At 38.0% G+C, this 66,528-nt stretch overlaps 1 protein-coding gene across 2 annotated transcripts; it reads right to left on the bottom strand.

The window, feature by feature from the left end:
• Positions 1 to 13,363: 13,363 nt before the first annotated feature.
• LOC122067883 (mitochondrial import receptor subunit TOM40-1-like) lies at positions 13,364 to 53,438 on the bottom strand. Of its 2 annotated transcripts, XM_042631725.1 has the most exons (12): positions 53,328 to 53,437; positions 52,993 to 53,134; positions 49,703 to 49,784; positions 49,461 to 49,560; positions 49,230 to 49,325; positions 49,072 to 49,122; positions 38,304 to 38,369; positions 35,873 to 35,974; positions 25,495 to 25,563; positions 25,321 to 25,404; positions 14,227 to 14,322; positions 13,364 to 13,743 (listed from the first exon to the last, which is right to left on the bottom strand). In XM_042631725.1, the coding sequence occupies exons 2-12, from the start codon at positions 53,123 to 53,125 to the stop codon at positions 13,687 to 13,689; spliced, it is 936 nt and encodes a 311-aa protein (XP_042487659.1). In that variant the 5' UTR covers positions 53,126 to 53,134; positions 53,328 to 53,437; the 3' UTR covers positions 13,364 to 13,686. The 2 variants fall into 2 exon arrangements, with proteins under 2 accessions (XP_042487659.1, XP_042487658.1); XM_042631724.1 differs by having other exon boundaries at positions 52,993 to 53,438.
• Positions 53,439 to 66,528: the final 13,090 nt, after the last annotated feature.

Here is a 66,528-nt window from a genome sequence, read left to right as displayed (position 1 = left end):
GATCTAAGGTCTATCTTTGAAAATACCTTTGCACCTTGTAGTTGGTCAAACAAATCATCAATGCGTGGTAATGGATACCGGTTCTTAATGGTTAGCTTATTCAGTTCCCGGTAATCGATGCACATACGCAAGCTGCCATCCTTCTTCTTGACAAACAATACTGGGGCACCCCAAGGTGAAACACTTGGGCGAATAAACCCCTTCTCCAATAATTCTTGCAACTGCATCTGTAACTCCTTCAATTCGGCTGGTGCCATCCTATATGGAGCTTTAGACACTGGAGCTGCTCCAGGAATCAAGTCTATGGCAAATTCCAACTCTCTATCAGGCGGTAGATGCATCAGATCATTTGGAAAGACGTCGGGAAATTCTTTAACCACCTTTACCTCTTCTAGAGGTGTAACCTTTGCATCAACATCAAGTACCGATGCTAAGTAACCCTGACATCCACTTTCCAACAACTTTACCGCTTGAAGAGCGGAGACGAGGACCTTTCTAGCCCGTTTCATTTTATCTGCTTGGTATACCAATTCTTTCCCTACATCATCTGTCACCCTAATTAATTTTTTGGCACACATCAGATTAGCTCGATGGGCCGACAACCAATCCATGCCCAGTATAATGTCAAAATTTTGCATGTTGAATTTAATGAGTTGTGCATCCAATTTCTTCCCACTGATTTCCACTGGGCACGGCCCATACACCTCCTTCAACTGTGTAACTTTGCCGATAGGCATACTAACAATCATCTCATGATCTAGTGTCCTGGGTGACATACCAAGTTTCTCAGCAAATCTCATAGATATGAATGAATGTGTAGCTCCTGAATCAAACAAGACATAGGCCGATATATCCGATATAGGTAGAACACCTAGTGCAACAATGCATATAAGTATAGCAGGTCATCAACATTTAGCATAAGGAAAATATTAAATTAAAATGTACTCGCTACCACTTCGTGCTGGCCTCAGCTTCCTCAACTGATAAGTCATACATTCTTCCTTGCGGTTGATTCCCCCAAGTTAAGGGAGGTCTGTACGCAGAGGGCTGACTGGAGGGTAAGGCTGGTCTGACTCGACAGTCTTTAGCAAAATGCCCAAAATAGTGGCAATTGAAGCAATGGATCTGTGGAGCCGAAACTGGGGCAGGGCCCCTCTGTACTTGACCTGATGTGGATGGGGGACGAGGTGGCCTTGTGACTATAGGCACCATACTAGTGTTTGGGTGAAAATATGTAGAGCCCGGACCACCAGCTGGTCGAGGAAGGTAGCCAGATGGCCTATAGGGTTGTCTATATGTAGGCCTAGAACTATACGACCCACGGTATACCTTGGATGAGTTGCCCATATCCGGAAATTGATTAGTCCTCTTCCACAATCCAGGTGTGAGGGACTGTTCTCCCTTCTGCTTATCTTCCATGGTTTTAGCCTTTTGCACAATCTAGCCATAATCTGTCAAATCTAAGACCTCGAGCACTGACCCAATAGATGCCTTTAATCCCTTCAAAAATCTTGCAGCCTTTTCTTCAGCTGACCTCATATGCCTAAGGGCAAAATGGAACAAGCTTTCAAACTACTGCTGATACTCAAGGATAGTCTTATTCCCTTGAGTTAAGGCCATGAATTTCGTCTCTTTACGGTCTCTGAAGCTACGAGGGTAATGGTTGGCCAAAAATAACTCCTTAGACCGCTCCCATGTGGGTTCCGGATGTACGGCCAACAATATAGGCTTAGAGGCTTGCCACCAAGAGTTGGCTTTATTCTTGAGTTGCAACCCCACACAAATAAGCTTCTGTGCCTCAGTGCACTCAATTACCTCAAATATCTTTTCCAGCTCTTAGATCCACTGGTCCGGCTCTAGAGGATCACTCCCCACCTTAGAGAATACAGGTGGCAAGTTCCTCTTGAAAGATTCCACTACCCTTGTCGTATTATTCATCGACGGGTAATTGGGTGTATATGCCAGATAGTAAGGGTACGGAGGGGGCACCATATACGGAGGAGTGCTGAGTGGCTAAATTGGAGGTGTACCTCCAGCTTGTGGTCCCATACCAGACCCTACAGGTGGGTCTTATGGAGTAATTATCCGGGGATGTTGACCGGGTTGAGGAAGGTCTAACTATTGCTGTATAGCAGCCATAAATACCTGCTGTTGTTGGACCACGTGAGGTACCTCGTGCATTGCTACCGGATCTAGTACGTACCATCGTGTCCTTGCACCTGAAACATACCATTCACAAAACATTGGTTAAGTACCTTAGAATTTACATAGGCACATAATCATATGCCAACACACGGGGTATTGTAGTGTATGATGTCTTGCATCTAGCCACATCTTAGCCCCGAAAGTATTGTGCTAACGCTTCAACAAGTAGGACGATGGTCCCACTCGACTCCCCTTTTTTTTTTTGTAATATTAACATTATTATATATATATATATATATATATAATCTCTCCCCTTTTTTTTTTTCTTCTCCCAACCGACGGGCTACCACCGGCGGGCAGCTCGGGTCAGGCCTGCCGGTCCAACCTGAGGTGAAAAATGCAAAGGGGCTTTTAAGCCCCTTTTTCCTCCTCTTTCTCCCATTTCTCCTCTTGGCTCCACTCAGGGCAATTTTTGGAGGTTCTTGGCGCATCCACTCACGATTTCACTCAACGATTCCACAGATTTTGGAAGATCCAAGCTCCTTTCACTCTCAAGTAAGTCTTTTCTCTATTTCTCTTCTTGGAACATGTATTTTGGAGGTTGAATTCATTTATACTCCCCAAAACTTGATCCTTTTCATGTTTCTTTCCATAGAACAATCATTCCATGAGATTATGATGCTTCCTTTGTGACTCATTCATAGTTTTGGGCTTTACTACCCAATCTATGAGAGAAAATCCCAAACCATGCCCTAATTTCTCCAATTTGGGGTTTTCTTCTATCTCTACCCTTTTCTCCCCAACTAACAACTCAAATGAGTTTTCTTATCCTTGATTTGCACTTACAATGTTGGAGAGATCATGGAAACTTGTATATGCTTGCAATCCCATCTATTTCCCATGAAAATCCATCTCTTTTCCATTAAAATCCATCTCTTTTGTGTTGGGTTTCTTTAAAAAAATTTTGTTGGGGTTTCTATGATTCTCTTCACATCATTCCATACTTGTGAACAACTTTGAATCGCTTATCATTCCTTGCACCTCAATGTCATAATAAAAATTTCTTTGCATATTCTTGATTGTATAATGATAGGCATTACTATCATTAACATGTAAGCTTCAAGTTCTACATCATTATGGGATTTTCATTCTCTTAGATTGAACTTGCACATTAAAATTGGAGGCTTTCTACCCTTTGACATCAATTACCCCACTTGAGGAAATTCTTATGAGGCTTTCCATCATTTCTCACTTGCCATGCTTTATACTCCTTTGTTACTTTTCTATTTTGCAACATGCTAGTGGATGTCATGTTTTGGGGGTTTCCTCCCATTCATTTCTCCATGGTTTAACCACTCCACTTTTTATAATAATCCACATTATGTATTTAGGTGCATTTACATGTACTTGCTCACCCACCTATTTGCTTCCTTTGTTATGCAACATCCTTACTTATCATTATTTCTTCTCTTTTCTTACTAGGATGTCTTCTCGCAAGGACAAGGAACCCGCATCCTCTTCCAATCGACGTAGGGCCACAACTTCTAAACGAAAGGGTGTAGGGACTAGTTCCCCAGCCCTTCGCACAAGGCAACAAGGACATGCCCCCCATCGATCCTTTAGACTATGATGAGGGACTCTTTCGGAGTTTGAGGGCGAAAACTAATTGGCAGACTTTCTAAAGAGGTCTGTGATGATGGAGAAAACCGTGGTAACTCATGATTTCAACAAGATTCAACTTCAAGAGAGATTTACTGCACTGGGTTGGCAGTCCATCCTTAACATTGACTGCCCATGCTATGAACACATGGTTCAAAGATTCTACTGTAATTTGGAGGTCTCTTACCAGTATGGGGAGTACTCAATCACTAGCATAGTGAAGGGGGTGAACATTCGCTTGACTGTGGACACCCTTGCTAGTATTTTAGATATTTCATCAGTTGGGCATCAATTCTATAGTCCCCCAAGGAGTAAGCCCGTGTGTCCGGATTCCGAGACGATATTTCACCCGGAGGCTCGTGTATTTGCTCTCTTGGTTCAGTTCAATTTACTCCCTAGAGGAGGTCACCGGAACCAAGTAGGATTCATGGCGGCCTACATAGCCTTCTGCATCTACAAGGCCTTGGAGGGAGGTGCTGAGCACTTATGCTTGCCTTATGTTATGCTTAAGACTATGGAGCATCATGCCACACATCCTGAGGACGGAGGTTTCCCATATGGTAGGACCCTCACCAAGATCTTTGAGTTCTTTAGGGTGGATTTGAGTGGTGAGGAGGGAAAGACTCCCGCGGACAAATTTAACAGGGGAAACCTACGCAGGATGGGTCTCCGAGCTCTTATGGATGTACCTCAAAGAGCAGGGGCTCAAGGAGGCAGGAACGGGGAAATATCCACAGGGAGGATGTCCCCATGGAGGAGGAGAAAATTAGTGAAGAGGATGAGAATTATGTTCCTCAATTTGAGGAGGAGGACTTTTTGGACGAGGATATCCTCGAGGAGGAGCCTCTTGATTCGAGAGATGCTGATCCTAACTTTGCTAGAGCTGCATACCCACAGCATAGGGCCCCACCACCTGAGAGTGGTGCATTTGACTTTGAGAGTATGATGACTAGTATGAGGGCCTTGAAAGATGGGCAAGATCAGCTTCTGAGAAGACTAGATGAGAGTGCTACTAGAGAGGACAATATCTTAGAAAGGCAGACTACATTAGAGAATTCCTTCCTAAGATTGAGCGAGGATTTGGACACAACAGCCAACGCTATTTTAGCGGATTTTACCCGACTCCGAAGGGATGTATAACTAGTGAATTCAAGGTTTGATTACTACAACCGTCGGCTCATTGTTAGATCAAGGCCTAGGAGGGATGGAGTAGTAGAGCTAGACGATGACGAGGGTCTATGAGGACTTAGCTTGCCTATCGTAATCAGCTTTTTACTTGTCTCTATGTTGTTTGTGTGTTTATGGTGGACTATATTTTTTTTTTTTGTACTTTTCTCTATAATTGGACTTGCTAGTATGGTGTTATGATGTTGTTGGTGACTTGTGGTTAGTTTTGTCTGCTTGATAACTTACTGTAATTTGGTTGTAACAATGTTAATTAGCCTTTAGCGATTATGCTTATTTGTATATATATATATATATATATATATTGTTGTCTATCAGGTGCTTATGTTCGAAAATTTTAGAAAATCTTGTTTTAGCGTTGTTATGCTGTCGAAATTTCGTTAAATTGGTACTCGATGGGTTATGAAATCAAATAACTAATCTTTTATTTATTCCATGCAAGTTTTCTCTAATGCATGCCATGAAATGCAATAATTAAATGCAACCATCATTTTTTTTTCTTTGACTTTTAATTCCTTAAAGTTTTTATATTTACCCAACCCCATTTCCTATTATAGATTCTACGGGGTCTAAATGATATGCTGTGAGTGGATAGAGCATCACGAGCTCTGATACCACTGTTGTCACACCCCGTTCACACAGAACCGGATCGGTGACCGGGTTAACTCTGGTTAACCCAAACCTGCCAGGATCATCTGATATAGTGCCCAACCACAACATACACACAACTAAGATAAACGTTCAAAAGTTCAGCGGAAGACTTAATTTACCTGTAAATACCCCCAATATACTTGATACCCAAATTGTAGTATATAGATAAATACATGTGGGCCCACAGGCATAATATTTACAAAAAAAAATAACAATTCACATATCAAGTACACAAAAATGGTTCATCAAAAGAATTAAAAAGTAAAACCCTGTACGGCGCCATTACTGCTGTCCCGCAGCACAACCCTCGCACGTGCAATCCGTACCGTACTCATTCTCCTTAGGGACCCACTAATCCTCATCGAAAAACTCAACTGTGGGGCCCGACCCTTGATCGTCAGGCTAGTGACTTGCAAAATCATCTAAAAGAGGTGTGCACGTGGGATGAGCTCACTAGCTTAGTAAGTGAAAAGAAGGACCACACAACAATCCACACAACAATCACATCCATATGCACTATATGCTATGTAATTCATTTTAAATCTCATCCACCTAAACAACATTACTGAGTCTTTGGTTTTGTGCTACTACTACCACAGTGTACGTATGCCCCGGGTACGAGCCGCGAACTCCATCCTGCAATACGCCCATAGGGTTGTGGGAGAAGGCCCACCGTGAGTACTCGGAAAAGTAAAGCATGCCGACCACTGGCTCTCAGTATAAAAGTAAATGACAGAAAAGTAAAGGTGCTGACTTCAACAATTTAAAAGCGGTACGATTGGCCCTCTTGAATATACCACTGAGGTTGCCGACTGTCCTAATGACCAACCGGGCATATGTCTAACCGCCACAGTGACCCGATAATCGCAACCACTGCCTCTCCCCAAGTGATAACCCAACACCTTAACTCCTGTTGGGAAAGGTCGTAGCACGGGAAAATGATAATCCTAAACCGCATGCACCTATATGACATAGTACGATTACATAGTGCCGCCGCGTCCCATTCCACGGGCCACCAATGCACTCGTTTCCAAGCCGACTGTGACATCTAATCTAATAACGTATCATGCATAGTAATCCAACTATTCATCACATAAGCATATCAATCATTTTGCATTGGGAATGTAAAACACAACACACATATCATAATCATATGAGGATGACTAATCTACACATAATTTGCATGATAACATGGCTAGTCTAGATACAATTGAATGATGCCAAGCAAACCTTAAAATAAAGTCAAACGTCCTCTCCCCACTTACTTGTTGTGTACAAAGACTCACGCCCGGTACGGGTGAGATCCGGCGCGAGAAACGTAAATTTTAGTGAACCTATTATAAGTGAATGGGGTTAGCATTTCACCACCTTAGGGTCAAAACTAACAAGATTTGATGGTTATATCATGTTTAAAATCATAAAAGAAGGTTTCCTGTCCGTTTTGGGTCCATTCAGATACAAAAATCACGTTGGGGGCCTCACGGGTGGGTCGGACAGCCCACCTATCACGGCCCACATGTCTTCTCAGGTGGGTGGGCTGACCCACCAGTCTTCTCAGGCGGGCTGGTCGGCCCGCCGATCCTGGCCCACCGATGGAAACCGAGGGCCTGCCCTCTCAGGCGGGTGCCCTCAGGCGAGCTGTTCGGCCCACCGGTCCCAGCCCACCTGAGGGGGCGAAAAATTACCTTCTTCCTTGAAACTTTCCCTAACCTTTGGGAAACCAAATATGGCTTTTTCAATAACATTTTCCACACATCCAAGGTCTTATAAGATGATTCTAACCTTGATCTAAGTTAGATTTAAGGATTGAAAATCCATCTTACCTTCTTTGCTCAAGAACTCTTTCAAAACCCCAAAATCACTTCTTAGCTCAAGAAATCACCAATGCTTCTCAAATCTTGTAAACACTTCTTCAAATCCTTCAAAATCAACACATAGACCATCTATTAAACCTTAGATTCATCATCTCAAGTGGAATTTACAAGATCTCAAGGAACTCTACCCAAATCAAGGATTTTACTTGGGTTTGGTGAAAGTTTAAGAAGCATAGCCTTTGCTCACCTCCAATCGTAGATCTCGTGTTGGGGATCACTCTTCCGGCATCGTAATGGAAAGATCAAACCTTGGCATCGCTCAAAGTCATTCCTTCCTTCTCTTCCTTCCCCTTTCTTCTTCTTCGTTCTCTTTTCTTCCTTCTTTTCTCTCTCCTCTTTACTCTTCTCACCAACTCTTTAGTGTAATAATAAGAAAATGAAAAACACAATAAATGTTATTTATACTTTTTAAAATATCTAGTAACCACATGGGTGGGTCACTCAGGTGGGCAGATGCACCCGCCTGTGACCACCCACCTGAGGGCCGAAAATTAGCCAACAAGTGGGATTTTGATGGAATTCGACTCTCGGTATGTAACTCACTCTCGGCACAAGGTATATTATACGTATGCACTTTAGGATGTGGCTACATACCAGCATTACCCGTACATGGCCTTATGATACGTGCATGTGCAGGGCTTGGGTACATCCGTCTCTTCTGACACTGACTTGGACTTGTCTGGCCAACCTGTGTTCAAAGTCACCCTTGCCATCATGGTCCATAAGGAACCCGCCTTAACCCTCTCTGGTTCGGGTCCTGCATGGTTAAACTGGGTCAACCGTGTAATTAGACCAGGTTTAAAAAGTAGGGTATCACACTTATAGTCTTGGGACTTGAGACAATTCTCTCTTATTTCCGATGTGGGACTAAAAAACTAGAGAGAATTGTCCAAAAAGGCTTGCTTTTGGACAAAGGGGTTTGGGAGCCATGTGGCACTCCTTGGTTGCTCAGAATGGAATCTGATACCGAACTTTGGAGTCAACTTTCGAGGGTCATATCTTTCAAACCGTTAGCCAGAATTCGACGTGTAATATATCGTTAGAAAGTTCAGTCCAACCACTATCCAATGATGTGAGACACGATTGTGGTCTTGACCGAGGACCTTTACAAAAATATGCATAAAGTAGGGACCCGGATCACATAATGAAAGAGAGAATCGGGCGTCGATTTGCATAGTTCTCACTTCAAAGTGTAATGTCCCACTTGAGGGGACAAACAACAATAATCCACAACGTCAAATTCTAATTTTTGAAAACTTTTTTCTCTTAAAATTTTATAGGGGAAAGATGGTCATTTTCTACTTTAAGCTTGAAAATTCTCCAAGTCTAAAATGTTTAACATGTAATTCTTCATATTGTCATCATTGCCGGGGGGGTGACAAAATTCGGTGTCTACACACAACACATCGGTTTCGGTTTAGTTTAAGTTTGGTTTTTGATTTCCCTATTGGTGTGCTATTGCATTCGTTTCTGTTCACTTTCAATTTCTTGTTGAGGATCACTTGCATAAACCAGAGCCCAAAGTCTCAATTATGTGCACTTATGTTACTTATTCTCGTTATTAGAAACATAGGGAGTGACTACAGTGATGGAGGGATTCCTTATGTTGGAATGATGGAGATGAGTTGCATCTCCATGATTAACTTGTCATATAATTTTACTTTGGCATTCTTCAAGATTGGGGAAAGTATTAGAAACAGAGATGAAATGGGATGGAATTAGGGATTGGCATAAAGAAGTTGTTATAGTCAAGGATGGTATATAGATGTTATAACAGACCAAATCATTTTAAAATTTTAAATTTTAGAAGTCAAACGGGCAACTCCCTTGGAGAAACCTTATGTGTAGTTTAGAAACATAATGACTAAGTATAGTTTACCAATAGTTTTAAAACTTGGAGTTTGTTTTCAATGAAAAAAGAAATCTCAATTAAGAGTAGCATGAAGTTATTTAGATAGCATGATGTTGGTTTTATTCGGTCTGGTGTTGGGTTATTTTGATTTTTGGTTTGGTTCGATTTGATTTTGGGTCACACTATCCTAATCCAAAACATGATCCAATAGGCCATATCGGTTTTGGTTTGATTTCAGTTGGCCTAACCGGCTCGGTCCCAATTTCGACACCCCTACCACAAGGTCAGAAATCTTAGTCTAAACTCTATTTGGACACATGGTGGGTTCAATCCGTCAGGACCAAACTTATACCCCTACTTGGATCCCTTCATTGCCAAATTTTGTAATCCCTGATTCCGTGCCTAAATGGGACTCTCTCCTAAAGATTAAGTGATTTTTTTGTTGGTACTTCTTGAGTACTAATTTTATAGTTTCTTACCTCCCTCTGTCTCTCCACTTCTAGATGATCGTTTGCGGTGTACTATTTCAAAACAAGGCATCTTCACCATCTCGAGAAGATTTTTCTAGAAACTCAAACTCCAACTGTTTTCCTTTTTATTATTATTATTCTTTTTTTCTTGGAGGCTTCTACTGGATGGCCTTCCAGTTAAAGCCACTCCTGGAAAATAGATAAACATTGATGTCACTGTGGGTTTTGCAACACTCACAGGGAAACCACTTGGCATGATTTTTTTTTTTTTTTTCATTCGATTTCTAATAACTGTTATAGGCTATGAGACTATTGGTGTTAAAAACGGAATTCCCTACCAGTCACTCAATCTTGGATCTGATTGTGCTCTTTTTTCCTCTATGATTCTTGAATAGGATCATCTGTTCTTTAGCGTTTTAATGATTTCTTCATATTTTACATGGTCCATAGGATTTTTTATTTTTATTTTTGGGTTAGAATGATGGTTAATCTTCTTACAAAACCTAATTCCATCTATATTTGGTTTAATATTAACCGTTGGATTATTGATCTACAGTTATCTCCTCACTCCGATGAGTCTCTTAGCTCTAAGGGACATATTGAGCACACTTTTACACCCAGGAGCATGCCATCTTTGCAATTCCTATATTTTCCCATTTTATTATGAATTGAAGTTTCTGATTTTTCTAATAATATCTCAGGTCGAGCTTTGTTGCATTCTTTTCCATGATTGTTTTGTTTTAGTTTTTATAGATTTCATGATGATAGGAAAAAGCATTGACATGGAAACCCGACGTTTCCTCCACGGCCTCAAATTAACCAACCATAATGGTTGGATGATATAAAAAATCTAGAGGAACTCGAAGGGGATGCATAACATGGTGGTGGACTGTAGCACCTACTCGTGGCCCTTGAGCGCTATTACCTTTATTTTTTTACGCTTATAAATCTCTTCTTTTGACTACCTTTTGTTTCAAGCAATCTAACAACATCATGCTACTTGATCATATTGCTTACCTTGCTATGCAACAAAGATTAATCTTTTGAAAACTTATACTATAGTGGATGTAAAAAGCTTATTTAGTTAATGGAATTTTCTACCATTAATATATATATATATATATATACACACACACATATGATAGAAGTTTGTAAATATGGTATGCTCTGCAATGCCAGTAGGGGGAAACAAGAAATGTATATTGCATGCTCTGTAATGACGTTTTAATTGCTATATATGACATGATGTTGCTCCACTTTTGTTTGTCTGTTTTTTTTTTTGTAAAACTTTTGTTTGTCTATTTAATACTTAGATCTAATGATCTCCAGCCATGAAGGCAACACCACCCCCTTAATCTGGGATGCATGACCCTACATAACTAGTCCCTTTATCAGATGAGCGAACCTTAGGGGGACAACGAAAAGTTCAAAAGAGGTAATGAGATCTCTATAGAATTAACCAACCATATTACTCATAATCCACCAACCCATTTGTGGAAGCTCTAGTTGTTGGAACAACAACAAAATTTAAAACCTTATCCCAACTTTCTACCAAAAAAAAAAATTATCCCAACTTACTGGGGTCAACTACATAGAGATTCTAAACGACAATGAGTGCGAAAATCCATACAAAATATTGATGGATTATTACTAATTATAATAAGTGCCGACTACCAACTTGATGCACCACTACAAATTGACCATAAGCTTATAACGATAAACTATAATAAAATACCAACTATCTATACGTACTATATAGATCGATTAAGCCAAAACGTCCTATATACATTATGTCCACCACCAAGACAATCCATCACCTAACCTACTTTATTATTAGCAAATAAAGTAAGTGTATTGAAAGACTTCTACCTAAGACCACTTGTTTGAAAATCATCAACCATATCATAAGTCTGAACATGCAAGTTGTTTCATGTCAATAAAATAAGAACTCGTACATCATATATTTTCAGTTATATTTCTATTTTTTTCTAGTATGACATCCAAAACTGTCCATGGATGAGCAAAACTGTATGACCTCCAGGTGATTTAAGAGTTCGGCCTACAACAATATAAATTTTAGTAGCTATGCTGCATAGCATGATAACCTTTCACAATAGCCCCAACAATGCCATTGCTATCAAAATCCAACTTTACAAGATTGAAAAAATCATAATAATATTTTTTTTTCATGTTCCATTTGATGGGTGGTTGTGAAGCTAATTACTATATAAATCAGAGGTGAACTAAAGATCAGATCAGTAAGTAGCACAAAGTCCAATTTAACAAATGCAAGTTCTCAAAGTATCTTCTGGAAATGTTTGACATCAACAGAGAATGCCTAGACCAAATATTTGTATACGGTTCCGCTAATAGATCGGAGACTACAAGCCTAACATTAGCTGTTGGAATAAACATATGCTAAATAAAGCTTTGATAGATCCTTCAAATCAGAGATGCTAAATGATAAGTAAAATATGTAACATTAGAATGTCCTATCACCCAAGCCATTTGATTTGTATCAATAGCACATTGCTCATATAATTCACCGCCTTCGTCTATCAATGATATCCTCTGATATCCTCCCATTATCGCAGTGGATCAAATTCTGGGCAGAACCTTGATAAAGAGCAGAAGAAAAGTTTACATTGCATGAATGCATAATCTCAACAGCTAGGGAAAAAGTAACTAAGTTTTCACTCCTGCCAGCAATTTAGATTTGAACCCAGTTTCTACTCACTGATGGTGAAGAGAGAATCTCTTCAACAATGGGATCTAACAATGATTGGACTGGCAAAGGTTACTTTCGACTCAATACAATAGGGGGTGCAAATTAATAATGGACCCAAGGTACAATCATAGTGTCACATCACCAACACTGAAGAGATTCCCTGTTCAACCATGGGTGAAAGAAAACTTAATACTAGAAAATAAAAAGAAAAATGTTATTGAAAGTCTACTCTTCCTTGATGACGACTGCACCCACCTAAAGATCTGTACTCACTCCCAGCAGCTATTTGGATCCAATCATCTGGTGTAGCACTCAATGAGCCAACAAGACAAAGATCACAGGGGTTGGATGCATCTTTTGAGCCTTTAGGAGCTCCCAAGGTGGAACCGTGGCAGCAGTAGGTTCAGCCACCTCGTCCTATCCTATTCAAGCTGAATAGAACTAGCATCCTAGAGGCCAGGTGGTCAGTTTTCAATTCGTGCCTTGAGTTGTTTTACAGCAATTGCCAACAGCATGTCTTGGCTGTCACAGATTTCAATCCAGCTTGTGCCATGGATAACCAACAGCAAGCTGAAGAGTTACTTGACTGTGCCTCCTCTGTTCAATGGTATACTTCAGTACCAACCTGGTTGTGTGCCATTAGATCCTCCTTCCGCCTCTCTGTAACGGAGGATTTTATTATTACCCAACCCCACCACAGTATATCAATGAATAAATAAATCAGTGCAGGAAATATCTTAACCTGCAAACCAAAAGAAAAAGGCAGACATCTTAACCTGCATTATTTCAATCAAAAGGATTTACTCGAGGAAAAATCATGACTTTGAATTGCCATCGTCAATTAAGGCTACCAAAGAAGTGAAAGGAACCATGAATGCTGATGCTGTTTGACCCGCCCAAACAGAATACAAAATTAAAAATTCTCTCCTTTTACCTTCGAAAAAAAAAAAAAAGGATAAGAAAAATCTATCCCCCGAAAGGTAACTCGTTTGAGCTGTGCTGATGACATGTGCTCAAAGAGTTGAAGAAACTAATAAACAAGAGTAAGCTAATTAAAACAGCAGCAAGTAGAATAAAAAAGAATACACCCCTTAAATATAGACCACCGACCCTTCTTTTTTTTTATTCTCCTACCGTCAAACCAAACCCGAATTTGTAGTCTTTCTTCATGTGATCAATCTGCAAGCAGATAAAACAGATGGATATATTAAAAAAGGAAGCTTCTGAAAAACAGACTGCAATAGTTCCATGGTGAAAAGAAAAAAGCTCGAATCTGTCATAAAAAAATGATGTTCTTGATATGAATTATGAAACTCAGCTTTCTGTACCCCAGTTGACATTTTGGTCATTTGACTGGGCACAGCGTGAGGCTAGACAAATGTCAGCCAAATAACCAAAACATCTGCAATATTTTGTCCACACTGGTTAACTATGTAACTCCCCGACCAACCAAACCAATGTGATATAATGTGGTTGGTTTAGGATGTAGGTCCCCATCCCCATTCCTTATGTTACATGTTTTCCCTAGAAACAGGGACAAGAACTCTCTCCTCCTTTTTCACTCTCTATGACAATCCTCCATTGACTTCCTTCCAAATCCATGCCAAGATCCCTTGGACTGCTACCAAAAATGAAAAACAATTAATTGACAAAGAAACTCACCTCGGCAGAAAGAATAAAATTGAGACCCATATTCAACCGTTCTTCCAGAAAAGCAGCTGTGCAGCCATTGGAATCGATCTTCCCTCTTAGACGACACTGCAACCAAAAATTCACATAGACCATGATTTCATGACATCCACACAATTTCCTCCCCCCCCCCCCCCAAACAGAGAGATATCCTTCTGGTTGACATAGTAAAATAATACAGGAATTAGATTTCTATCAAAGGTCAAAAAGCTAGATTTAAGAAAAGCAGTGGTAATTTTTTAACAGACGAACAGAAGAGGGAGCATATCAGCTGAAGCATGGAATACAGAAGCAGCTGATAATGATATCTTCTTTTTCCTTTTCTACTTTTTATTGGATTCCCTTTCCCCCTTTGCAAACATGTGCAGTGGGAGGGAGGAGGCTATGTTAGATAATAGTGGACATGCTTTTTACTAGGAACTGATCTGGTGAGCTAATTTCAAGAACTTACAGTAACCAATATAAATGAAAGAGAAAGAAATCCTAATCCATAAAATAACACAACCCATACACTAATAATGAATATTTTAATCATAAATCAATATAATTACACTTCTATGACTGGCTTCAACTCAGCGTAATTTTGTATCGCAAATACCTCAGGGCAAATGAACCCATTATTTTTATGCATTTGTTCTCAGTGGCAAATATAATGCTCAAGGTTATTTAAACTTCTTAGAAGCTAACCAGCCATGACCTTTTAATGGGTTAAAGAAGATTAATGCACTATTTGCAGGAAATCAGCAACCACGTAACACTGAGATGCACACCATAGGTGTCACGGTGCCAAGGCGAACCAAGGCGTTGGAGGGCTGTCTAAGCGCTTAGGCGAGAAGGCGCCCACCTTAAGACGAACAAGGTGATCAAGTGTTATTTTTTATTTTTCCTATTTTCTAGCATTATTTAGTAAGCTATATATACCTTGTATCATAAAAAATCAACATTAAGCCACATCAAGTCATTAAAAATCAACATTTAGCCACATCAAATCATAAATATCAACATTAAGTCGTAAAAAGTCAACATTTAGAGAAATGCTCTTGTTCTATAATAAGTTTGACTAGTCAAATGATTTTATTTTTATATGAGATTTTTTGTATTAGGTATAACATAGAACCAGCTTTCCAACAAGTCTAAGATTACTTAAATCTGAATTGTAACGACAAAGTTATGCTCTGATCAAACTTATTTTAAAGTGCGCAAATGCTATTACAATTGCCTGAATGAAAATAATTTTATGGATATCAAAACAAAAGATTATTTTACCGGGCTTTTAGTTTTTAGCAATGTATTAACATGATATGATTTATAAAATTTTCATAATTAAGAAAAACCCCAAGCATTTAAAAGGTGAAAATCGCCCCTATAACCAAAATCCAGTTTTTGTTCTTGGACTGGGGGGTTGACTTTTTATCCTTTTAGGATTTGATTTTTTAACTATTTTTATTGGATTCAATTAGGAGGTATTTTTTTATTTATGAATAATATCTTAAATAAATGAAATAATATTTGGCATAAATAAGTGCCAAAACACAAGGCGACATGCAGTGCAATAAGGCGATTGTCGCCTAGGCCCTAGGCAAACCTTCTGGACGCCAAGTCGATGCGTTGGCGATGCCTTGATAACTATAATGCACACTGAGGTTCCCCTCCCATTTCCTATAGTGCAGTTTAGCAGAGGCACCTAGGCGATTCAGCATTCCAAGTAACGTGGGGCCTAAGTTGTGCTTAGGTAATCAACTTCACTCAAAAGGGAACAAGAGGGGGGGTTGTCTTTTCCTCGTCTTTCAACTCAATGATCTTAGTCTCAACGACGATAAAGCTATTCGCAAAGTATACATACCAATCAAGGAGCTCCATGATAACGCAGGGAATGGGAATTCCGCCCAATTCATTAGCTATCAGGTAGCAATCTCTCTACCTAACAGATGTAGCCGGGGGGTGGTTTAGGGGGAGGGGAGATCTAGGGAGGGCACAGGAGAGAGAGAGAGAGGTAAGGAATTCAAAACAGGGTGTAACGATCCAGTGGCAGAAGAAAGAGGGTGAGGGGCATTCAGTGGCAAGGACTCGGCAGCCTTTAAGCATTACGGCCTTCGAATCACCATATAACATCTCTTGTAAATCAATATGACACAATTAGGCTTTTTTAACTTCTGCGCTTCTCTCTCTCTCTCTCTCCTTCTTTTTCTTCTGCAACAATAGTATCCTTGTCATACTTCACCGATAGGCAGACTGGTTGGGACCACTTCACCAACAAATCAATCTAAAGTAGCATCTACACTTCTGAAGCTAAAGTTTGCCAAGGCTAGTTCGGCCAAAATCTAAATGAGGCAGGGAACGGAGGATTGATTTTATTATAGAATATAATGGGTTTGGAGACATTACTATAAGTGACACCGGCCATTCTACTCCCTCTTAATGGGGGTTTTTACTTGGGTATGGCTGTGAATAAGTAATTAATAGAAGAATAATACAGTTTTAGTTTCATTTTCTTCTTTTTAATTGTTGTTGGGTGATGTGATTTGAAATAACATGGTTCATGATTGATGATGATGAAATTTGAAACTAGAAATTGGTTTGGTTGTAGGTTGAGTTATGGATCAATTTGCTGCTGAAGACATTGGGTTACATCCCTAGAATTATATATGCCATCTGTGTGCTATGAGTCCATCATTTTATAGTCAATGTTTCTCCTTTCAATTTACGATTCTAAACCACATGGGTTTGAGCAGGGGGCTGTGGTGGTCAGGAGAGGAAGGGAGGCAGGGGAGAGGGAGTGAACGGGCGAGGGAAGGGGAAGCCGGAGCTGGTGATGGAGAGGGAGGGTAAATGGGAAATTACAATAACACCAACCATCTAAAAGAGTGTAAGAAATATAATTAAGCATAAAAAAGAAAAGAAATTATGGTTATAACAGGTTGTTGTAACCACCTTGGATACAAACAGATTTTCCCAATTTTAGAAGCTCAGAAAAAAAAAAAAAAGGAAGATGGGGCTAATAGATTGAAGTGGCATTTAGCAGGTGGATATAGGGATGTGGCCAAATGCCCCAGGGTTCTTCTTGAGGTGCATAAGGCCATGGCTACTCTCATGAAGGGAGGAAGTCAAATAAGAAGAGGAAAAGGAAGAGATTAATGATGCAGTTCTCGAGAGACAGGAAGAGGCAGAATTAGGGGACTTAAGACTGATTTTGATATGGATAAGGGCTTAGTACCTTCTGATGTGGAAATAGAGGGCAGAGGCCAGACAGAGACAGCATGTGAGGGCAGCGAGCCGTATTATACATATGCACAAGCAAAAACGACAAAGAGTTCAAGGGAAGAGCTGGTTCCTCTGGAGCCAGCTACAGCAAAGGTTGGTCCTAGTCGTGGTTCCTCCAGAGCAACTGTAGCAAAGGATGATCCTAGTGGTTCTTCTGCTCAAGGTAGGAAGAAACATAAGCAGACGGAATTTCCCTTAAGGAGGTCATAGAGTGTGAGGGGAGCCCCACCCCCACACCCACACCCACACCCACACCCACACCCACACCCAGTAGATAGCGATGACGATGCTATCGACATACTTGAGCAGGATCCTACAGTTTTGAGAACTCAAGCCAGTAGACAACGAAAGCTGAAGCAAGTGAGGTCTGATTGGAAGGGTAAGGTAGGGGATGCATGTCGAAGTGATTCTTTTACCATAGTATCCCAGTACATGCTCCTTAGGGACTGTACAATCAGAACATTCTAGAAACTGTAGAGAGGGATGGGAAGGGAGGGAAGGGACCCACTGCTTATGAGGTGATGAATATGTATCTACCCCCGTAGAGGAGTTGGAGTACATAGAGACCCTCAAGGGGATATGTCAGATTATGTAGTGATTGTGATGTGTGATCGTGGGACTGGGCCTATTAGACAGTCCATCATCAACTTTATGGTATATTGTGATGGTAGTACCGTAATCGTTTAGTCTTTGATGCATCCAAGGAAAAGAAGGATGCAAATATATATACAACTTGTTGATGGAGGTGAGGTGGAGATAGACAACATTGTCCAAGTGGTGACGGACAATGTTAGTAACTTCAATAAGGTGGGGGAGAGATTGATGAACAGCAGCAGATACCACCTGCTTGGACCCCTTGTGCAGACCACTACATTGACCTCCTGTTGAAGGACATGGGGAAGAAGACATTGGTATGAAGTGCGGTCGAGAGGGCAAGATGAGTGACCACATGTGTAAAACCATAGATATGCCCTACAGCTACTTGGGACCAAGTGTGGTGGGGATTTGGTTAGAACGGGCATCACTCAATTCGCCAACTACATTGCCCTGCAAAGCTTTAAGGTAAATAAGGCAGGACCATAGTTTTTAAGGCGCTGGTAAGGCCAGCGCCTAGGCGCTAGTGCGGTCCAGTAGGGGTAAGGCAATCAGCCGACTCAGGAGTAGTGTAAAAGGCGGCCGCCTTTTACACTAAGGCGCTGAAAGGCGTGTAAGGCGACGCCTTACAGCGCCTTGGTGTACAAGGCGGTCGCCTTATGTGCTGGATATTTAAAAAATAAAAATTAAAATTGTTTTTCTAAAGATTCCAAATCACATATTATTATTGGGACGTGTATAAAATCTGATGCACATGTGATGCATTGGATCGAAAATCATATAAAAACTAAAAACCCTTACCATAAAAAAAAAAAAAAACCCAATCAAAAGTTCAAAACCGTGTGCCTCTCATTCTCTCTGAGTCATTTGCCTCCAAAACTCAAAACCCCAAGCCCCAACGTCCGACGAGGCGACGATCATCCTCCGGCGACTTCTCTTCCCTTCGACAGACTTCGCCGACAATCGGCGACAACGTGCGAACATTTCCGGCGGCAATCTCCATCTCTTCCAGCGCTTCGAAGCCTTCGGCGAGCCTTCGACAGCCATCGCGCATCTCCTTCTCCTTCGCGGCCTCGACAAACCTTCGGCGAGCCTTACACAGCCTTCGGTGACATCCGGCCGAGCCTTCGACAGCCTTCGGTGGACATCCGGCGACACCTTCCGACAGACTTCGGCGCATCTCCTCGCTGGCAGCATCTCTTCGACCAAACTTCACTTCACAACACTTTGGTAAGTTAAATTTTTTTTCTCTCTTTTCTCTTTCTTCTCCCTGCTTTTCTTCTGTCGTATGATTTTTTTTTTTTCTTTCTGTGACTGTTGGCTGCTGTTGTAACTTTGGTAAGTGAGTTTTTTTTTTTTGCATGCATAGTTTTCTCTTTTCTTCTTTCTGCTTTTTTTTTTTTTTTTTCTTCCTGTGACTGTTTGCTGGTTTGTACTTTGTAAGTGATTTTTTTTCTCTCTTTTCTTCTTTCTTCTCCCTGCTTCTTCCTTCTTCGTATGATTAGTTTTTTTTTTTTTTTCTTCCTATGGTGACAAAGATGATTGGTTGGTTGATAAGTGTAGGTTCAGGTTCCACTTATCTATGGAAACAATTGGTGGTAGCAGTGGGGGAGAAAATACAAGTACTGCTGCTACTGCACAATCAACGATTGATCCAAGCAAGGATCCGAAAAGGAGAGCTAAGTCAAATGATCCTGGATGGAAATATGGGTATTGGTCTGACGTATCTGACAGAAATTGGATTAAATGTACCCTTTGTGGGAAGGATGTCAGGGGAGGAATAAAATGATTGAAGCAACATCTTATTGGTGGCTATGGAGATGTAGCCAAGTGTGTGAAAACAACTGAAGCAATTGCTAAAGAGATGAGAGATGCAATATTGAAGAACCAGAGGAAGAGGAACTTTGATTGTTTGGATGATTTGGATGTTAGTGATGGACCTACAGAAGTAACCCGTTCACAACATAATATAGTATCTGATTTGGGGGTCTCATTTCCTATCCCTAGCTCTGGGACAACTTCAAGAAGAAATAAAGCTATCATTCAAACACAATCCAAACAACAAGTAAGGGGTCCCATGGATAAGCATGTGAGGAGGACTCCTGAAGAAGTGGTTGCAGATAGGCGGGATAAAGGTTCATATCAAACAACAATGGAGAACCGAGTAAGAGGAAAAGAAGAAAGAGATAAACTTCGTTCTTATTTTGCAAGGTGGGCTTATGAGAGTGGTGTTCCATTTAATGCTTTAAAGTTAAGGAGTTTTGAGGAATTGGTAGAGGCAATTGGTCAATATGGACCAGGTTTCAAGCCCCCTTCAATTCATGACTATAGGGGGCCTCTATTGAAGTCTGAAAAGGATAAAATTGATGAGTTAAAGGTGAAGTGTCAAGGATATTGGAGGAAACATGGGTGCACACTCATGTCAGATGGGTGGACAGACAAGAGAGGAAGGCACCTAATTAATTTTCTTGTCAATTGTCCGGAGGGGACTTTTTTTTTGGAGTCTGTGGATGCATCTAGCCAATCACAAACAGCTGAAATGTTATTTAAGCTACTTGATAGCAAGGTTGAAGAGATTGGTGAAGATAATGTGGTTCAAGTAGTCTCTGATAATGCTGCCAACTATGTTGCAGCGGGTCGACTACTAATGGAGAAAAGGAAGAGGTTATTTTGGAGTCCATGTGTAGCTCATTGCATAGACCTTATGATGGAGGAAGTAGGCAAATTACGCTCTTATATGTCTGTTATATCGAAGAGGAAATTGACTGCATTCATCTACAGGCACACTCGTCTTCTTGAAGCCATGAGGCAAAAAACAGGAGGAGACTTAGTGAGGGCTGGAGTGACTAGATTTGCCTCTTCCTTTTTAACACTCCAGAGCTTATACAAGCACAGAGAATCTCTGAAAAAATTATTTGTTGATGATGAATGGTCCCGTTCTAAGCTTGCATCTACAGAGGCAGGGAAGAATGCTTCTGAGACTGTGTTTGCTACAACATTCTGGAATGGTGTGATGGATTGTATAAGAGCATCACAGCCTCTTCTTCAACTCTTGAGGATTGTAGATGGTGATGAGTTGCCTGCTATGCCTGAAGTATATATGGCAATACAAGTGGCAAGGAAGAACATCAAAAAAAATTTTGGAGATGATGAAAGGAAATGGAAGAAAATTATAACGATTGTTGATCACCGTTGTGAGACTATGATGAATGGATCAATATATTTAGCTGCATTTTTCCTCAATCCAAACAAGTTCTATATGGCAATAGCAGATAATCCTGATAATGAGTTGGACTTAGCTCAAAAAGCAAGTGATGCCTTCAATGATGTTCTTGTAAGGTTGGTGCCTGATGAGACCTTGCAAGATAAGATCATTGTCCAGGTTGACAAGTATACCACTGTTCAAGGAAGTTTTGCAAAGGACATGGCGATTAGACAAAGGGACAAGTTGAATCCTAGTAAGTATATTTCCTTTTAAAGTTCTAATTAGTTTAGAACTTTGTATGTTGATTTTTTACTTCACTTATTTTTTTATATTATATATTTATAGTCTCTTGGTGGTCTCGACATGGAAGTACTGCTCCTGACCTTTCAAAGCTTGCATTGCGCATACTTGGTCTTTGTTGCTCATCTTCTGGTTGTGAGCGCAATTGGAGCACATTTGAATTTGTGAGTATTGACTATTGAGTTCTGAGTACAATAGTACATGTACTTCACTTAATATGGTTTTATTGAAGATAAGTAGATAACCTCATATTATTAATGTTTTTCAGATTCACACCAAGAAGAGGAATAGGTTAGAGCATTAGCGGTTAAATGATCTTGTCTACATTCAATATAATCGCCGACTTCAAGCAAGGTTCCAAGAAAGAAAAGAACAATGTAGAAACTACAATCCATTGTTGCTCGATGATCTTAATTGGAGTAGTGAGTGGATGATTGGTGAATCAGAGGATGAATTAGTTCATCCTGAGAATGATATCACTTGGAGAGATGTTGATAGAGCACTTGGAGCATCTTCATCATACCAAGGCCATAATAGACCAAGGAGGGCTCCAGCATCTACCAGTGGAACCAATCTTTGCTATACCCGGCGTGGTAGGAGGGTTGAGCTTGAGGATTTGTCAGATGAAGAAGTGGATGAGATGAGTGAAGAGGATATTCGTGATGATGAAAACATTGAGGATGATTATGGCATAGCTCCAAATGATGCAAGCCAGCAACAGAATGCAGATGAAGAAGAAGATTTTAATTTAATTACTGATTTGGATTGAAAGTCTTTGAGTTTTAGAACTTTGACGTATTTTGAGTCTTTAAACTTTAAAGTTTTTTGAGTCCTTGAACTTTTAAGTATTTGACTTTCTTTGTTTACTAAATTCTTAGCATTTTAGTTTATTTTATGTTTTAGCTTCATTGAAGTTTAAAGTTTTTAGAATGATTAAGAATCCCCAGGTTAGTCACTTCTCATCCATTTAATTTGGCATCTCGATTTTTACTTTCGATGTATTTTAATTCTAAGTTCTTAATTACTTCTTTGACAGGAGTAGAAATATAGTGGATGACCTTAGGGCTTAGGCACTCATTATGGCATCATAGAGGTAAGTATAATAAATACTTGTATATTTTATGTCTTCTTTTCTTTATATTTATAATTTTGTTTCATAATTATGTATTTATATTATATGTTAATATGTTAAGATGATTGATGATTGAATATTGATGATTCATGATTGAATATTGATGATTGATGATTGATGATTGATGATGAATTGATGATGAACTTAGTTTATTCACTTTATTAATTTGTTTTCTTGATGAATATCTTACATTGGTATGAATATAAACATTTAATATTTATTTAGCATACGAGTAATAGGATTTAACTAGTATTTGAGTCAAATAGATTGGTTTTATAAAAAAAAGTACACAAGAACGCTTTAGTCAATAAGGCGACGCTTTATGCCCGCCTTATTGCTAAGGCGCTCCGACAGGCCCTCAAACGCCTTAGTCGCACCAGCGCCTTAAAAACTATGGGCAGGACATAGTCTATGCTTGCCTTAGAGAAGTGGTTTGGAGGAGGGAGGTGGGTTCTCCAAGGGGTAGAGTAGCCCAATTGAGCATATCCAGTGAGCAATTCTGGCATGACTTGAAGAAGGTCGTCATATTTCTTGAACCAGTAGTGAAGGAATTGGGGATGGTTGACTCTGAGAAGAAGTCCACCCTACCACACTTGTATGCGGCAGTGGAGTTAATGAAGGGCCACATGATAGCAGCAATAATACATGGTGGTAGGAACTGCATCCAAATAGTCTAATAAGATCTCTAGGAGAGGCAACTTATACATCACGACATAAGGCTATTGAGTTTTTAATTTCTAGTTTATAATACCAAAGTCAAAGTACTTTCTAATTATAACTTCATGGGCATTGACATATGTTTATATTTATTCAGCACACTATCTAATCTCAATTCTCAAGTACCAATACAAGCATAAACTTGGGATGGACAAAGACTAAATAGATAAAGTGAAGGATGTGGTGCCCAAGTTGGAGCAAAACCCAGATTTCCAGTCCCACGATAGTGAGTTATAATTGCAATTTCTTAAGTTTTCACAATCAATGAAACTATCCCCGTTAACAGACTAATGCTGATGTATCAACGTTTGAAATGGATATCGCCAAAGACCTTTAGGGTTTGCACTAGGGATCAGCTTGGTGGTAGGCCCAAGCCTAAGATTTCCAGTCAGATGGGTGCCAATGTTAGTGAGTTCATGTCTCTCGAGAGGGTCAAGTACACATACAGATGCCCCGACATTTTGAGTCCCAGCCTGGCGGGGATGATGAGGATGTCGAGTGTTAGTATTCCAGTGGTTGAAGTCACACACCCATTGCCATATGATGGTGGATATGATGCCAATGGTGGTGATGATGATAATGATGGAGGTGGTGGTGGTGATAGATTTGTAAACTTTCAAGAGGAGTACAAGCATGCCCTGCAGGTGCATAACAGACAAGCATGACAATGTTGACATGGAGATAGATGTTTCTTCCTTGTTTCGCACATTTGGATGCCTCAGTCTGGAGGGTAGTAGTGTATATAGTGAGTATGGATAGTCAGGATGATGGCATGCAACATCATTTCCCCCAGACACATCAAGTGTCGGGTATGGTGGGTATGATCAGGCATAGTTCATCATATTCCATACTACTCATAAGGATCAGTCACAAGATGTGACAAATTTTGTGGACAGCATCTTCTCATTCATAGACCCCCAGTAACACAATCAGCCTGGTCACCAAGCAGCTATAGTGAAGGCTCATTTGCATTTCTCATTCTTCAGCATCTTCTCATTTATCATCCCGATCCAATGATCTATATCTAATGTTGGGGTACCTTGATAACTATGGTTTCATTAGATATACAATGACATGGCCTTCTTTATGATTGAGTCAAAGGAACGGTTTTATTGGCAGCAGAAATCTTCCTCATCTTTCAAGCCCACCTGGAACTCTGTGGTATTGACATAGAGTAGAGACTAGGAGGAATAGCAGGGATCTTTTGCTTATTTGCACTTTTGATGTGGGTTGACTGATTGTACACTTGTGATGTTGTAGCATTTTGATATTTAATAAAATTAAATGATTTCTCTCCATTTCTGACATGCAATTGCATATTTTAGTTGTTTTATTTTTGTATGTTATGGTACTAAATTATGTGTAATATAGGCTATCTTTGAGAAATATACAGGCGAGGTATGAGTACGACGCACATTCCGAAACTAGGCTATGAAACCAAACTAACCTTTTGAGGCTTTTTTTTAACAATCTAAAGGTCACAGTGTGTTTAGGGATGCTTATTTAGGGTCTTTGTGAAGCTTCAGGCCAAAATATGGTCATTTGATCATCGAAATGGGCAAACAAAACCATCCACCAAAACCTGCAGGCTTTCGGCCAGGTTTTGGTCAAAATCCGAAATATTTCGGTTTCAACCAAGGCCGAAACCATCTTCTTGAACTTTGCTCAGCAAAGGCTCACCTATAAAACCGGGCTCACCTACACTAATCCTGTTCTGACATTTCACTCTATCTGAGCAATCAATAGCATACTCTCTAATTAAATTTCTCTCAGGATACTAGTAAACCTTCACAGCCCAACTCAAAGATGGTTCAATTTTCAGTCCTGATCTAAACAAGACATTGGATAATAAAATTACCTGTCGTAGGATGTAATCATAACCAAAACTTGCTGTAACATCTCTTGACATGTAGTTGTACATAAAATCTGATGCAAGAGACACCTGCATAGCTGACAACAACATAAGATAACAGCACACACCACACGATTAAAAGACACAACATCAGAAATTCTTCAAGGATGGCTTGCTTACCTTCTCAGATACCTTTTGAACATAGCTAAGAGCTACCATGCCCGTGCTGGCAATTTGTCCTGTAGCAACCTGCAGGAGTAAACCAAACCTCTTCAGTATAAAAGACTACTATCTTCTTAACAATGGATATGGATTTATTGAACGACTAGGAATACAATCTGAACAAATTCAAATCAATTGTTCTCATTTCTTACGTCCTATCCATTTTTTATGTAAAATAAAATAGGGAATTCCCACTAGGTGGAGGCAACCACAACATGCAATAACAAATATAGAGTGCATATGATATCCACTACTCAAGCAATTTAATTTCAATTTCACAAAATAAAGTGGTTGGTAACACTGATAACCAGATGACAGCAGGGAAATAACAGAATAATTCATATAATAGGGTCCAGAATAATCCCACATGAAGCTAAAGTTCAAAGCACCAACTAAACCCAAAACCAGCACTTGCACAGGAGACAAAGTGAGGAAAATTTGCTAGAACTGAATCACCTTGAGTCCAATTGAACATAAATTCAAAACAGAGATCTAGTAGGACCTAGCAGGCATTTCAGCTAAGGAACAATGGATTTCTCTGTCCAGATAAGGTGTAACTAGGAGGAACAAAATCTGTATAGATCTCAATGATTACAAACTGAAGGGATTAACGAATGTGTAAAGAAACTTAACTAAAGAGAATTGACCTGTAAACAATAGAGAACAAAAGAGAGAGAAAGGTGATATGGGTAATGGGAGTCCCAATTGATGAGATTGGACTGCCCTCCTTCATTCATTATATAGACTAACAATTACACACTCCTAGTAGGAATAGGAAATATACTCCTAATAGGATTAGAAAGCAATAAAATAGGAAACAAACCTAACTCCTAACTCTATTAGACCAGAATACTACTAAAGGGAGTCGTGACTTGCGCTGGACAGCTGGCCACGACTCCTTTATTCCACACAACACTTCTAACACTCCCCCTCAAGCTGGAGCATAGATGTTAATCATCCCAAGCTTGTTACAAATATAGTCCACTCTACCACTTCCCAAATACTTAGTGAAAACATCTACAAGTTGTTCTCCGGTGCAAATATGACTTGTAGAAATCACTCCTTCTTGTAATTTTTCTCGAACAAAATGACAGTCAACTTCAATATGTTTTGTCCTCTCATGAAACACTAGATTTGATGCATTATGAATTGCAGTTTGGTTATCACACCACAACTGCATAGAAGTACACTCAAACCCAAGTTCCATCAAAAGCTGTTTTATCCACATCAACTCACAAGTGACATGAGCCATAGCACGATAGTCACACTCAGCGCTATACCTCGCCACAATAGCCTATTTCTTGTTTTTCCAAGAAACAAGATTTCCACCAGCAAAAATGCAGTATCCTGTAGTTGACCTCCTATCAACCGGAGATCCAACCCAATCAACATCACAAAAACCCTCAATACGATTATGTCCATGATCAGAATACAACAGACCACGTCCTAGAGCTTTCTCAAGATATCTCAGAATACGAACAATGGCATCCCAATGTGAAGTTAGTGGGGACAAAAGAAACTGACTCACAACACTGATAGGGAATTCAATGTCAGGTTGAGCCAACAGCTTTCCCACCAACCTCTTATATTTCTCTGGATCTTCTAAGACATCACCTCTTTCAAATATAAGCTTCACATTTGGATCCATTGGAGTGTCAAGGGGTTTGGTTAACATACCACTTTCTGAAAGTAAATCCAAAACATACTTTCTCTGAGACAAAGAATTTCCCTTCCTTGATTGAGCGACTTCAATCCTTGGGATACTTCAACCTTCCTATTTCCTTAGTTTGAAAGTGTTGCTGCAAATGTACTTTCAAACTTTGGATTCCTTCAACATCATCTCCGGTAATAACAATGTCATCAATATAAACAACCAGAAATATCCTCCTTGCACCAGACTTCCGATTGAACATGGAATGATCATTGTCACACCTTGACAGTCCAACTGCACAAACCACATCAGTGAACCTACCAAACCATGCACGAGGAGACTGTTTTAGCCCATGCAAGGACTTCTTGAGCTTGCACACCTTTCCACACTTCCCCTGAGCAACAAACCCCCGGGAGGTTGCTCCATATACACCTCATGCAAATCACCGTGAAGAAAAACATTCTTCACATCAAGCTGAAACAATGGCCAATGAGACGAGGCCACAAGAGAGATCAAAACACGAACAGAGGTCAACTTGGCAACAGGGGAAAAGGTATCCAGATAGTCAACACCATAAACCTGGGCATACCCCTTCACGACTAACCGAGCCTTCAAATGAGCAAGGGACCATCATGGTTAACCTTAACTACATAAACCCAACGACAGCCAATAGCCTTCTTGCCAGGAGGCAATGGTATAAGATCCCAAGTCTAGTTTTCTTCCAAAGCAAGTAATTCGTCTTCCATTGCTATCATCCAGCCAGGATTAGATAATGCCTCTGCAATATTCTTAGGAACAGGATGACCAGAAATAGTGGAAAGACAGGAACGAAATGAAGATGACAGGCCGGAATAAGACACAAAATTAGCAATAGGATGTTGGGTACAGCTCATAACACTCTTACATTGTGTAATAGGAAGATCCAAATCAAAGACAAATATTTGGAGTGGGATCCATAGACAAAGATGAAGAGGCAAGTGTTGTAGAGAGAGGAGGTGCTGACACTTCCTGAACAGAACGAGTATAATGCTGTGGAGCAACCGGTAGAGGAGGAGATGGTGGTGGCAACTCTTCTTCTATGGCAACCTGTGGAGTAAAATTATGGATAACATAAAGTGGAAGGTCATCATCCAACTCAGACAAAACAAATGACTCATTCGAATAGGGTGTCAACTCAAAGAACACATCGGTAGCAACAAAGTATTTCTGAAGGACAAGAGAATAACATCGGAATCCCTTTTGGTTACATGGGTAACCCAAAAAGAGACATTTAAGAGGAGAATCCAACTTTGATAAACCCGGACGATTATCACGAATAAAGCAAACACATCCAAATACTTGAGGAGGAAAAACAAAAAGTGGGCCAGAAGGAAATAATAAAGAATGAGGAATACCACCACACAAAATAGAGAAATGCATACGATTAATAAGAAAACAAGCAGTGAGAACAATATCAGCCCAAAAATATTTGGTTACCTTCATTTCAAACATAAGTGACCAAGCAGCCTCCATTAGATGACGATTCTTTCCTTCAACTACTCGATTTTATTGAGGAGTATCTTAACAAGAAGGTTGACGTATCATAACCAAGGTTCGAAATTTCATTTCGTTTCGTTTCGGTGGGTTCAGAAACACCGAAATACCGAAATTTTGGCGAGATTTCACCAAGATGGTGTATTTTTTTTTTTTTTTTTCGGTGGTCAAACGGCCATATATTGACCTGAAACTTGGTGGGTAGCTTATTTTAAGGTTAATAAACATGCTTAGAACATAAAAATGCAAAAATATTAGAACATAACATTGTTTTAGAGTTGCACCTTTGTTTGACAGCAACCCTCGAACTGTTCTGGAAATTTTACCAACATGTATTTATGTACTATTTCTAAAAAAAAAAAAAAGTTTTGGAGAAAAAACTTTACCTTTCCTAAGCTTTGAATGTGTAGATTTTTTTGTAGGAGTCCAATGGAAGTCAAAATGTTTGATGATGTGGTTAATTAGAGGCTTGTTGCAGTGTTTTTCCTTCAAAATATACAAATGGAACTGAAACCACCTAGACAGGTAAGACAGAGTCGAAATTTCGACAAGATACCAAAACGATACCAAAATTTCGACCGAAATATGGAACACATTGATTTGTGCCTTATTGCGTTTTGAAAAAAAAAAAAAAACCAAAATACCGTAATTTCGACGAGATTTCAAACTATGATCATACTATACCCAGCCATAAATTGAGAAAATGGGCCAGAAAAATACTCTTTGGCATTATCACTTCATAGAATTTTGATAGTCACATTAAACTAATTTTGAATTTCAACAACAAAAGCACAAAAGCTAGTAAATAACTCAGAACGGTTTTTCATTAAATAAATTTAGGTCTTCCTAGGATAGTCATCAACAAAGGTAACAAAATACTCAAAACCTGACTTGGATGTCACAAGACAAGGATCCCATACATCCAAGTGAACCAAATAAAGGGGGGATGCAGACCGTTTATTGGCTCGAGGAGAATAACTGATACGACTCACATTTTAAACTAAATAGAGAATTAAAACTGGGATCAAGTTTCTGTAAACTTTGTAAAGATGGATGGCCCAAACGACAGTGAACCTGATGAGGAGTTAAGAGTACCCGAACAGGCTATGAAAGGAGAATCGTCTTCAAAAATATAGTCCCCCAACTCTATGACCTCTACCAAGCATCTTCTTCATCGTAAGATCCTGAAAAACACATTGAGTCGGAATAAAAGGTTACAGAACAATTGTAAGCCTGTGTGAACTTGCTTATAGATAGAAGGTTAAATGATTAACTGTCGCAAATAAAGAACAAATGATAACAAAAAGGAGGGATTAACACAAACAATGCCAATACCATTGACCTTAACAACTGAACCACTGGCCAATGTGACATTAGCAAAGGATTTCTTAAAAGAAGAAAATATACCTGAAATATCGAACATGTGATCCGATGCGTCTGAATCAATTATCCAGGGACGAGAAGAGGAAAGACATGAAATGGCATTACTTGTATGAACAAGAGTAGCAATGGAAGGCTGAGATACTTGAGTCTGAACTAATTCTACCATACAAATTCTTCATCGGTCATCTTGACCATTTTACCCTCAGTTTGTCTAGGCTGAGAAGGTTCATCATCTATGGCTGAATTAGCAAATTGCTTCTAAGGAGGTTTGCCATGAAGTTTCTAGCAAAAACGTTGGATGTGTCCTGGTTTACCATAATGGTGGCATGTGTGTACTACCCCTGAATTATCTAAAGAATTTCCAGTAGATTGTCCCTTACACCATTGTCTGTACCACATGAAGCTCCACGATTATTACTTTGTGCTGCAAGTGCGGAGTTTTCCACCAATGTAGAATCATTAGACTTCTCTCGAGATACCCGTAGGACTCGGGAAAAGGTATCTGCAAGAGATGCCACCTTGTCACCTCCAAGAATCTGAGAATGAACTGAGTCATATTCTGCTCCAAGACCTCCCAAAAAGCCTATAACTACGAGTTGTTCTCGTTGGTTTTGCATTTTCTTTACATCACTACTAATAGAAAGTAGAGAATTCAGCTCCTCTCATACATCCTCTTGAAATCAGCGAAGTATTGAGTTAGACGCCGACCCTTCCGATCAGTCCGATAAAACTCCTGGGATAGCTCATAGATACGAGAGAGGTTGTTCTGTCCAGAATACAGAACATTCAAGTAGTCCCACGACTCCTTCACAGTATCGATATAAGTAACAACATCTACTATGGAGTGATCCATCGAGTTCAATAGTTGTCCCAAAATACGTGCATCAACTGTATCCCACGTAGTGTCATTTGCCGGCTTTTCCTTCGTTAGATAACCCTGTTGATCTTGACCAGTCAAAACTAGCTGTACAATTTTCTTCCATTGCTGAAAATTAGTAGCCCCTGCAAGCTTTTTTCTATAATCCTATGTGATGATGAAGATATCACCTCAGTTACAGTATTTTTTTCCCTCAATCTTAGCCATTGACGCACAGAGATTCACAGAAAATCACACAAGAACCAAAGAATCAATCCACAGATAGGGAAATCAGAGAAATTGATCTAACCTCCTTATAGGAGATTTAGATCACATAACTGATTGATCCTATGTAGCTGACCAATCAAACCAAATCTCCAGACAAAAATTCAATGAAATCAACAACCAAAGAGAAATCGACTCAGATTTCAAAACCCTAACTTGGGAAAATTAGTAGAATACTTGCGGTTGAGCATACAATGCTCCAATGCTGCTGAAATTTGGACTGAATATCCTTAATATGATGCGGAATAAAGACCCCAAAAGAATTTTCCGAGATAAGACCACACTGAATAAATATGGCCAAAACCGATTTTGGTAGAGAGCCAAAACCCTAACAGTTATTACCGATTTCTCCAAATAGAGTACTTCAATTATCAAACCAGAAAACCCAACCAACAATCACTCATAACAATGCTCTAAGCAGACTCTTCACACCATATGATTGATATCAATCAATCAATCTTTCATTCAAAGAATCAGTAAGCTAAGGGATGAAACCATCCCCTCTAGGAAATCATGGAGCTCTTAGGAAGAACCAGTAACAGCCAAGCTAGAAAATAAGAGTTGTTATTAGTTATCTGATGATAGCAGAGATTGACTTTACTAGTTTAGGAACCAAGCTCTGATACCATGTAAACAATAGAGAAGAAAAGAGAGAGAGAGACGATATGGGTAATGGGAGTCCCAATCGATGAGATTGGATGCCCTCCTTCATTCATTATATACACTAACAATTACACACTCCTAGTAGGAATAGGAAATATACTCCTAATAGGACTAGAAAGCAATAAAATAGGAAACAAACCTAACTCCCAGCTCTAGTCTACTAACAACTTATAGTTAGACTAGAATACTACTAAAGGGAGTCGCGGCTTGCGCTGGACAGCTGCCACGACTCCTTTATTCCACGCAACACTTCTAACACTCACCCTCAAGCTGGAGCATAGATGTTAATCACGCCCAGCTTGTTACAAATATAGTCCATTCTAACACTTCCCAAAGACTTAGAAAAAACATTTGCAAGTTGTTCTCCTGTGCGAATATGACTCAGAAAAGATTTCCACAAATAGGGGTTCTAGGACTCAAATAAAAAAATATACATGTTGATTGATCCACAAAACAGCTCCTACCATATTAATCTGTCACAAACTCAGATCAACAGTAGCAGAATTTGAACTGAAACAAAAGTGATTACCAGAACTTGTTTACAACTAAAAAGAAAGCCAAAACAATCAGGCCACATGCTATAGTAGATTTTTTTTTTTTTAATCGAACACGTGCTATGGTAGATGGTGTCAGGGTGAAGAGTTATTATTTGTCAAGAGGGGGGAAGAATGTAAATGGAGCAACGAAGATAAAGTAAATGTACATGAACAGAAAGCAACCAGCGGTACGAGAAGCAATCTCTCTCTAGGCCAGGACCCATGGACTTCTTCCACAAACAGCCTACACCCTACAACTTCATTCGCTATTCAAAATACTCTATTCTAATTCCATAATTTTAAGTTTAATAGGCTGTCCAGCAGCTATGTTTATAATAATAAACTCTTGCACAAAAAATTGTAATTAGATAAATTAATTTGTTAATTGCTATACAAGGACTCAAACTCCTAATGCTACAATGATTAAGTCTATATAACTTAACAAATGAATAAAATCAACCTAGGGCATTCTTAAAAGTCTGTATCCAAATTACGGGCTCATTATGCAAGCCAATTACAAAAATGACTCAGTGGAACAATGGCCCAACAGATGCATTACCCATCATACTTGAAACCAGGACTATTTAGTCTACTCTATTCTTACTTCTTCCAATGGTTGGATAGTGACAGAATGGCCTAGCCGCTAGTGATAAGGCAAGTACCAACTACAAGGTCTTTTTATTGCCAATTCTAGATGGTGGATCTGCCTCACCAAGTCCATCAAAGCAACAAAAACAATTAAGCATGGTTTATTCACTATTGTGTAGGGGAAAGAGGTGAAGTTTTCCCATATTGAGAAAGAAGACTAATGTAATACGGAATTTGAAGGGTCAAGACAGTACCAAAACAGAATCGAATCCCAGAGGCTATAAAAAACCAGATTAAGGAGAACAGACATAATCAAATCAAGACCATTAGATTAGACCAAAACTCAAATCGAGACATATTCTAAGGGTAACGAACCTCTGCTGGAAGTTTCAGATCAATACGATGGGTGGATCTGAAATATATTAATACTAGTTGCACTAAGAGAAGGGTATAAGAGTAAAATCAAAAATCAGTTTAATAATCAGAAACAGCATTGTAACAATCGATTGAACTGACATTGTGAACTAAGACTCAGCAATAACAATTCAACAGAAACAGTAGCTCAATTTACCAATTAGATGGATGATACTAAAATCTGAAAAAGGGGCAGAATTAGGAGAGATTAATTATCTCTAGATCAGCACATGTGATCAGCAAGAAATTTTGGTCGAAGGTCTTCTCTAAGCTGATGAACAGCTCCTCAAGAAGTTGATGGTGATCTGCTGGTCGGATCTCCTTAGCAAGTTAGCGTGTCAAAAAACACTTGCATGTGAAATCTCAGATCAGAATATGAATAGCAGAAAACAAAGGATGGCTTGCTTGATCAATGGAGGAAAATAAGAAGGAAGAACAACCAGAATAAGGTTAAACGAAGAGGGCACCTGGGCTTCTCACGCAAGGTGGTTGGAATGATCAAACACAAACCAGCCTTGGTGAAACACAAGGAGCCTTCACACAGGAGGAGGAGAGAAGCAGCTTCTGTTTTGTTTATAAAATAATGGAGAATATGGAACACCCTCACCATTATTTATAAGAACATTAAAGGCCAAGTAGAATCTAAGTAGGAGACCCCTAATTCAATTCCCATTACAACTCAACACTTCTATTTAAAGTATAACTATTCTATATAGACTTTAAAAGATTATGGACTCAACACAAAAAAAATAAAAGAAAATATATAAATAATCTGGGCCATAACTTAAATTGGACCATGGTTCAACCAATCTTGTTTTTCCTTTTTGGTAAAACAAAGTTCAACCAGTCTGAACCAAAACAACTTAAAACATTTAAGGAGCTAACTTAAAACCGGAATAAAAAGAACTAAAAGCCACACCTAAGCTTGGCCTCTCTTGGTTCTCCTGCAGCAGGTCTTCAGATCTGCATCAATGACAGTCTTTGATACAGACAGGAGTCAACAGCTCACAGAAGCTCCATTGGAGTGCCAAAAATCTAAAGTGAAACAACCAACAGTCTCACTGTCAAGATTTTCAGATATAAACTATAATAGATCCTTTTCTGGTGATAAATTATTGAAAAGAGAATAGGTGACTAGATAAAGAGCATTCCCGAAATTGGGGTTTGGGGGGTGAAAAAGGACCAAGTCTTAGTCATTAGCTAAACCATCCATTTTCCAGTTGTCTCTTACTGTCGGTGAAAATCCAATCACCCATTGACTTGGTAAGTAACATTCACTAATATATAGACAAGCACATTGCCCATGCCAAAAGATGACATTAGAACACCGTCATGTTTGACTCCATAACTCCATCCAGAGCCCAGATCAAAACTGAACCCTAATCACTCACAGGAGTTCCTCTAATTCCTGTCCAGCCAAGATTGCTAAAAAAATCAAACGTATTCAAGACAACAAAAAGGATAACTCTAAACTGACACAAGATCTGAGAGCAAACAAGGATTAATGATTTTATGTGTAAGTACAAGAAAAGCAACTTGATAAGTCAAATAGGGCAAAAGAAGATCCAAATCACAACAAAACAGGGGAAAACAATTTAAAAAAAATGAAGGAAGATGGAATTCAAGAACAGTCCACCATTGGAGCTCTCAAGGAGTTTACCATGAACAATAACAGAAGGAATTCACTTTCAAGGCCTGGAAATAGATGACAAATGAATACTTTTCTGGACTCAAATATTCAGTGTCCTTTGAAAATATGCATACAATAATTATAGGGCAAGAAGATGGTGATCCATAAGAAATTCTGGCCAGATAAATAAAAAATTAAAATCAGCAATATCTTAACCACTTGACCAATATCTTGGACTCCAAATTAAATAAAAACTTCTGAAATAAGCAAAATCTTGTCAGAGATTGATATTTTTCTAGTATTCTTAGAAAATTAAAACCGCTTTAACGGACTACATTAATCCAAAGTTGCCAGGTTTGCCATCCTAATAGGAGGAAAAGAAGCTGAAAGGCACTCCCAGTCTTTCCTGAAGATTGAAAATGTTGATGCTATCTTCCATGTTAACTCTAAAGCAATATCACGGGGAGTGTAAAATCCATGTGTACACTAAATAGCTTGGTTTTAAGGATCACCTGATATAGATCAATATCAGATAGCACCAACCCAATCTAATGAGAGGATCAACTAATCCACCAGCAGTATCAGGCATTTTGCTCATAGTGTCAGGCCAAATGGTCATTCCTCTGTTTCTTGGCCAACCCAGCTGATCTGGATCATGCCAGGAACAATCCAGGTTCTGATAGATATGGTTCTTTAAATCCTTGCTTCTATGAAGTGAGCATCAAATGACAGAGAGAAGGTGCTAGAAGAAAAAAAAACTATTAAACAGGAATCATTAGAACACATGAAATCGATACCATCTTGTCTGTGTTGTATCTAGCGGCAAAACCAATACCAGACTTCCTATGTTGACCAGCCCAAAAGACCTCGCTGCCCAGAGATAAATGCGGAGTAACACTCTGCAGAGAAGAAATAATAAGTGTACTTTCAATTAGATTTAAAGCGAGAGTCATTTTACACTCACACACACACACATAATACAGCACTAAAAGAAATTGCATAGTTATTCATAGAGAAATAAAACGCCAAAAGTATTTTGCTACTGCAAACCATCAGAATCAATTTTCTAAAAGAAGCAACTATTGAATAGCCACTTGAAAAAAAAAATACAAAGAAAATTTTCTACAAGAATGCCTTTCGTGATGAGCACCAGAACAGGAAACCCTATAAAAGGAAAGCACATTACAAGTATAACCGCAAAATACTGGGAAGATGCAAGGGATCCATCAATTTGCCTCTCCTTGATTCTTTGCATTACTAAAGGAATTTCTAGTGTAGTTACCTAACGTAAAGCTATGAAGTAGGAAGAATGCAGTAACTGCTGCAAGTTCCAATCCTCTTGCACATCAGCAAGCCATAACAACAAACCAAACAGGAAAACTAATTTCCAATCATTCACCAAGGATGGGTATCATCATTCATAGAAATTGGCTTCTTCCAAAATAAGATTTCTAATAGAATAATACATTTTGATATTCCCTAATATTTTTAATATTCAAATAGATCCGGAAGGCCCATATAGAATTCCTGTTTCCAGCAATGAGATACTATATTAAACAAGAAATAGTACTTTTTCTTATTTTTTTCAACTTTAGAGAAGATAACGCCACCTGTGAGCATCTATCCACCATAAATTCAATACACACAAAAATTAGCCAAGACTTCATTACAATAACAAGTGAAACAACTTTAGGCATGAACTGACCATGGGAACACGGAATTTATAAAACAAAAGAAAAGCGAGAGGAGGAGGGGGAGGGGGGGAGAACACAACAACAACAATTCAGCCCTTATATGGGATCAGCAGCATGGATCCTTACCCTCCAATCAGCTCTGTCCAAGGTCATACTTGATACAAGGCCTAAGATATGTATGCCTTCCTCACCACTTCTCTCAAAGTCATTTTAGGTCTACCCCTAGTACTTTAGCTCCTTCAATCTTAATCAAATCACTCCTCCATACTAGGGCACCTAAATGCCTCTGTTGAACATGGCCATGTCACCTCAAACAACTTTCTCATAGCTTATAATGTATTGGAGCTACTACCAAATCAGCTCTAACATGATCATTCTTTACTTTATCCTCCCTAGTTTTGTCACACATCCATCTCAGCATCTTCATCTCAGCTACACTGAGTTCATCTATACGATGATTCTTAACTGCCCAACATTCCACACCATACATCATAGCCGATCGTATGACTGCCCAATATAATTTTCCTTTAAGTTTTAAAGGAATATAACAATCACACAACACTCCAGATGCACCTCTCCACTTCTTCTATCCTATTTTAATTCTCTGTGAAACATCATCCTCTAAACATGATGGAGCCTTCTTCTTTTTCTAAACAATTTCATTCTAAAAGTTTCTCAAATTAATTCAGACACTAAGGCTCCATTCGTTTAGAAATTAAGAAACATGAAATAAAGCTTTTATTGGAAAAGTGAGGTAAAGTTAAATGAATAAGAAAATATAGAAAAATTCAAATGTTTTCCTTTATTATGGAATTTTTTCTATGGGTTGGTTTCTTGGAAGTGAAGATGAGTTAATTGACATGGAAAATTAAGGGTCTAAAAAACACGGAGCTGAAAATTTCAGTTGTATTTCTGCAGAAAATTAAGAATGGTCATTTTATGCAAAATAGTACCTATATACATGAAATATTTGTCATCTACTTCTGGCTATTTCACTCACACCCTCACTTTCTTTCATTCACTTATTTTACTTAACCATTGAAAGAATATTCACTTCACCTCACTCCAAATCGGTCCAATTGAAGCTTAAACACATAAAACATTTCCGAAGGGATGGATGAAATCTTTGCTCAACGGAGAATTATTTACCAATATCCAAGCAATATGAAACTTGACTAGAAAATCATGTGCCAATGATGAAAGCCAAGGAGAATGAAGAAGGGCACCACTCTCCCGCAGATCTTGTTGACAGATAGGGGAACATGGTTGACTATTTGAAAGCCAACTGCTAAGTAAAACAATAACCAATTTTCGCCTTCTTCCTCATGTTAAAGAACATAGAAATTCTTTCACCCAACACTGCCATATTCACCAAGCTGAAAGTAGAATTGCAAGGAATACAGCTTGACACTTTAAAATAAGAAGTCCTCAATCCTCCAAGTAGAAACACAAATAGTTATGCTAATTGTGTATCATAAATAAGTTATTTCTCCTTTTGACAAAAAAAAAAAAAAATGACTAAGTCATTGCTTACCTGGATGTAACTAGCTCCAAACAAAGCACCATTCCCTAATTGGAACTGAGTCCTGTAGTCTTTTCCCTGTACAAGAAGAAAAGAATTACAATTACGAGTACTAAAAAATGGAACGGAATTAGATAGTGTTACAGTTAAACCAAACTTTATATGAATCGCATAGGCAAGATTGACTCTCATTCCAGATATAGAGGGATCAACAGTATGAGTTGAGTTCTCCAAGAGAAGATTGAGGTCACATACAAAACAATAGGCCAGCGAGAAAAGCAAAGTGGTGTAGAAAAGCCTAGGCCTTTAAATTTCTGAGGCTGAACAACAGGGAAAGGGAAAAGGTAGGATTGGTCAGGGCTTACAGAAATAGAAGAGTAAGAGAAAAATAAATACTGTTCTGGGAGTTTGAACAGAAACCTCGATTCTTATTCCACCCCATCTCACTATAGCTAAGGGGATTACATCCTTAACATAGACTCATGCAAGAAAATATGTACTTCCTAACAACTTTAGGACACCTAACTCGACTCGCTCCTTGAAGGGAAAGAAACTTTTAAATAATAGAAATTCCTAAAAAGACTTTTAAATCAACTTATGATTCATCTGGCAAGTAAAAAGTATACTTTCTCAGAACAACTTTCCAAACCAAACAACTCATCCAACTGGGCCCCACTAATTAATAACAACTGCCAAAATAATAGCAAAATTTATATTCCCCCTCAAATGACCTATTTTGGCCCATTACAATAATCCCAAGAAATAACAGGCACTGTTCTTGATTGGCAATGGCATCAGGTAATTAGCAATCAATTGAGTTAAGAATCAACCAAGAATAAGAGAACTTCTCAAATCACTTATTACTGGTTTCTAGAAATAACCAACTGTTTCAATATGTATCAAACTGTAGAATTAGGGAGAATGTGACTTGTGTCTCTAACTTGACACAAGTACCTAGATTTATAATGAAATAAAACCCTTCCGTTTGGTTAACCCATTATTACAACACAACACAAACCAAAAATCTGACTGCAGGCCAAGACTTCTGGATGTGAAAAATATCCAAACCATAAAAATGATGTCTTATTAGCACATAACATCTCCCACCTTAAGAGAGCAGCTATGCAAGAAAGTCACAGCCTGGAGATTGATTAAAAACAGAAAATGGTAGTGCAAGATCTTGTTGAAGCAGAAGCAAGACGTAGAAATGAAAAATACTGGCCTATGGCAACAGCAATTCTCACAATAATTCTGCAACATTTTAATTCACACCAATGAATTACAGTGCTTCTCCTCACCTGAATATATAGAATCTTCACTATCACCAAATAGAGGACTGCAATAAACTAACATACATTCTGATGTAGACAGGTTCAACAACAACAACAACAAAGCCTTTTGCCAACTAATGGGGTTGGCTACATGGGTCCGTGCTAGAGCAAGATTAAAAAAAAAGGTTGTGGGGGGGGAGAAAAAGAAAAGAAACATAGCAAAGCAACACCTCCGGGACATCCCAACTAAATCCGATACATGGATCTTTTCCCTCCAAACAGCTCTATTTGATGTCATACTATGATCCAGCCACCTTAGGCGACATCATAGTTAGTAAATAAGCGTATAATACGCGTATCCGAACGTTTAATTCAAAAGATCGTAATTTGGCATATCAATCTAAAAAAACCGTTTAATACATGTATTTTAAAGATAATTGCATTATACACGAATGATACTCGTATAATACATTACATACTCAATAAAACTTTTGGGTTAAAAAAAAAAATGAGATTAACCCAAATGGGCCAAATCCCGATTCCCGACCCCCATCTTCCATCAGGAACCCTAGTTGATTGAAAAAATGAGGAACCCTTGCCCCACTGACCCCTTCTTCTCCAACTCCGTTCCCGATGGCCAACGACCGAGGGCGATAGATAAAACATCAATACGCCCTGCTCTCATTCTCTTCTCCATTTCTATTCCCACCAATTGTTGAAAACCCAATCAACCCTTCATCGTCTCCGTTTCTCTTCCCATTGGTAGTCGAAAATCCAATCGAGGGCGATTGCATCTGTAAATAATTTTTAACGAGAAGCAAGAAAGATTCAAAAGAGATGACTCACATGGACAAAGATGGCCAAGGGCGGATTCTCCAAAAGGGGTTGAAATGAAAACCTTTCTCGGAAATTTAGCATACAATCGCCATTTGAATTGGACCAACAATTATTTACAAACATAGTTGCAGCTGGACAATGTGAAGAATTAGAAAGAGGGAAATTACACAGGTGTTCTCCTCCCTCTGTTCTTGCAATACTGCATCTGGGAAATCAAGAGAGTTGAAGGGAGGAGGTTCTTGAGCCTTAAAATTAATCCGTGACCGGTCCTAGGTTGTATCCCCCATAAAAATTTTAAGAAAATCCAAACGCACCTCTGGGATGAACGATTGTAAACACCTATTCTCCATCTTCTTGAACCTTGTTTTCGTACCAAGAAGAAGAAGAGAACATGTAAAAGTTACGAGATGAGATGAGGTTCAATTCTCCTCTTAGTTCTTTCTACCATACCCTTTTTTGGGGTTAAATTTAATTAATATTAAATGTGAAAATTCAAAAGAATGGGAAATGATTTCAAATTGGAAAATCAGATTGGATTTTAGTGTCCATAAAAGCATGGGAGAATAGAATTTAGTTTCAAACAATCATTTTTAGTCTCGTATTTTTGCTCCTGGATTTTTACAGTGCAATCATATTAAACACGTACCATCATTGCTGTACGTGTTTTATTGCCCCAAATTTTTTGAAACATATTATTACCGCATGGTCCATTTAATTGTCATACGTATCCGTTCCTGTATTATTGCCGTCCCCAAACTTACTAACTATGGGCGACATTCTTTGAGCTTGTCTTGAATCGAATCAACTCCCAAATCGGCTTTAACCCAGTCATTCCCCACTCTATCTCTCCTATTTTTGCCGCACATCTATCTCAGCATCCTCATCTCTGCTACACTCAACTTATCTATGTGACGCTTCTTGACTGCCCAACATTCTGCCCCATACATTATAGCTGGTCTTACAATTGTGCCGTAGAATTTTCCTTTAAGCAAGAAATATAGCCATAGGAACCTTGGGAACCAGGCCCATGTCACTTAAGTGGACCTTGGTTTGATGTGGGCCTAAAGGCCTAACCAACCTTGGGCTAGGTGTTTTCAGCTACACCCAAAACCAAATCGTGGGGACTGTTAAGTTATTATTTTTTTAAATCATTTTTAGTAATTTATATTTTGAGTTTATAAGCTAGGATCTTAGACTGCTTACAGTACAAGCCCCAATGTTTACTTGTAACTTGTAAGAGACTTTCTATTACTGTTATTTCCTTTCTAGTCATAGCAATAGCCAGCCTATATGTATTGAGACCTTTAGTGTCTCCATGATTTAATGAAGATGAATGTTTCTAGTTTTTAGAAAGAGCTGTGTGAAACGGTGTGAGGAGAGAGTCCTAGGAAGTGAGAGACTGACCAAAGCCATAGGTGAAAGGCCTTTAATGTAGGAGTAGATTACAAGAAATAAACTACCCCAGCAGGTTATAACTCCAAGAACTTATGACCCACAAAACTTAATAACACACACAAGACCTAACAAAACAGATCCCAAAAATTAACAACCTCCATGGGTGGAATTACAATCAAAGATACTTAAGAAACAAAATCAAAAATAAGACCATCAAATAAACCCCCAAGGATATAATACCCATACAGGAGCAAAACCACTCAAAAACCCCACCTGATAGGAGAGAGAAAGACCTGCTATAGAGCTGGAGAGAGAAAGGTGCGGCCAGGTCTATAAGGCTCCACTTGAGCTACAAGTTTTTCTCGATTGTAGGGCCCACCAAGGGTACAAAACCCCCCCCAAATATGAAGAACTTCTGACAGTTGGTTATGGAGTTATGCGCTTTCTTGATTTGAGAAAATGTGAAGAATTCTGCAAGAACAGCAACTTGCCTTCTTCAGATAACTTTCAAGAGAAGATCGATTGATCTTCTTAGAGTATAGAACCAGTCCTCCAAAGTATCTACAGATCAGATCTCAGACTTGGGCAGCAATGAGGGTCGATTGGCTTCAAGAACAAGAACTCTTTAGCTGATCGATTCTGATTTTGAATGCTTTAACAAGTCTGAATTTCTAATAACAGTAAACAGAAAATAGAAAGGAAATAAAGTGATTAAAGTAAAGAAGAAAAAAGGGAAATGGGAGAGGAGGTTGCTATCTCGGCTCGGGGCTTCTCACCCACAGCTATCCCGGCTGCTCTAAGCAATTGATTGCAAATCTTCTTTATTCAAATCTCAGCAATATCAGTGCATAGGCTCCTCTATTTAAAGAGGACAGAATTACAATCATACCTTGACTAGGAGCTAGTTTCCAAATAGGACTAGACACTCCTGCTACAACTAGGACTTCAAATAGAACTAGGATTAGACTTCTAACTCCAACACGGAATAGGACTGACTAACTAATAGTCCATATAGAATATTACACTCGATGGGCCCCATGGGCCTTTACTGAATTAAAACAACTTAAATAAAAGCACTGAATATAAATCCCGTTTTCCTACCTTGTACCCATATTTTAGGCCAATTAAAGTGGTCCATTTCAAAGAAAACTCATGGGATCAAAGGCCCAACACATACATAACGCAACCCAAGGCTTATTTGCAATAAAATAAGCCCAAATGATTTATCTACATCAGCCTTAGTCAGATCCTCCTTCCCCTATCTCCTTATTCTTTTCTTCTCCATCAAGTTCTGGTTGAAGAATCAAGTTCACAGCCTGTGGTTCTACTGGTTGATGTTCTGCTGCGGATTATCTTCAAAACCAAGATAATTCAGATCCAAGCATCAGTTTCAGCCCATATTTTGGAACAATAATGCTCTTCCATAACCTCTTACTTCAATATTAATTTAGCCTGATCCAAAGGCTGGATCTGGCCATAGGCTGTATTGCTATTTTGGAAGCCTACTTTCTAATTGTGAGTTCTCTTGATATCTGTTAATCCAACCATCAAACTTGGGTGCAATTTGAAGAGTTATTCAGCCCTCAAGAGGTCTACCATCGATTGGGATATCGGTCCCATCATAGCTATCTAGTTGCTTATTCTATTACCACTTTGTTTCTGGTTATTCTGTCTGTTATCTGTCCCGAGATAGACCAGAGTTGGTACTGTTAGTTTCTCCTGTGTCTAGACTTTATCCAAGGTGCTGTTATAAGGTGTCAATAGTCGTAAGAGGGAAACGCTTTGCTGTTAGCTGTTAGTGTTACTTACTGTTGCTAATTACATGTAACCTTCTGATATTAATATTAAGTGATCATACAGTGAGATTAGTTCTTAGTTGTTAATTTGAGAACTGGCCTTAACATTATTTTGGTATCAGAGCATGGGTGAGGGGAGTTCCGGCACCCCAAACCAGGCCTTAGAGACTAATCTTCCCATTGTTGGGATGCTCCAACAGTTGACTGAAAGGAAGACCACCATAGAGCACCACATGGACTCTTTGACATCACAAACAGTGTGACAGCAGCAGTCCACAACCAAACATGCTCTCTGAGTCTTTCCTCGACCTGCTCAAAGGACTCTACACACACCAGACACCTTTGGAGGCAATGTCCCAACACACTTTGATTGAGATGCAACACTGAGGCAGTTCGACACCAATAAAGTGAAGCTGGAATTGATAGAGTTCAATGGCCGACATCACCCACAATAGTTCCTTGATTGAAGAATGTGTGCACTTGATGATTAATTCGATAGGTATGACTTATAAGAGGTCAGGAAGTTGAAGTTAGGAAGTTCCAAATTCGTGGGGGCAGCATGAGAATGGTGGCGTAATTATGAACAGAAGTTGATTCATCGTTGACAAGAACCCACTACTTGGGAGGAGATGGAGGAGGAATTAAAGGATGAGTATATGCCTAAAAAACTTTTTAGTCAAGGCTTCATGATCAGCTCAATACCCTTCGGCAACGGCCTCTCTCAGTCGAAGAATATAAGGAACAATTTGACAACCTTATTGTTCGCATGGGTGACGGGACCGAACAAGGAAGATGACCAGTTGATTTCCCGTTTCATATTGGGGCAACAACCTGAAATCAGAGATAAGATTGGAGTGACCTAGCTTAAATGATTGCTTTGAGAAAGCTCTTTCAACTGAATATTTGATTAAAACATCTACCCGGTGGTTCAACCCACAATCCGGAGATAGTAGAAGGAATGTTCCAGCAAATAAACCAAGTGGGTTTCCTAATTGAGCTCCAAATTCACTGCAAAAAGCGTAAGGCTCCATGACTAGTGGAGGTGCAACCAAGTGCTATCATTGCAACGGGTTCAGACACTTTGAATTATGTTTTGCATTGTCACAATAATAATTCAGTCATTGAAGCCACTGAAGCCAATCTTGAACTGCAGTATGTAACCCCCAAGAAGATGATGATTTGGCCCTTAATGCAGTTCTTGATGATGAGAGATATGGCAATACTCTAGATGATGAAGAAAACAAAGATATCTATGAAGTTAATGTCGTGAATTGAATTCTGGTCGCTGAATCAAAGGGTGAAGATTGGCACTGCTATTGCATATTATACACTTGGGAGTTGTGTAAATGTCGTCTCACAAGCTTTTGTTATTGAATGGGAAACTGAAGAGGTGTGACATTATCCCCATGATGTTGACGGATTTTTAACTTAGATGACCATGGAGATACGACAACAATGTGTTGGTTGGGGGCACCAAAAATCAATGTTTCTTTGATTTAAGGGCAAGCCTTTAATGCTTAATCCAATCAAGGAACTAGCTGCGAAGACAAAGCTTAGAGCTGCCCAAGCCAAGCGAAAACAGATTTTACAATTTGTAGCTAAGAAACAGCCAACGAAAGAAAAGTATACCAGGCAAGTCACTACAAAGAAGGACCAAGTACATGCACGGGACACCATGCTAAGAAGAAGCTCCTGGCTAAACCTCAACAAGAATTCTTAGGGACCAGCAAAGAGACGGGGCTTATCTTGTCCTTAGTAACTAAAAAAATTGTGCATGTACTTGATGCTAACTTTCCCAAATCATGTTTGATATCTTTTAACCTAATGTTTGTTTAAGTTGTTTTACAACTTTAATAGAATTATATGTGTTCTAGCAGTACTACATATTGTGTAGAATAGCCTAGGGTAGAGCTTAGCGTAAACTACCAACCTAGCGTCCTAAGTCAAAGAACCATTTTGGTTTGATTTTTAAAACCTAATTTCCACCATGTTTGGAAGGCCCAAAATAGGCTGGTTCAGGGGCTAACTTAGCCATATGTCTACCGAAACCCATCCCTGAAACTTCCTATCAAAAAATACCAGGTTTCATTGAGATCTCAATACAACTTAATTTCGGGCCGTACCGAAATTATGCCCAAAACTGAGTCCTCAAACCATGAGACTGACCAAGGGTGGTCATATCCTCCTCCTCCTATACCCTTATTCCTTTCTTCTCCATTGAGTTTTGGTTGAAGAATTATGTTCAGTCTGTGGTTCTACTGGTGGATGTTCTGCTGCTGAGATCTTCAAGCCCAAGAAAATTCAGATCCAGGCATCAGTTTCAGCCCATATTTGGCACCGTATCACCCTTCTATAACCTCTTCTTTGATATTAATTTCAGCCTGATCCAAAGCCTGGATTGGCCATAGGCTTTAGTTGCTATTTTGGAAGCTTACTTTCTAATTCTGAGTTCTCTTGATATCTGTTAATCCAACCATCAAACTTGGTTGCAATTTTGAAGAGTTATTCAGCCCTGGGAGGTTTACCGTTTACCATTGATTGGGATACAGTCCCATTAGAGCTACCAAGGCCTTGCAAGATAACATTTATTCTCCTTTTTTTTTTTTTTTTTTTTTCTTTTTTTTCCTTTTTTGTGAATAGAAATCTGCTTGTTGCCACTGGTTCATTTTTGTGTTCATGGAAATGAGCCGGGACAAAAAAAAAAAGTTGCTGAGAATTAGGACAAAAAAGCTTTAATTTGGAACTTCTCTATTCCAAAAACAAAAAGGAGAAATAGGGGGAGTTGCTCTCTAAAGAGCACATGGTGAATTTGATGGGCAAAGTACTAATTTCATGTTAAAAATAAAACTAGACCTCCAATACAACACCAACCACCGCCACTGCCACGGCCACTGCCACTACCACTGCCACCGCCACTGCCACCGCCACCAATAACACTCCACCCCCGCCACCACTGCCAACACCTCCTCCTCCACTGCCACCACTGCCACAACCATTGCAACCACTGCCTTCACCAAATTTTTGGGTATTCAATCAAGGATTAAAGTATCGGTATCCGTCACCGTATCAGTCAGTTAAATTTAAAATACATATTAGAGGGTATCATATCGTATTAGAGATAAGTTAAGATACACTAAAGATATGCATATAAATGGACAGGAAACACGTTTTTATAGACTTTTGCATTAAAAAAAAAGCTATATATAATATGTATCATGTATAAACACTGAAATGAAGAATCTACGAGACAAGTGCATTCAATTGAAACTATTCAAAAGGATGAGATTTCTTACATGTAGTAATGGTCTATTGTCAACTTTCTAGGAAATTTTAAAAATCTATGAATAAATTGATGCAATAATTCTCATGTTCGATGCAATGTTTTAGTTTGTTTTACCTAAATCTACTAAAAATAGCGAAAAAAGAAGTAAAACAAACTTAATTGTTTGATCTTGCCATCCAGCTTCTTATAAAAATACTATTAGAATACTGCAAAATGTATGGCAATAACTTGAACAATCATGACATGAGATACAACGTTCAATTTTATGGAAGGATCGATACACTTGGCTTGTCGCAAGGACAAACAACATTAAATGGAATTGATGACACTAGTTGTGATGATTCTTACAGAAATTAAGAATTAAATAGAATGAAAAAATCAAACGGAAGACACTAATCCGGCTGCAACAACTCTGCAGACGTAAACTGGAGGAGATGATCAACATGAGGATGCCATAATTCATGACAAGGAGCATGTGAAAGAATGGTAAATCAAAATTGTGAAATATGTTGGTTAAAAGTGCAGTTGTGCTTCCAATTTTGGAAACTTAACAACTGCCAGCGAGAAGAATAAGCTTTGTTTCGAAAGTGAAATGGGTTGTGTAGATACGTATCTCAAGTATCAGTATCAGTTGCGTATCGATGAGTATCGATGAGTATTGCATGTAATTCAATTCTTCGGGCTCAATTGTACACATAGGAAATATCAGTATGTATCGATGAGTATCGTATCGTATCGTACAATACATAGATTTTTTTTAAAACACATGTATCGTATCAGTGCCGACCGATACCGATATGGTACGATAGGCACTGATACTTTAAACCATGCATTCAATGACATTTTTGTAAATGTATAAAACTTTGAGAAACAGAACAGAAATTACTGCGCATAACAAACACATTTCTGTTTCTTTTTTGACCCAAAAATATAAATTACTATGGCTGCGTTTGATAGTCATTCAGGTCCAGAAACGATGTTTCATGTCAAAAACAGAATTTTTAGTTTCAGTGCCAAAATGCCGTTTTAAAACAAAGAAATGGTGTTTGGTGAACCTGTTTCAGGAACGATTACCTTAGTTGTTCATTTTTTTATATTTGGAACGAAACTGAAATGATGGAACAAGGTTTCGTTGTTCCATCATTTTGCATTTCTAGCTCTTTTTTTTTTCCCCTTTTTGTTCCAAAAAAAAAAAAACCGAAAAACACCAAGTTGACACCAAAGACTTAATTCCCTTTTTTTGTTCCCATAGAACAGAAAAACGTTTCTGACATTTACGTTTTTCTAGATGACTACCAAACACAGCCTATGTGTTACCAAACATGTTTTTTCGTCCAGAAATTTGGCCCAGAAACAGAAGTGTTATCATGCAGGGCCCTAATCGCTAATTCTGTTACCACTTTGCTTCTGGTTATTCTGGCTGTTCTCCTGCGATAGACCAGAGTTGGTACTGTTGGTGTCTGCTGTGGTTATACTTTATCCAAAGTGCTGTTATAAGTTGTCAATAGTCCTAAGAGTGAAACACCTTTCTGTTAGGTGTTACAGTTATTTACTGCTGCAGATTACAAGGTGTAACCTTCTGATACTAATATCAAGTGATCCTACAGTGAGATTGGTTCTTAATTGTCTATTTGAGAACTGGACTTATATTACTTTCCTAACATCTGTTGATAGATAAATAACTAATAAGATAGATATACAGAAGAAATTTTTTTATTACAAAATAAGAGAAGCCCAAAACCTGCAGAACCACCAAGGCTTTACAACACCAACTCAGTGTATCACATGTGCATCACAACAAATTCTCTTCCCCACCCCTCCCTTTCCCCATCCAATTTCCCACGCTTGACTCGTCATATTCTTAGATTACATGCACTGGATGGGTTCCCAAGTCCTCAGAAACCTTTCCACACTTACGTGGCAGAACATAAAGCTCTTCTTGTTGGTCTCTTCTCTGAGATTATCTCTGGTAGAAGAAATATTTCTGTGCAGTCTCCTAGGCATTAGATGTGATGTAACCTTCATGCTACGCCATTAATAAGCCTAGCCTCCAAAAGTTGACAACAATAACAAAAAGAAAAGGTTCACCAAAGAATCCACCTGATACCTCTCTCAAGATCAAGCTAATATAAAAACCAGATAAATGCATCATACGAACACAAAGAAAATACAAACACATCAAAAGCAGGGAGTCTCACCTTGTAATCAAAATTAACCATTCCATGTGACATATGAGGCTCATTAGTAAGCTGCAAAGAAAACAATAAAATTTATTAACCTACATTAAAAAAGCTAATGCATACCAAAGAGACCAAATGAATCCATAGATCACAAACTCCGTTAAAACCTATACTACCTGAGCATTTGCCTTCAAGGTCAGATTGTCACTCAAATCACACTTCATTCTCGCATTAAGCCTCCCATCCGTCAATATCCTCCCAAAAAGCATCAACTGTTGAATATATTTTATGCACCCACAATTTAGAGTCAAACTTCTGATGAAAAAAGCTAACTTCAAAGTCTAAAAATTGCAGCAGGCAATTAAAAAGATAAAATAAAGTAAAATAAGGTTCAATACAACACCTACCTTTGGGTCCAGGAAATTAGCCCCGAATTCATAGTGAGCAGTAGGGATCTTTATGGCCTCGGAAGATTGAGAAGGAACCTCCATAGGTCCCATGAACACACTGACAAATGGTTGAGAGAAAATGATTATATGAAACAAAAGCATCACTAGCCGAGCTAAAATTTTAAGAAGGAAAAGAATAAAAGAAAACATAATTGAAAAAATGTCTTTAATAATGGCACAAAAATTAAAAAGGAAGCTACCTGTGACTTAGAGAGAATCTCTGATTAAGTCCCTTGGTAAAATCAAAGCGCATCCCTTCAAAAAGTTCTGGCTTTAAGGACACTGTCAAAGACATTAAACAGAATATTAACTCTTTAATTCTTCCTTTGCAAACATTTCACCATTACTTACAGGTTTCAGAATGCCAACCTGCCAATGTGTCCTAGATCATAAGGAAACACTAAACATTAAACAATACCCTTTATATTCTCTCAAAATCACAAAGAGCATAGTAAATTGTTAAAAGCATAAACATAGAATGAGTTAAAAACTATACATCAGACAAAAGGCCAGATTTTGAAGAAGGAAACCACCCAAAATTTTCAAATTTGACTTCAAAACCATGAGTATACAGTGTATATGGTGATTATCAAGAGTCTGAGGATACAAAATGGTAAGACTCCAGGAATCTAAGAGTATCTCCTCTAGCTCTTCCAGATAGTTGCTTATAGAACCATATTACTATTCTCACCCTCAACAGAAAATTTTGCATTTCGACCCGGTTTAATGACAAATACCCAATATTCAGGAGATCCTTAGCCTGAACCCATACGTGTTTCCGTAGGTCTTACTGTAACGGGTTTGTCTGGAAATATATGTACCCATATTTTTCCACCACTGACGTGCATATTGTGTCATTGCTCAACTTGCCTGTTTCTATTTGTCTATATGTGAATCCAAGCGGGTTCAAGGTGCTTGAAAAAGCGTATCTGCCTGAAACAAATATGACTGGCCTCGATAAAGTATTCCTTCATTCTTCCTCTGCCTGTTTATGGAATCTGGTTCTTTTGGGTTATAATTGATGGGAATTTGTAAATTACATCTCTACTGCAGAACCAGACATGAGAGTTTCTTCTCATCCAGCTCACCGTGAATGAAACGATTCAATAATATCACAGATATACATCTATATCTAAGACTTTCCACACGAGTTATTGATGCGAAAGCTAAAACCTAAAATTTTGATGCATTAGACAATCAGGCAGCCCAAATATTTTTTTTTTAAATAAAAAATAAAAATAAAAGGTAATAAAATTCCAATAAAGATAGGTAATCTGAAGTACACATGCATGGCAATGAAGCTCTACTCCTTTCAAGAATTTTAATAAGGCAGTCTCCGCAACCTTACACTAGAAAGATAAGTGCCATACATAAAACTCTGAAGGAAAAAAGCCCCCACATTCTCACTCTGAGAATTTCCAGATATTTCAACCAAGATTCAAAATATCGGGCTTTGACTGGGGGACCAAAATTTCGGTCGAAATGAGGGAACTTTTGAGGAAACCAGGGAAACATTCTCAGTTTTGTGAAAACATTGGTTTTGACCCCCAAAATGTGTTTTTTTACCTATTTTTTGTGTACGTCCTATTCTAGTCATTTCTAACTCATTCACATAATTACTTTCATGGAAAAAACACCTAAAGTCAGACTTGTGGTGTTGACCAAAGTTTGCTAATGTACATTGAGTCGTTGACTAAAACTATATCACATAAGTACATATATAAGTTACTAACTAAAAATGTAAAATACATCATTAAAAATTCAAACAAGCAAAACATAATGTAAAGGATCCAAAATAGATAATAATCTTACATAATTGTGAGTTGTCTGTCAATTCTCAGCAATCAACAGTCAACACTCTACTATATTTTCAAGTATATTCTATAAAAAATGATTTTGGGGGAAGATGGGATTTACCTTTTTGGTCCAAGCTCCCTTCCTTAAGCAGATTTGTTATGAAAGTGCGAGATCCAAGCTTAGAATGAAAATTTGATGGCACAAAGGCAAAATCTTGGTGTTTTCCCAAGTTTTCCACTTCACAGAGAAGAAATAAGGGGAAAGGGTAGAAATTTCAAAATAAGAAGGTTTGGTTTCCCATTTAAGAAGGTTTTATAAAGGTTGGTTCTATCCAAGGGTCGAACCCACTGATCCACTCGAAAACCCACATTTCGACCGAAATGTGGGAATTTTGGTCGATAATGGACGAAACCAGTGACTTTTAAAAGTCACATGGTATTTGTATCAAAGTCCTAGGAGACCATTGAAATGTGAGAAGTTTCGACTGTATCGGTTGAAATCTTGAACCATGATTTCAACATTTTACATTAAGAGACCATAAGTATGTATGGGAGTATAATTTTTGTCAAAATGGATAATGGTATCTGCATTTATCATATATTCTCAAAAGGATTTGATTCCACCCTTTCAATGTTTTCATATATGCATATTATGGGGTATTATTAGTGAAGGAGGAAACTCCATATAAAGTTTGAGGTCGAACAATGCCAATAAAGGAAGTATTACCCACCAGCCTACATTTAAATTTTCCCCATTATTTCAGAAAGTTTTTACCCAGTATATAAGAAACATACTCAGCGTTTTCCAATAAGTAAACAGTCCCTCAAAGTCCAGATGCTGCTAGGTTTCAATGAGCTCCAAATTAGGTTTCCATGCATTGGGAGTATCAGGTTCACTCCAAATGCATTATGGATCAATCAATTTTGGACAGTAGAAAAAGGAAGTAAATTCCCGCACTCTAATAGTTTTTACAGAAGTATAGTGATGAAAAATTTGGTGACTGTACTCAATAAGTGTTGAGTTAGTTACACATTTATTATTGGTGATTGATTAGATAAGTTTGTGTTCTGTTTTTGTTTTAATTTTTCTTACAACATTTACCATCCAATCAAACAGAGACTGAGACTCCATACTATGGATCAACTGCAAAATGGACCCAGAACAGAAATGGCACCAATCAATCCTCAGTGATATTCAGTTGACCCTTCTCTCTTAGTCATACACCTTGATATAAACATTTATATATTTCCTAGATAAATCAAGCTACATAAGACCGTCATATTACCAACCGCTTTAGTCCCACAGTGACTCACAAATAGAGTAAAATATGAAAATGAAAGCCATGGAACTCCGGTAGCAACAGATCACCCATAAATCATTAGCATCACTTCTAACTTCAACACATAAATTAAATACATTTCATTAATGCGATCACATTTCAGGGGGGAAAAAAAAACATAAAGCTTCTTTTCCTATAATGAAATTTGGAGATCCCAATGAGGGTCTCCTGGGAGCTCTATTCATCCTCCCAGTTATTACAAACACGAAACAAGAACAGCATCCACCCTATGCATCCTACTACTACTGCAGAATGCAGATTCACAATAGCATAGCCAAGTCACAGACCAAAACGGGTAATTAAAGAGGGGGAAGCGAAAAAAACAAATAAAGAATGACTAGTTGTGAGACTCACTTAAAGCTTCTCGGTGAATTTCTTCATATGGTATGGGGCATGGCAGATTCAGATAATCGATCCGCTCTATAACCTTGGTCTCGCCATCCTTGATGGTTGTAGCGGGAGGAACAACTCCGACAGCAGATGCCATTTTGATATCCTAGAGCAGTAGAGAGAGAGAGAGAGAGAATAGAGAAAAAAAAAACGAAGTATTAAACAAGTTTACTGTTGTGGAAACTTGATTTGCAGGTTGAACCAATTCAGGCAAGGAAGCCGAGGTTAGAGGTAGCAGAATAGGAAGAGTGGAGGGTGGGTAGGTCAAGGAAGAGTTAAGGCAGGACTCCTCCCCTTACCCGGCTGCTGTCTTCCTGGCTCGGGAATGGATAGATCGTTTGGAAGAGAAGAGTCAGAGCATGGCAACTCCAAAGAGCGGACGGCTGGGGTTTAGGCAAGGTTTTCCGCACCCTTGGTGTGTTTGGTAGCCAATGAGAAGAAAATAAAAGAAAAGAAAAGAAAAGAAAAAAATAATAATAATAATAATCTAAAAAAGTGAAGAAATTAAATGAAATGATAAGAAAATAGAAAATTATGTGTGTTTGGCCACTAAGGCTGTGTTTGGTAATCAAGAGAATAAAATAAAAAAAAAAGAAAAAAGTACAAAAATTCTTAGGTTAAGAAATTAAATTATACTTTTTTTTTGGGTTAAGAAATTTTTTTTGTACTTGACATGTTGCCTTGTCCTGGTCTAAGAGAAGATTCAGTTTTTAAATTTCAAAATTCACCTTGGAAATTATAAAGTTTTCTTTTATATAAAAAAAAAGAATATATATATGACAAAAAACACAAGAAAACTTTAAAAAATACAAAAACTTTTCTTTTCTTCTCTTCTAATTCTAATGGTAACCAAACATACATACTTTTTTAATTTTCTTACTATTTCATTTCTTTTCCTTTTTTTTCTAGATTATTTTTCCTTTTTTTTTTCCTTCTTCTCTTGGCTACCAAACATAGCCTAATAGACGAAAAAAATTATTTTCATGTGTTTTTGGCAAGACTTTTTTTTTTCTTTTATCACAGAAGAAAGCTTCACCAACCCCAAGGTGAATTTTGAAATTCAAAAAATGAATCTTTTCTTGGTTCAGGGCATATCAAGCCAAATGAAAATTTCTTAAAGCAAGAAAATAGTTCAATTTGTGTATTTTTTTCTTCTTTTTTCTTTTTCCTTATCTTGGCTACCAAACACAGCCTTAGTGAGATGGCACTTTGATGGATAGGTAGTGGCTCATGGTGTGGATCAAGGTGTTAATAACCATTTTCCCTAGCCCCACCCTAGTTTAGAGCTCGCCCTTGTTTACATTTACAAGGGAAATAAAAAGAATGATCTACTAACAAAAAAAAAAAAGGAAAAAAAAAAAAGAAATAAAAGAATGAGATGAGAAATCAAATCAAATCAAAATTAAAAGTTCCTTCATCTATGGTGAAAAAGGATTTCCCTTGTTAGTGTCATCGATCCCTTTGGGTTTGTTACTTGAACTAAGTCTTGATCCGATTCGTTTGTGGATCATCTACGTGAGACAATTATAGAACCATTAGGATTAGTAGCCCTAGTTGGTCAGATCTCTATAAATAAGATGTTTGACCACAATAAAGCAAGCTTTTGACCTCTCTCTCTCTCTCTCTCTCTCTCTCTCTCTCTCTCTCTCTCTCTCTCTCTCTCTCTCTCTCTCTCTCTCTCTCTCTCTCTCTCTCTCTCTCTCTCTCTCCAGTGAGAGTATGTCTCAAAGGATCTCTATTGCTATTTTTAGATTTGGATTGCCGCAAACCTTGTATCATCAGAGTTCATGCGGATCAACATATAAGGCAACAGGATCTTCTACACTGCTTGAAAAACTACATTGAGGTAATCCTAGATACCCGTTTACTTTCCGTTTTACAGGATTCGATCAAGAATGAATGTTTTCGACCTATACATTATTAAGATAATAACATAAGAATTCAATCACAAATGGTGAGGAGATTCTCCAATTTCCACAGGTGAAGGAAAACTTTGTCTAAATTCAAATGAAACCTTCTAATCTTGACTTAATATGATTACATAATTGACTCTAAAACATTTTAAATCTGGTTAATAAGGGGTTGTAAGGCAACTATTCTATTTCAAATTAGTTTTTTCTGAAATAGAAGTTTTTTTTTCCCCCTATTTCTATTAATCTGAAACGTCTAAGTTTGTACCGGCCCCATCACCCCCCCCCCCCAAAAAAAAAAAATCTAAGTCTCCACATTTTGTGTGGTAAAACATGAAAACAAAAAATACATCTAGCACTCTAAAAAAAAAAAAAAATTGCAGTCATGTTTTGATTTATTCATCTTGTTCCTCAACTGCTACCGTTTTATATGTATGACCACTTCTTCCTTTAATTCATTCATAATATTTCTCCATCATGCTTTACTTAAATGTGGTTGTAGTTCTATTTCTTTTCCTCACCTCATATAGCATTATTTCTACCAAAAGTTCATCATTTGTAGAGGTCTACTTTGCACTCTCACTATCACCTTAGAAGTAGTAACTTTTATCTATTATTTGACACAACAATCAAAAACAATAATAAGTTTTAGGACCATCATTACAATTTCTCCAATTTTGCTGCCTTCTAATAATACACCTAGGGATGTAAATGGATAGTTGAAAATTTGTATTTGATCTGTCTTCGTATTTTTTTTTTAGAATCCGTATTCGAAAAATCACTATTTGAAAACTATTTAAATCAGTCTAATAACTAATCAGATACGAATATAATAATCTCATTTTCTGATCGATTATTATCTGATTCGTTCAACTATCCAATGGTAATAAAATATCCATGCTCGTCTAATAGATTAAATAACCTTATTGGATCTTAATGAAATTGTAAAGTGATTTAAGCATTTAATCATTAAAATACTCAACACATTGGGCATGATCGAGGGTTAAAGCACACAAATCGTAACCCACTCTCTCTCTCTCTCTCTCTCTCTCTCTTTTAAGAAAATATATTAATAATCCATATTCCAAATTTTTGAAAAGCTAAAAACCAAATACTTTTCTTTCTAAACACGTCATTAAGAAGCTTAAAAAACTTTACCAACAAAAAAAAAAAAAGCTTAAAAAATAGGAAAGAAACACGAGCACAGAGACCTAATCGGTCTCTTGAAGATAGGGTGCGGCGGAGGCACCGACATCTACGGCGACGAACTTGCCCTTTGACCTGCTTGTTGCGCGGCCCTTAGCCTTACGATCGAGGAGGGATTTTCTATCCTTGTCAAGCTTGAGCTTCGCGATGATGATTTTCGAAGGGTTTATGCCAAAGTTGACGGTGGATCCGCTAACCTTCTCCCTGGTGATGCGCAATACTTGGATGACCCATTTGCGATGGAACACCTAAACCACCTTACCTTCTCTGCCCTTGTAAGTTCCCCTAACCACCTGCACCTAGGAGGAATCTGACGGCAACGACAATGAAGCTCTCTCTCTCTCTCTCTCTCTCTCTTCGGTGACCATTTGAATCGAATAATAACTGGATTATCCAATTAGTGATCGAATTCAGAATCAAAAGTAATTTTCATCTCCGAACGGATAGATGGTTCGAATACGGATATAAAATTTGTAAACAGATTCGGAAATGGAATTGTCCTTTCCAAGCCGAATTTGAACCGACATCTATAAAACACCAAATCTATAGCATTTTCTAGTCCCTTCCCCCCTCCTCCAAAAAAGGAAACAAATGTACACACATATATCATATTCTCTTCCATTGTCCATGATTTCCCCTCTTTCCTTCTCTCTCTCAAACTCTCCCTAATTTTCTCTCCCATTCTTTACAATCTCTCCTCCTATATACTCTCCTCTCTCTCCAATTAAAATTGTACTATATTTCTCTATTTTCCTTCTTTCACTCAAATTCTCCCCACTTTTTTCTCCCATTGTCTCTTATCCCCCCTCTTATATACTCACCTCTCTCTCCACTTATGATGGTATTATATTTCTCTTAGGAAAAATCTGAGCCATAGAGTGGGATGCCTTCCTACATCTTTATCTTATTGACCATCGAATTAATAAGACCTCTTTTGATCCGTGCATATGAATCTTGATTATACCAACAGTGTTCATATCTATATTGGGATCACTCTATGGTCCATGGGCTCTATGGAGAGAATCTGGAGCCCATGGACCATAGAGTGATCACATGACTAGGAGGACCTGGGCACACGTCTCGAGGTCACCCCAGCTATGAGATCACTCTATGATCCATGGGCTCTATGGAGAGGAATTTTATCATTGATACTGTCGGTACAATCGTACCAAATTAAGAAAACTAATTAATATTCCTTTCAGTGTGAAAGTTTCTTTTCTAGACTCTTCTTCTATTCAAATCTACTTCTATTCAAATCTAATTCAACGAATTGGGATTATGGATTTAGGCTTCCTTATTATTTGCAGCCAGCGATGATCGATATAAATATCAACCCACAATATTTTTTTTTCCTTTTTACTCGAATTAACCTTATAAAGTTGTTATATATCAATATCAATACCGTGAACTACTTCTCTTATTCCTTGGATTCTTCTTCACAATTTCTCTTTGAAATCTCTGCACACCACCATAATTCTCATCTTCATGACCTGATCTTTGGGTATCTGATCAGTCAGAATCTAGAGAAAGAGAAACCATGTCTTGCGCTTACCTCTTCAAGTTTATAATCATCGGTGATACTGTTACTTCCTCTTTCCCTTCCTCGTTCCCAACCCCCTTTTGCTGATCTGTACATGTATTCTTGTCCAAAGTATGCTATCGATTCCAAATTTTAGAAATTTATGAAAGGAAGAAACATGAATCTTTATCAAATCTGTAGTTTCTCTATATGCGTCTCTTTGATTTTGCAGTGGAACTCATATTTTTAGATGTGGGATTGTCTTTCTAATGAAAACTTTTTGTTGGGTTCTCTGATCTTTGAATTTCATGGGTGGAATTGTAAGTGTTATATTTTTTCTAATGTAAATCTGATCAAATTAGTGTTGTTTGGAAAATCCACTCATATGTTTTAAATACTCTGTTCGTCTACATTCTTAAGAGGAGTTCATGTACAAAAGAGAAGTCTGTTGGAAATTAAGTTTCAAACTATGGTCAAAATGGTCTTTTTGAAATTCAGTTTTCCTCCCCCAAAAGTGTTTCTTCTACTTTTTCTATTTTGTCTTTAGCACTTGTGGAGTTATGAATGAACTAAAGACAACTCACAAAGTTTAGTCCCACATTGGTTTGGGATGAAAGAAAACTTGAGCATATGTATAGGATTGTATCTTAAAAGTGCAAGCTCTTTGGAGAGGTACTCTCCTTTGTTATATGTGTGTGGGGGTTCTTACGCCTTGGGGTGCTTTTGAATCGTGAGCTCTAGCCGTGGTCGGGGTTGGGGTTAGGTACGAGTGTGGGTGGTTCAAAGAACCTACTTTTTACTAGTTGTAATTTTGCTCCACACTTTTCCTAAGATACACATTGGTGTATGTTTCCAATCAATATACATACGTATGTACATGCAACTGTACGTATGAGTCATGTACCCTTCCCATACAAAGAGACACCTACATGTACCCTTCCCATATAAAGAGACACCTACATACATATGGGTAATATAGAACACCAATCTCTATTTCTGAGTAACAAAAAATCCTAACATATCTGGACTATGTACAGAATACGTATATTGTGGGGTAAGCCTTCTGTTTTCTACAAGTGCTTTGTTACTGTTTTAAATATATTCACTATTATCCTTTGAATTTTTTAGTATTATCTTAGGACATACATGTGGAAATTGCTTATTGGAGTGCACCTTAAGCAATTAGAGAGTTGTTTTATCTTAGAAGTGAGAACGTACAGTCAACCCGATGACATACAAATATACGGGGCATTCAAATATCTTAAGGAGAATATATATATATATATATATATATACAACTCAACTCTACTTAAGTGGGACGATTTCTGCTACTGTTTTAGAGGATCAATTGAACAAGTGATCTTCTACTTGTAATTATATTTCCATTAATATATAATTGTTTTGTCAAAGTTTTATACTTATTGCCTGGACTGTCTTACTTATAAAGTCCCATCTCTACTAAAATTCTAACGTCTTTATATCTCTATTTGTTTATTTGCAGCCCAACTTTACACACACAAAGAGTTTCCAGGTGGTTTGAAACTCCTATAATCCTAAATCCTCAACTTGCTGCCCAGGTTGAAGAGAGAGAGAGAGTCCCACTAAAAATTGTCTAGCTGCCGCAACTTGCTGAGAACACTAGCCCCCTACCCCCTTCTTCTTCTACATCTAAACATTTTGATCGAGTGCAGATGCCGGCGAGTTCCCAATCTCGTCTCCGTTCCTAAAGTGTATTGAGTATATATCGACTGTCCCTTATTTCCTCTTTTTCACATTATTTTCTTGAAATTGCATTCTCTGCATACATTAATAACTGATTGAAATATGATCCATGAAAACATATTTGTGTATGTGGAGATCTATTAGCTTAAAATTGTAGGACTTGCTTGTGTGCACCTGTGGTTCTGGTTCTGTCTTTTCCTCCGACCTTTATTTTCTTTCAACAGAATTTGTAAGAGATTTCTAATTGGTTAATTTCCTGTCTTGTTCTCCCTCTCTACGAATCAACTTTGAGGGATTGTAACAGTCCAACAGCCATGAATTAGCTTACTTTTATATTTAAGTAGGTGAATAACTGACACTAAAAAGGTTGATTTCCATTGTAGTTACTTACTCCTACCTTATAGCAGATTCCAAACGTTGTGACTACACAACATGAGATGGGTATCTCAATCCCTAATGGTGGTGGGAGATCTCCTACAAAGCCTAGGTTTCTCAAAATTAATTCAAAGGAAACAAAGGCATTTTGTTTCCACACCGAACAAGTTAAATTTCCTGTTTTATTGATACTAGGCTTACAAACCAATCTCAAGACACTAACATGTTAACCATGACTTCACCCAATCTCTCTCTCTCTCTCTCTCTCTCTCTCTCTCTCTCTCTCACACACACACACACACACACATACCCACACACACAGTTGCGATGGGAAAGCAAGCTGGTTGGTGCATTCGACAATCAAGGAACTCTAACACCAATTAGGCAAGCTTTGTCAAAAGAAAACTACAAATCTTCTACCCATTTTAAGATTAAGAAATGCACAGCTTTCCCAATAATAAAGCATATCTAAAGTATTGAAGCATATAACAATACCTTGAGCTTTTAAATCACTCTGGACATCTCCATCATAGTTTTTGCAAGCCTAGACATATCCACCATCACTCTTTACTACAAAAGCCATGAACATGGGTGTGGCATGCAAAACATATAAAATGGCAACCACCTGCAATTGGTGCAAGATTGACCTTCGTATTGATGCTTTGATGGTGGTAGAGAAAGATGCACATATGTCATAATTGGCTGCCCAGACACATGCATGTGAATGCAACTCAACTGACTAGCCCCATCAAAATCACTTGGGGTTGGGTCCAAAAATTTCGCTCCTCAAACTCTATTGCAGTTCAACTTCAGACTCAAGCCTTTTCTCACCGTAACCTAATATTTTTGGGATTTCATATATTCCTTTAACATCTCTATATGTGCATCATTTCCATTGTTTGTGACGCATTTTTGGTCTTCACAGCCGGTTTTGCACATGAATTTACTTTTCATCATATTCTACATATCTGTATAACTCATAAGTCCTTCAGACACATTAATGTTTCCATTATATGTTTACTACTTTTGCTACTCACCCACCTCTGCGATCTTATACATCCACACTTGTTTATCTAATGTTGATATCTGCACCCATCCATCTGCATCTGCGAAATGATTGTGTTAGGATAATGTTGGTGCATTTATAGGTGGCAAAACTTTGTTTATGTATCTAACAATTGGATAGTGCTTATGCATTCCTTGAAGTGTTATATATGTAGATGTCCGCCTGTATAGTCTCCAAGTCGGAGATATAGTTCCCTTATTGTGAAGGTGACTTTGTCTAAGAGCCTGATGAGATGGATGGTATTGGACACTTCAATTTCATTGGACTGAATACTAATGACTATCTTGACCATATGGAGATTTTTTTCTATTCTGGTGAGGGAACCATGACTTTAACCTTAGAAGATAAAAGGTTTAGGAGAAGTTCCAGGTTTGAAGTAAAAAGAGGAGGAGTTCCATTAGGATGACGATGTTGGGGTGCGATGTCTTGTATTCCATTGCTTATATTTATGGGTTGATTCCAAAGGGTTGTAATTCTTGAGGCCTTGGAGGAATTGGCTCACCTTGTGTGTCATTTCACTACTAGTGGGGGCTCAATGAATTGGTAGGTCTATGCAGGGGCTCGGGGACGAGAGCTTGAGGTGATTTTTTTTAGGGTTATATAGGTATTTTTGATAAATTATTTATATAGGGTTTCACTATATATTTATAGTGAGTTCTATCTCTATAAGCAACTTGAGAGACGTATTAGAATGAGCGACTGTAACTAGGGGTAAAACAGGGTTGGGTTGGGCCGGGTTTCTTAAAACCCAAGCCCAACCCTGCATCCCTATAATTGGGCCCAAGCTCGGCCCAACCCTGCCAGGGCTTGAAAATAATCAACCCTAACCTGCTCTCAGGGCGGACGGGGTTGCGATGGGTTCTTACATCTATCCCATTTTTTTTTTTAACATACATATATGCCAAATGAGACATCATTCCAGTGGATTTTTAAAACCAAAATTGGTTGATGGATTTATACTTTATAATATGTTATGTGTAGGGTTTTTTAAATATAAATGTGAGCGGTGTGTGCATCAGTGCATGTAACATTATAATATATTATATTTATAATGTATTATATTATAACATATGTTGCAATGCATGTATGTATTATAATAATGTGTTAAAAAATAAAAAGCAATATATATATATATATATATATACACACACTAGTAAACTTGCATGTGCAATGCACGGAGGTGCTTTTGTTATGTAGCAAAGATAACAATGTATGATATAAGCTAATTGAATAAATAAAACAAAACTACATGATTTGAATGAATTAGATTTTTAAGATAATGCTTGAGCTTGCTGGTAATTTCGTAAGAAGAGCCTATTCAACTATAAGATACATATGTTAAGTCGAAAGGCATCTAGTTATATGTTTGTCAAACTTTCGCTTTCTTTTATTCTACCTTCATCTCTATAATCATACATTATATTCGTGTACCAAAAAAGAGGAAAAAACAAAAAAAGCTTAATGATTGCCAAAAAAGAGAGATGGCATTAGCTATCTTCTTCTGCAGAAAAGCAAGTGAACAAAATTTGTTAAAAGTCATTCATGGTTAAATGATTATAGACCAATGAAAGAACGAGCAAAAATTAAAACATTCAAGCTCGAACTGACCCAAATACACATAACCAATTGCTTGTGGCTGATACAGTCAATAATTGTCATGTCTATTATACCTTTCAAACACCGATATTTTTGGAACATATATATCATCAAAGTTGATACAATTCTTTTATCCAGTGCTTGTTTACCTGGTTAATGGTGCAATAAAAAAGTATGCTACTTAGGTGACAATAAATTATATGCAAGACATATGTAATTAAGGATTTAAAATCCCTTAATAAGGCCAATGATAGTAGTGAGTGGCGCTAATCACATCCTATGCCAGGAGGTTGCTATTTTTAGTAGGTGTATTTGCAAACTTCCATGAGTGCAAATCTATATTCTCATAGATTCTAGCACCTGATACTTCATCAATAGGCACATCATCAGAAATCTCTTTGACATCTCCTGCCATCAGCTTTACTACCAAGAGACAATATTTCCATCTGGATTGCTAAGCTTGTCATCCCTGTAAAGATTAAGAACATAGAAGCCTAGTGAAGTTAGGACTACGCCAACAAGAATTTGAGCTAAAAAGCAAAGGCTTAAGAGATGTTCAATTGATTCTGAAGCATTACTAATTTAAAATCTAATAGAAGCACACGTTTTCCACCTAAATGTCAACCCCTATAATCTATCTAAAAGAAACCAAGAAAATTTGCATAACCTAAACACTCAGAAAATTATGCCCCATGTTGCATACATTTATAAAGAAAAAATCATTTCACTGACTTCATTAACAACATGAGGATTGAAAATACAAATATTTAGCTATAATAGTCATCTTGAATTTTAGCTAATATTTATTAGTTTTTTTTCTATTTAGTCTCGAGAGGAAAGGAATATAGTTCAACGAAAAAATAAAAATTATAATTATAAAATCTTAGAAGATTGATCCAAAAGAGAAATAAAATCCATAAAAAACTCTAGCCTAGTAAATCAAAAAAAGATTTTTTTTTCTCTCATCTCCATGAAGAACAAGAAAAATGTTTGGTAACCAAAGAATCTTTTACAATTTCCATAGTCATTTAAGTGAGATTTCAATATCTACCTTATAAATCTTTAGAAATCATATAAAATGAAACGAGGTCGCTAAACAAAAATAGAGATATGTCATAACTTTATCAAAGAATGGATAGTAAAGTAAGAATACTCATCAATAAAGCCAAAACATGGATAATAATTTAAGAGAATATACTCATCAACAAAGCACCAAATATAAATTATCATGCACTGTAATGAAGTTTAAGAGAAACATCAGGGTTAAAAGCAAAACAACTACTGAAAGAGGGATTAAAGTATTCGGTTATCTTTGGTTTGACAACATAAACATCACCATCGCCGCATAACTTTCCTGCAACCAAATATTTTGAGGATTCTATCACAAAGAACATGTAGAATTGGGAATTGGAGCAGGGAAGGAGGATAAGGAGATGGGTTAATCATTGGTTCAGGGCTGGATCTTCTGCCATCGTAAAGCTTTCTTTAGAGTGAAATGAAGATGGTGAAATAAACGAAGCATGCATGCTTTTTTTTTTGGGACAGATCGACAGCGTTTGTTTGAGAAGAACAGGAGGAGAAAAGAGAAGGATGGGGAGGGGCACTGAGAAAGGTCCATCGTTTTAAGGAAGAGAGCAGAGAAGGGAAGGTTGAGGGACGGTACAAACATTTAAGGGAGAGAAGGAGAGGTGGAAATGTTTTTAAAACTTAGCACTTCCCCCCTTTCTTTTTTTAAAGGATGGAAGTAGAGATTTTAGGAGCCTTTTTTTTTTTTTTTTAATTATACAGAGATTTAAATACTCGGAGCAGAGAGAGCAGAGCAGAGAGAGAGAGAGAGAGAGAGAGACCGAGAGACCGAGAGCAGAGATTTAAGGAGGAGTACACTAGATTTTGAACTTTCTTTTTTCTTTTTTTGGTAGATGTCAATGGTTTTTTTGTCTTTTTGAAAAGTATACTAAAGACAGAGAGTTTTTTTCTTTCATCTTCCATTTTGAGGGGTTTTTTGGTCATTTGGAAGGTTTTAATTATAGCAATTTAAATATATATATATATATATAGAGAGAGAGAGAGAGAGAGAGAGAGAGAGAGAGAGAGAGAGAGAGAGCCACCTCCCCTTCTACGTAATTTATTTAAGATTTATTTTTTGTTTTTCCTGTTTAAGATTATTATTAAATATTAGTTTTTAAATTTAAAATGATGATTGACAATTACAATATATATATTTTTTTAGACAATCAATGGTTAAATGCTATTATGAAATAAGGGGAGAGAGAGATCTTAGAAGAATATCTCTCTCTCTCTCTCTCTCTCTCTCTCTCTCTCTTTAAGTGATTTAGTTACTATTTACATGGGAGACTCGACTCAAACTCAATATTATTTTGACTAAGCCTGGTCACTTTAATCAAGTTTTTAACTTGCCTAAGTGTTGAGCTGACTTGGTTTAACTCATTAGTCAATATCGTACAAAAACTGCAAAAAAGCAACCACTTCCTCTCTTACAGCTTCATTTTGAAAACTATATATTTTTCATGTTTAAGATATCAAGATATTCCCATGATATCAATAAAATGAAAAGATAGATAAGAAACTTGGTGATTCGAACCACCATCCTCTTGAGGTATGGAACCATTTCCTACACCACAAGTACTCTACCAATTGAGTTAAATACCCATATTTAGATTATAAAATCCGTGATCAAAGAAAGATGAAACCAAGTATGAGAATAAAGAAATGATCATACAAAAAACATTTCATCATTTAAACAATACACCATTAAGAGTATTGTGGAAATTGTTATGGAAAAAAAATTGTGGGGGAAGTGTGCCAATCATATGAGTAAATGTATGGCACATTGCATCAACTATCTACAACAATATCCATAAAAACCATTTCAGCAAGAGAAACCATAGCAAATTAAAAGTAAGCACATCTAATCTTAGATGATTAATTTCCTTAATAGGGAGCGGTAAGATGAAAAAAACAGAAAGTGAAGTAAGCGATGGAAACTGCACGTCTCCATAATTTGGATGGCACTTCCTCTCTTTTTCTTCTTCTTCTATATCATTTTCAAACGGTTACCCTGATTCTAAATGTAGGATTGTCAACTTGTTAATAGGAAAGGACTGTCCATAGTATTATTGAATAAAACATATAACAAAGATATTTATGAAGAATCATTAAGCAAAGATATCATACCTGCTGGGTTGCCCTTTATCAAAAACAATTCCAATAATTTAGGCTGCAAACTTTTAACATACTCCAAAAGAATTTCTCTCCAGCTCTTTGTTGTAGATTCTATAACTCAAGATAATCCATCTTGTCAAGCAAATAATTCTTCTCTCCGTTATAATTGATTGCCCATTCGTTTAATGCATTTCAATAGGTTTATATCAAGCTCATGCCTGTAAAAAGTCACGCAGATGCCTCTCAGTGAAATCCTATAAATGTCAGACAATTCTTGCTAGAAGGACCCTAAAAAATAAAAGAAATAAATGCAAATTAAAACATCAAATTGCAAAGAAAATAAATTAAGTATTCAAACATAGGAAAGGGCAATCAAATTGTTGCACAATTTCAAACAAATTTAACATAACCTGATCTTAATTTCCTCTTAACAAAGGTCGTCTAAACCTCTTACCTCATCCTTAATTATGGGAATGCTGGGGAAGAACTCCCCCATCCCATTCATTAGTCTAGAGCCATTGCCACTATGTTTACTTTCAAGATCAGCAGGGCAAATTGATGGGGCAAAAGCAAGCTGTAATGACAAAGATTGATGAATGGGAAGGCATAAAGGACTGGAAAAGAGCTGGAAAAAAAATTACACTTATCGGTTGCAGACTGTTGTACTTTATTGCGTCTTTGCCCTCAGCATGTAGCGGGGGCACCATCAACAATGTTGGTAGCTACTTGCGATGTTATGTCGGCATTCTACTTCCTAAAGTGACTTTGCCAGAGAGAAATGAAGGAAGAGAGAGGAGGCAATGAATATTTTAGCAAGGTTTATGCAATATTATAAAAACTGAGATAGGGAACCTGTACTAGACTTTCTTCTTCGTATTAAATTAACCCACGAAAAAAGAGAGAGAGCAACTTACTTAGCGCTG

The sequence above is a fragment of the Macadamia integrifolia genome, unplaced genomic scaffold (genome assembly GCF_013358625.1).
Source record: "Macadamia integrifolia cultivar HAES 741 unplaced genomic scaffold, SCU_Mint_v3 scaffold319, whole genome shotgun sequence".
Classification (NCBI taxonomy): domain Eukaryota; kingdom Viridiplantae; phylum Streptophyta; class Magnoliopsida; order Proteales; family Proteaceae; genus Macadamia; species Macadamia integrifolia.
Note: the sequence above shows the minus strand (reverse complement) of the source record. Positions and strands in the feature narration are given on the sequence as shown.

Coding starts and splice junctions, on each gene's coding strand:
- LOC122067883 (XM_042631724.1), bottom strand. CDS start 53,125: ATGGCATCTGCTGTCGGAGTTGTTCCTCCCGCTACAACCATCAAGGAT. Junction 25,564..35,872: donor GATACAACACAGACAAGATG/GTATCGATTTCA, acceptor TTACTCCTGCAG/GTTGCTACAGGACAAATTGC. Junction 14,323..25,320: donor ATGATTACATCCTACGACAG/GTAATTTTATTA, acceptor TTTTGGTTGCAG/TGTCGTCTAAGAGGGAAGAT.